The sequence below is a fragment of the Strongylocentrotus purpuratus genome, unplaced genomic scaffold (assembly GCF_000002235.5).
Source record: "Strongylocentrotus purpuratus isolate Spur 01 unplaced genomic scaffold, Spur_5.0 spur5_scaffold_17, whole genome shotgun sequence".
Classification (NCBI taxonomy): Eukaryota; Metazoa; Echinodermata; class Echinoidea; order Camarodonta; family Strongylocentrotidae; genus Strongylocentrotus; species Strongylocentrotus purpuratus.
Genome location: NW_022145602.1, coordinates 21,231,430 through 21,303,518, shown reverse-complemented (window position 1 = coordinate 21,303,518; position 72,089 = coordinate 21,231,430). Strand labels below are relative to the sequence as shown.

Genomic DNA, 72,089 nt, shown 5'->3' with positions numbered 1-72,089 from the left:
CAAATACTCTTCTCTCTGAGGGCGCTGTAATCATATTATTACCAGCGCCATCTATACACAGAGTTTGGCCAACTTGGTTTCAATTGGTTACAACATGGCGTTTATTCTTCTGTTTTGTGCTTGCCCAACAAAGCAGTAATCGCCATATTTTGCCAAACTCGAACCGGGTTGGCCAAACTGTGTGTATAGATGGCTCTGATTATTCCCCCGGCTTTAGAATTCAAGGAATTTCTGTCTTCCTTGAACAGTTTAGTGCTATTATACTTCAATATAACTCTATCATTTCCATCAACAAATCTATGTCATGGCTTTGACAGAATCTTATTTTCGAGGTGAAAAGGAACTTTTAATAAGATGCAGCTCCCCCCTAAAAAAATTGGTAAAATTGGAATTTATCTTCTCAATACAACACTCAAACATATTATTCTACTTTAGATAGACTATATGCCAACAACTACAAAACATATGTGACAACAAATTCAATTTCAAATATGTCAGGAAAAAGAGTAAATACATACAAGATTAAAACAACAGTTTAACCAAATATTAAATCATAAAGGGAAAGGTGTATACTAACATGATTCCCGTACACCACCTGCAACAAACACAAGGACATATACAGCCAATTATCAGAGGATGAATGGAGATGATCAAAAGAGCGTTAATTATTCATGGACATTGATACAACTAAAAGAAGACTACAATACAATTTTGAGACATATGAACATTATATCATTGTAGTGCAGAATATCATCAATATACAGCGCATCGCAAACTATACGAACCTCAGTTGGTGTTAACATTCAAAATTGTAAGATTTTAATGATCTTAATTTCAAGTCATGACATGCTTCCTTGGAGGAGGCAAAGCCAAATCGGCTCAGAATCGTAGTGACGTCAGACAAGAGCACGATTGCTACGATTTGAATCCGATTCTACTTTTATACTGACTAGGTGACTTTAATGCACTAAAATCCCAGTTTTTGATAGCCTTATCAATAAATAAGAAATATTATGCTTCTTGAGATATCCATATCTCGTTTAATTGTAATTAGTTCGCAAAACGGATCGCAGGAGGAAGACCATAAAGTGCGCGTTTGGCTTTACATCACGCGGTATTATAATCGACCCATTTCGCGATTTGCCTTAGCGGTATAGTAGTATCAACATAGCGTTCGTTTTGTTATTTGATATGAAAACACGATTGCTATTACCGGGACATATTCACTGGTCCGCAGCAACCTTCCCTAGGTAATCAGATGATAATTGATCTGCATAATTGAGTAGTTTGACACTGAATTTTGGATCAGATGGTTGTGAATGTTACAGGTCTCTAGGGGATCAGCATAGACACACAACCTAAATGTCATAACATCTCATTGGTTGAGAAATTTTCTTCATCGTTAATATCTACATCATATTTATCCTCCTCTTCTCATTATTATTATCATTCTCTTGTCCTCTTCTTCTTCTTCTTTTTCTTCTTCTTCTCATCCTCTTACTTCCTCTTCTCTTTTTTAAAGATTTTTTCTTTTATTTCCCCCTCTTCTTCTCTTGTCGTGAGATATTCTTGTTGTTTATCTTCCCATTTGTCGTTATTTTTTATCCCCTCCATTCTACCTTTTCTATTTCTCCAAATTTCCATCCTCTTCCTTTTCTTTCATCTGCTCCTTCTTTTTCTTTAAATTTGTTCATTTCTTTCTTACCTACTTTCTTCTCCTCCTTCTTCTTCTTCTTCTTCTTCTTCTTCTCCGTCTTCTTCTTCTTCTTCTTCTCCGTCTTCTTCTTCTTCTTCTTCTTCTTCTTCTTCTTCTTCTTCTTCTTCTTCTTCTCCTTCTTCGTGTCACTCGTTTTCTCCATTCTTCTTTTTTCTCCTTTATTTATCTTCTTTATTCTACATTCTCTTCTTCTTTTCTTCTTCTTCTTCTTCTTCTTCTTCTTCTTCTTCTTCTTCTTCTTCTACCTGACCCCGTTATTCTGTTATCATCATATATAAATGTCTCGCGAGCCTGACATGATCATATTAAGCTCGTCATTATGATAAAGCGCTCCGTCGGTGTATGATATGCTGGGCTAATGATATACATTATTTTACTGGGTCATGAAATCATCATACTACAGGGGTTTCCTTACACACATATAAAATGCACCTGTAAGTGATATAAGGATAGGCATCGGTTTGCATACAGAAGGTACAGGGGAGACAGGAAGGGAGTGAGAAGGAAGGGGAGAGGAGGCGAACGGGCAGAGAGAAACAGAGATAGATTTGAACAAAATAAATAGAAAGTCAGATCTATACACGATTCTAGATATATGTATAGATAGATAGTTTGGAAAAGATAAAGAGAAAGAGAGAGAAAGAGACAGGGAAAGAACCATAAACAGAGTGAGAGAGGGAGAGAGAGAGAGAGAGAGTTAGACAGAGAAGAAAGGCGAAGAAGGAAGTCAAGGGAAGTCGTGCTGTCACCAGTTGGAGAAGAATATCATCCGTCTAAAAAGGTGGGGTGAGGGGATGGGGGGGGGGGGGGGAGCTGCTCATGCAGATCACATGTATGTTGAATACACTTAGATAATGTGTCATATGATAATTAGAGAATCTCTTGCTTCACTACATCTTACCTGATACGCTGCCTGGAAGTCTGACCTGACTAAGATCTTCTTCTCATCATCCGTTAGTCTTCCTGTTAGTCGTCCCCAAAGATTCCCAATATTACAATCGCGGCAGTACTTGGTCACACCCGCTACAACAGCCACCGTTCCTAGAGTAACTCCAGAAACGACTAGAGCAACGGCTATCAATGGCATCTCGATGGTTTCTGCCAAGAAAACGGTTAGGTATAATGCATAATCGATTATTCATAAACATCGACAATGCCATTGGTTACTAGGCTATTTTAAAGCCTTTCGGTTTACAGAATTTTACTGCATGGTTGGTTGTGTATAAACGAAACTTTCCATTTTTAACTGCTTTTACTGAGGAACCGTTTTCATAACAATATACTTAAAGTTAGAGAACATTGAAACTGTGGAACAATGTCTAATTTGCATAGATCCAAAATAGCTGCCATTAAAGCCATTGATGTGTTCAAGCTGTGAATCTGAGACTCATGAAACTTCAAAAATACCGGGGAAAATAAAAAAAATGTAAGTCTCAATTGCATTTACTGAAGGGATAGCTCCCACATTGAAGCTGTGGAACAATGTATTAATAACATATGTGTTACTTAAACATAATGCATTTACAACCAATCTGAGTACCACTCTCCTCCCATATAGAGCGACGGCCAGCGACATTATCTTCCGAATCAATCACCACCACGAGGTGCAGCCTCAATTCCATCATCATTACTATCAAATCCAAATATCCTCATCAGCACCATCGTCATCATCCGCACTATCGACACCATCATCGCTGCTCCCCCCTCCCCACCACCATCACCATCACCACCAACAACAGCAACAAAATAACATCATCACCATTGCCAATACCCCAAGATCACTACTACTATAACTACTGCCGCTAATACTACTACTTCTTCTGCTACTACTACTATTACCACTAATACAATAAACGTTACGTGTATTACTACCACTGCAACTCCTGCTGCTGCTGCTCCTCCAACTACTGTGTGTGTGTGTGTGTGTGTGTGTTTTGGGTTTTTACAGACGTGTATCAATCAGATATGATTATTTACGTCTGGGGACCGACTTTTAACGTCACCATCCGAAAGACGTGACTCAGTTTCGAACCTGCGCCCTCGGCTGAATCAGTTTGTAACTTCCACTGTTAGCTGGATTACAGGCTCACGCCACAACTACTACTACTATTACTCCTAATACTACTTCAACATCAAATTATTACTGTTGATGCTGCTACTTCTATGAAAGTTGATATAACACCAGGAGAAAAAAAGATCTATGTATCATTTTTCCAATTAGTATTGATCTCGATTCTAAACGACTGATAAAACACTATTTAACAATTTCAAGTATCTCGATAAAAAGATATGGCAGGCATATTATCGTTTGTGATGTGACGTGGTTCTTTAATGTCGGGAAGAGGATGAAGGTAGTGGGTGTGCGACGATTCGCATGATTTGCTTATCTAATTGAAGATAGAGTCAGGAGATATAACCATGAATGTCACAGGCCATGACGAGAGAGAGAGAGAGAGACAGACAGACAGAGAGAGAGAGAGAGAGAGAGAAAGAAAGAGAGAGAGAGAGAGAGAGGAGAGAGATAGAGAGAGACACAGAGAGAGAGAGAGAGACATAGAGAGAGACAGAGAGAGAGAGAGAGAGAGAGAGAGAAGAGAGAGAGACAGAGAGAACAGAGAGAGAGAAAGAGAGGAGAGAGAGAGAGGGGAGGGAGAGAGAGAGAGAGAGGAGAGGGGGGGAGAGAGAAAGAGAGGGGGGGGGGGGGGGGGGGGGGGGGGGAGAGACGGGGAGTGGATGGAAAGAGACAGAAAGAGGTGAATATAACGGAGATATCATATACACTATATATCATGCATATATAAAGACGTAATGTATGTCGAAAATTCGTGAATTAATACAAACTGTTTGATTCAAAGTACGAATCTTCTGTTCTCCATCATTTAATGGGTTATTTTGTATATCGGAACACTTTTGATTGATTTCTATTTAAGAATATTTCAAACCTAGACAAATGTGCCCAGGCGCGTACACAGGGGGGGGGGGGGTTGAACCCCCTCCCTTTGGTATTTTTATGTGTGTAAACCCCCCCTAAAACCCCCTAAAACCGATCCTTTGGTGTGTTTTTTTCGTTTTGTTTTTTTAATTATAAAAAAAATAATAAAATTATGCCCATAGCTGACCTAAAAATGGTGACCTCCCCCCCCCCCCAACGAAAACAAAATGTCAAATTTCCAAATTTCGAGACCCCCCCCCCCAAAAAAAGTGTCCTCTTACCCCCCCCCCCCCCAAATCATAATCAATGTAAACTACATTTGTGGTGAATGTATGCTCAATTATAAACAGCGGCAATAAGGCAAACGAGCCAAGTTTGTATCCATGGTTACGAGCACAGACACGAACTGTGTCACCCGACTAGCATGTTCAGACTCAATGAATGACAATCTGCTATCATTCATTGTACGTTACCTTCCATGTGTATATTGTTCATGTTCTATATGATATTGTATAATTTCGTCAGCCGGTTTTTAAATGAGTTACATACTAGATATATTCTAGTTCACCGATACATTTTGTCTGTTCTACCGTTCTATACATGTTTTAGTATAGAAGGCAAAATGCTATACGTAATAGTACTTATTGATAAGTAGTTCGAGATATCCTTCAATGACTAACTCTCTTCTTAAATCTTCCAGTAACTAGTGCTAATGTGTCATGGGCGTTTCCAACACATTTTCTTTCCGTTTTTTGCCTCCTGCTTTGATTTGAATGTACTTACTGGACTCTTTCATTTACTTACTGTTTACCATAATGCCAGTGAGCAGGAAATGAATACGAATTTCTGTTGCAATTTCAATTATACTAAACACGTATAAAGAAACTTATCTTAACAAGACTAATTGACACGACAGTTATCCAATCATCAGTGAGTACTCACGGATAAGCCACGCCCAGTACGATACGATTATCGTACGATACGACGTTTAGACTATAGCGGGACCCTGATTCTTAAACGAGTTTCCTTTCGAAACAATGCTCAACATTCGTTTTAGTATACGACGTTTGTTTACATGACGTTCATACCATTACAACATTGCTCAATTGGTGAACCGATATACGATTCTTATACAATAAAAGTTGGTAGTGTGAACGCGAGGTAAGGGTGCGGGGAACAGCATGCAGCGATGGAAAGGGTTATAGCATGTATTATGCTGTTGAAACATTGAACCGATATACGATTCTTATACGAATATACAATACAAGTTGGTAGTGTGAACGCGATGTAAGGGTGCGGGGGAACAGCATGCAGCGATGGAAAGGGTTATAGCATGTATTATGCTGTTGAATTATTGACGGTCAATCAAGCGAGCGGTGTTAACGAGGCCTAAATGAGACCTGATGAATCGACTATGATTTAATCATGACCTGAAAGGCTTCTAGCTCGGCCTCAAGAAAGGTGTAACCGGTCGCTTCTGTCAAAATTATGATACAATTTACTATGGTCTTCTTTGCGTTAGGAGCATAATATATAGGACTGAGCATTCATCAAAATTTAACAATTTACATCTTTAATAATCTTTGACAGGAAAAACTATGAATAGATATAGAGTATAGATGAGAGAAATGAAGAGAACAGGTGCTGAGGATGATGTTGAAAGGTGATGTTTAACAGATGAGGAGAAGAATAAAAATACTAGTAAAAAGAAGAAGGAATGGAAAAAGACAAGAAGTGGCAGAAGAAGATGGAATAATAATAAAGAAAAAAAAAGAAAAGAAGAACAAGATGAAGAGGACAAAGAAAAGGATAAAGATGAGATGATGATGATGATGATGATGATGATGATGACAAAGAAGACAACTAAGAGGAAGAAATATTAGTGTTTATCGTGCTTTTTTGTTGTTGTTGTTGGGGGGAGGAGTAATCAATTACTTCTATTTCAAATTTACATCTCAATTTTCGCACTATTCCGCTATCTTTGTCCCTACTTAAAAGTATAAAAAAAAAGTCTCTTTCAGCCATTTTATTATGTTTGCGAGGTTATTATCATTATAATTATTAATTTATTTTGCATTTTTTATAACAAATAACATTTAATATAAACAGACAGGTTGGCAGCGATGGAGCTCCATGACACAAAGCCTAAAGATAGAAAGGGATTTTAATCCTCATGTTCGAAGAGATAAGTGCGATCGCTACAAATTGAATTCAGTCTAGCTTAAACCATGAAAGAAAAAATGCCGCGAAGGATATGGTTAACGCGTAGAAATCCTGCTCAGCTGCGTGAAATCCATTATGCCCTCCTACATACAGGACGGATTCAAACGCTATTCTACAATGCATCAAACTTATTTAATCTGGATTTTTTTTTAAATCTTCAGATGAGTTTAAAGGTACTATGTCCCATTTAAAGCCCCAAAAAATGAAAAAGTTAAATTCCAACTGCATTTGAAAGATAATACTAATTTAGAACTTCCCTAAAAAAGGTGGGGCTTGAAAATGTCTTCAAGTGGGAAAATAACGACTATTAGTTGTCAAATCGACTTTAGGGCTATAGAGCCCAAAAAGTAGTAGTCTTGATCTTCAGACAATTGTACCGTATGGTCATACGTTTTAGGAAGAAAGCTGATCGGGGTGATCAGCTTTCTGATCTGTGAGAGAGGGTCCCTCTCTCACTCCCCTCCTTCTATTTCCCTCTTTAGTCCTGTTTTACTTCCTATCCACATATGACCCCCCACACGCACACAAGCGCCACCCACCACGCGCACGCACACAATAATATAATCCCTCTTTCTCTTGTGTTCTGAAATGGGAGGGTTGAGGCAAACGTCAAAAAAGAAAAACAAAAGAAAAATAGGACCTTAAAAAAGAAGTAGGGTACTACTGGTGTTCGAAAAGTAAAATATACAGAAGAGAGAGAATGAGGAATGAACGATGGACTTCAGAATGATGATGATGATCATATCATCATCATGATAATATTGATATTGATTACAATATTGATAATCCAACAGCAATAGCTCCTTGCACTCCTACTCTCTCTCTCTCTCTCTCTATCTTGTTCTCTCTCTTTCTTTTTTCTCTTTCTCTTTCTCTAAATCACTACTTTTCTTTCATTCTGGAATATGATTATCAGTGATTTTGATCAATGAAGAATAGAGTACTGACATATATTATTATTTTGGTATGCTAACTCTTACAAATGAGTCAAACAAATACATTCTGTGAATGCACATGAATAACCTGCATAAATAAATATATGAATACATCTCTCCATAACAGATAAATTTGATTCAACTAAAATTGATTGGTCATGGCCAAAACAAATTAAGTTTCCGTAAAAATACAAAATATCCAATGAACATATGAGATGAATATAATTAAGACATGAATGTAAATACTTTAGCAAAGTTATATCTGTGCATGGCTTTAAAAAAAAAGAATAGAAAACACAACACAGTTATAGAGATGATAAAGCCCAGCAAAAATACATCGATAGGAAAACAAAATTATGATGCAGACAAAACGAGAGAGGACAAAACATGTGATAAGAGATGAGCACGGAGAAATACAGAAAAACAAAACAACAAGGTGTGAGAGAATATTTTGCAGAATAGGATTTAAAGAGGATAGAAGTAATATAGATGTAAGAGAGGGGGAAAGTTAGACAGGCAGAACAGGAATATTGTCCAAAATAACCAGATGTGAGAGAATATTTTGCAGAATAGGATTTAAAGAAGATAGAAGTAAAATAGATGTAAAAGAGGGGGAAAGTTAGACAGGCAGAACAGGAATATTGTCCAAAAGGAGAGAAACAACATAGAAGATATAATGATTATAAAGGGGGTATTGTAATAACCAAATTATACATTCTTTTAAAAATCAACAAGCTTGTTTTCTACACGTAATGAAGCAAGGACGGAAGACCGTTTGTTGAGTCAAGCCCAAAGCATATACGGGGAGAGTGGAAAGCGACAATTTTACCCTTCGATATGAAGGAAGGAAAGTCGGACAAAGTAGAATGACAATAGATGAAGCAATCTCGTGTAATGGGCCGGAGGACGTTTGTCGCATTTATCTAAATGTTTGCCGGGAGAATTGAGCTGTAATTGAGTTTGTCCCTCAACATCAATATTTAATGAACGGAGACAAAATAAAACAAAAACTAAGACTAAATGGCTTTGCCAAACTCACACTTTCATGTTAAATTGACGTTGGCATGATCAAATATGAAAGGGATTGTCATATATTTAGGAGGATGAGCTATAATGCAGCTTAAATTCTTTACTTCGAGAAGCTTCGCTTCCGTAATGATTCAAGTACGAGGTATACCACAGGAATTCGCTTGGAAATTTTCGTACAAATAAAGGCTCGTTTAGACATGATAAAACACTGCCGCTGCGTCATATCTAAACGAAGCACAAATATAACTATAAACTATGGTAGAACCATACCATTAAAAAAAAAGAGGAGAATACCTCCCACTTTGTAAACATTTGCGGGCATCACTTTATATTAATATACATAATAATAGGCCATGCAAACAAAAGCTTTGCAAAGGAATGGGTAGTTTTCAGGACGAAACTCATTTAATTACAATGATAGACAGATCAATGGTTTATTGATTAAAAACAACAATACATAGATATCAATACGGCAAATCTGAATTGTGATGATTTTACAATGCTCAAAGTGTGTACTTAAATGATTAAATCCCCCATTGAAAAAAAATAACAAAGAATAATCAATGAATTTTGTATCATATAACATTTTGTGTCGTGTACTGGTTCGATATTTGACACGGTATTGATATATACATAAAAATATAAGTATGTATATAGTTTTATTTACTCCCAACAGTAGGGAGTAAATTTACACCCCACAAGAAGGTGTAAATTTGCACCCTAAGGTTATGATTTTACTCGCTTTAAGGAGTGAAATTTGCACCCAATGGTGCTTAATTAACACCTTTTGGTCCCATTTTCATGAAAAATGGGTTCAAATTTACACCCGTGAGGTTGAATTTTATACCCTATATGATCGATTCCACACCCTGTGGGGAGTAAATCTACACCCTTTTAATGCACAGCATCAACCAATCAATCATCCATGCTTCGTAATCACCTAACAATCACTGATTCTCACCCTTTTGTCTACGTTTCACTGCTCTAAAGAAATCAGACCAGAATCTCGAGTTATATTTCAAAAAGCTTTAATGCTTACCTAAACAACAGTTAGTGTGAACACAACACAAGTGCAGACTGTAAGAACCAACTTAAAGTTAGCTTCGGTGAGGCTAGCCTGGATGGGCGTATCGGATCAAATGTAGTGGAAATACCTTTATACAAAACCCCTGCATTTCCGACTATCTTCCTTTTGGGTACACGTATAAGAAGGCAAATGTGTACTAGTTAGTAAAACAACACTTCTGCTAATTTCATTACATTATCAAATATAACCTTCTGTAAAACCTCTTATTCTTGTTCAGATAACTCTCAAACAAATAATATGCCCAAATGAAATATGATAATTCCCCCAACATGACTAAAATATGTAAATTATGCTAATTTTCCTTTATTTGGCAGTACCTATATCGACACGATGCGCCATTGCTGTAGCGCATGCGCATATACACTCACAACAGAAAAATGCTTTACTTCACTTGACCAATCAGAGCTCGTCTGACTAAAATAGGGTGTAAAATTACACCCCTTAATTGACTATTATGTACACCCTTGCGTATTTCCGTGTTTTACTCCTTAAAAGGTGTAATAGGGGGCGCCTTATTTTTTCCAATTTCGTTTTACTCCCCAAGAACACCTTTTATTTCTCTGTGTGTACATCTATTTGTACACGCTTACATGCACCCTTACATACATATATGCATGCATACACTTATGTATACATTTGTTATCTGTTATACAGAACAGAGATATCCACTGCATGCGTAGACCAAATTTCAACCCAACAGAAACATCACTCTATGTACAAAAGGCACTCCTGTACTAATATATTGCTTTGACAGAAGTCTGTCGTACTAATATTATCAAAATCTCATTTCCCTAGTAATAGTGAATCGCCAGAGTTGAACAGAGAGGAAGAGGGAGAGGGAGGGAGAGAGAGGAACCAACCCACACACAGGCACATTTAATGCACACACGTCGGAGCATTGCACCTATCATTCCCTGCCCAAGAGACGGATAGGGACAAGAGAGTGGGAGAGAGAGAGAGAGAGAGAGCGAGAGAGAGAGAGAGAGAGAGAGAGAGAGGGAGAAGGAGAGAGAGAGAGAGAGAGAGAGAGAGGGGGAGGGGGAGGAGAGGGAGGAGTGTAGAGTCTGTAAGGCTACCTACGTGTGAGGTTTGCGACTGGCGTTCAGCAGTATATATGCCGACCTGTGTCCTTTTCCTCCTTTTTTAGTAACATTATTTTAAACTCCAGTAACCATTCCCCCCCCCGAAAATTCACCGTTAAAATGAATTTTTTCTCAAATCTAGTTTTAGGTTTAGCTGATAATATATAGGCTTATCTAGAAAAAAACATACCATTCCTTTTTTTTTAAAGTGAAGATAATACACAACATAAGGTATGTGAATGTTTACACAAACGGCTGTGATAGAACCGGACGATAAGATAAATGCAATGTTTATCGTATGTAAGATACGTAACATTTCAAAATTACTAGTCATTTATCAAAGTCATTAAAGTTTAAATCATTATCTTCACATTCAGAGCCCTTACATTTTTGAATTTCAATACACAAACCTAGCTATGTCAATTTCGTTCATATCTCTATTTCAGTTTGTTCAAAATCTTTATTTCAATTCATCATAGGTCGTAGGATGAGTGATGGCCTTATATGTGAGAGCCAATACTAACTTCTAACGAAATAGATCGAACCCATAACCTCTCAAATGATTGAGACACAGTGCTACTACGAAATAAGGTATTGATGTACTCTTCGTTGAAAATGACTAATCATGTATATGATGTACACTTTAACAATATACAGTGCGTCCCAGCAAAACGAAACCGAGAATTGTCGATGTTTTATCATGACTTAATCAGTTGTGTATATTATGTAATTTGAAATAAATTGTAAAATTTGTATGATGTACATGACTTGTATTGAATGAATACAATAAAATAAAAAAATCACAATTATAGTTAATAAATCTAAGCTTTACAAATATCTGTCATTTACTAGTTATAAATGTTATTAAGTTATGATAAAAACATCGATAGTTCTCTGTTTCATTTTTTCTGGGACACACTGTACAGTATATTAACACAACAAAATGTTTCCTTGTTCGTACCGGCAGCTTTGTTAGCTTTACAATTATTGTATTATCCTTTGGAGCCTACAATCAACGATTGCAAGCCGATATAGTTTTGTATTGTACCGTTATAAAGATTGTCGCGTGATATGTAAGTGATGAAATAGACCGTAATAAACTGAAATACACTAACATATTTTAATGACGGCTTATTCAACTTGGAGGTCGACGTTTGATATATTTGTATTTCCCACGCAAGGGATCGCAGCAGAGCGCAGGGAAAATGTGTCTTTCCCCCTTTATTGTTTTCATTCTTTTCTTTTTCTTTCTATACTTCCTCTTTTGTGGAATGAATGCAAAGCGTCGTGAATAATTGATTTCTTGGCTATCAAGAGAATTGAGTTATGGTTAAGGTAAAAAAACAAATTGCTGAGCCTTTCATTTTTGTATTAGGGGGGGGGGGGGGGAGCGAATGTAGAAAGCTAGGGAGTCAGATAAGAAATGCGCACTAAAATGGAATGCTAGTACAATAACCTCTGGGACAATTACCTGTAGTCTCACTGGTAGAAATGATATAATCGGATAAAAAAATACATTCAGTGCTGATCATATGCCATCCACCTGCAAATCTGATATTGTAATAATACTGACAATTATGATGATGATAATCATAATAATGATAATGAAATAATAATAATGAAATCTAACAATATCTATAAAATAATAATAACATTTATAATATTACAGATTCAATATCATTCCATACCTATGATGATAGCTTTATATGTATTACTGTTGCAACATTGTATTTCCACGACTTTTTCTCTTCACTGTTTAGATTAACCTATTTTTCTAAATCTCAATTCATAATGTAAACGGATCTCAATATAAAAATTGTCAATGCCTGAATTTGAAAACGTGACTGTAGTTCCAAGTTTAATCCTTGTGGTTTTATGCAATTGTACTACATTAATTTCTGTTTCTCCTTGTCACTGTTTCTCTCTTTCATGTCATATTTAATCTCTCTAGTATATCCTTTTCATTTCTTGTGTGTATTCCTTTTCATTTCCCTGTTGATGTAGCCTTCACGGCGGCTTTGCTGCTCTGTCGATCCCAATATGGTTGATCCTCGAAACGTGCGGAATAGTCCTCTGATCGTGGGAAGTCTACACACAATCATGCATATGGGACTGAAAGAACAGCTAACCCGCCGTGATTAAAAGCTATTATTGACGTTATTATTTAATCATATTTTTACTTGTATATTATTGTATTCATTGAATCAAATATTAATGTTTTGTATTTTAATCGACATTTTATATATTTTACCCTGGAATTCTAAATTCAATTTATTTCAGCCTAATGGCTACTACTTCGATGATTAAAAAAAAAAGAAAAAAACATATCAATCATTGTACTTTGAGTTAGCATTTATTAATTTTTTCAAATATGTGGGTTAAATAACCCTTTTTAAAAAACCCATATCAAACAACAATTTTTTTAAATTTGCATTTGTTTTCTTTTTCAAATATTTCCTCTTTTATGACGAAACAACGAAAACATAGTGAGCTTATTTAATAAAAAATGCCCTGTTTGAACGACATAGTACAAATACTAATGATCCCAATAAACAAAATCACGTGAAAATCACGTCAATATCAAGGTATCGACTTGAGGAGAGTTACGTTCTACAAACACCGGACATTTACGTAAATGTGTTAATACGTTTATTGCACTAGGTAACTTGAAACACACGTACACTAAATCACGCAATTGTCACTGCAATATCACCATTATAATAACGTGATTATCCCTACCTTGGAGACCATGGTTTGTAAACCTAATACTCCCGTGTTTTGTTTGGTTATGAAATTACATCTTCATAAACGAAATTATCGCGTCACAGAAACACGTGAAGCGTTAGTGATAGTATTAGTCAAAATATCTGCGTGAAATTCACGTGAATATTACGAGGCTGACTTGAGATGAATCATGTTCTTCATTCACGTGAAATTTACGTCGAAGAGGAAATATGTTACCGTAACCCGCGTTCAACCCAATAATAACGCAAATGTTACACACTAAATTAACCAAAATAATGACGTTCTCATCCCGTTTCTGATCATCGTGTCTTGGATCTTCCATAATTACGTCCAGGCGCGCCGGAAGCAGTTTGGGATTAGAGGGGATGGGGGGGGGGATGCAAACATGCCAAAAGAGAAAGCTAGTTGCAACTGGTCCAGTTGGTGAACCAGTTAATGCCAACTGGAAACCCTGGAAATTGAAATGGGCTAAATGATCCAGTTGATCCAGGCCAGTTAGAATTCAACTGGTCTAGCTGAGCCATTAGAATCATTTGGTAAAACTTCCAACCAGTTGAACAGCAACAACACTTCAATACTGGTACGTCTGTATTTCCAATGTAAAGGCATTGGAAAAAGTAGACTTACATCATTTAATTAATCGAAATTTTTTCATATACTTGTATTTTATTGAAATTATTTAGTTCATAGTTAATGTTTCCCTTATTCATGTTTAACTAAATGTAATTCATACGAAGTAGCGAAATGTCCCAATAACTGGTAATTTATATATATAGTATTTTCGAAATGAATTGCACATAACTAAATCATCAGTAATTAAGAAATATGCTGTTAATTCAGATAAATTGTTCAAAAAACATAGATCTGCACGCACCCCATATTCAATATGCAAATTAATTGGTGTCAGCTGGTTCAACTGGAAATATGCCAACAGTCAGTCATCAACTGGTGCAACTGGAAATATGCACACTCCAGTTATCAACTGGTGGAATTAAAAAATGCCAACAGTAATTCATCAGCTGGTGAACATAGAAATATGCCAACAGTCACGGGGTTATCACCACGGGACTTAAATGGTAACTGTGAAACCATCAAGACACCCAATAATAACTCATTTTCACACCTGGAAAACACGTATGCCCAGCTTAGATTAGTAATCCGTTTGAGTCACGAGATCATCACCGCGGAACTGCTAGCAACTTTGACTACCATTTAAATAGGTGTTTTAAGACACCTAATAATTACTAATTTTTCACACCTAAATATCACGGATTCACAGCTAAGATTAGTAATCAGTTTTAACTACGTGATCATCACCAAGAAAGTTATGGTAACTTTGAAACCATTTAAAAAGGTGTTTTAAGACACCTAATAATTACTAATTTTTCACGCCTAAAAGTCACGTATGCCCAGCTTAGATTAATAATCCGTTTGAGTCACAAGATCATCACCGCAGAACTGCTGGCAACTTTGACTCCCATTTAAATAGGTGTTTTAAGACACCTAATAATTACTAATTTCCACACCTAAATATCACGGATTCACAGCTTAGATTAGTATCAGTTTTAACTACGTGATCATCACCAAAAAAGTTATGGTAACTTTGAAACCATTTAAAAAGGTGTTTTAAGACAACTTATAATTACTCATTTTTCACACCTAAAAGTCACGTATGCCCTGCTTAGATTAATAATCCGTTTGAGTCACGAGATCATCACCGCGGAACTTATGGCAACTTTGACCTCCATTTAAAAAGCTGTTTTAAGACACCTAATAATTACTTATTTTCACACCTAAATATCACGTATTCACAGCTTAGATTAGTAATCAGCGTGAGCAACGTGATCATAACCAAGAAATTTATGGTAACTTTGAAACCATTAAAAGAGGTTTGTAAAGACACCTCAGAATTACTAATTTAATATAACCAGAGATTCACGGACAGAACAATAAGACGATTAGCCGGTGTAAGTAACGTGATTATTACCATCAACCTTGGATAACCTGTGAAACCAATCGATAAAGGTGCTTACAAGACCAAATAATTACGTATTTATCACCACCATCGGTTAACGGACAAAAAACTCGTTGCTTGGTCAAGTGGTTATTTGGTCATAAACACTTGATTTACAGAGGTAAGTGGAATCACGTTACTCCAGTCGCGTGATAAATTGGTGGTTTTTAGGTTAGATGAAAACGTGAACAGGATTACCTTTTTTGTTTAAATGAAGGCCCGTTTCGATAACGTTTAAATCTAGTTCAAAAGGCACCATACTTTAAAATCACTCAAAATACACTCCCAAAAGAGGTTACTTTTTAGTGTTTTGTTTATTGGGATGTTTTGACAGTGTGCATCATGCGTGCAAGGCATATATCTATGCAAAGTATTGCCACCTAAACAACACACTCCTTGCCGCTTGATTCGAGAACAGTTCGGTCATGTAAGCAGAACTTTGTTTGCGGTATAGGTTACCATTTGCTACATAAAATCATAATGGATAGCTGCATGGAAGCTTAGTTCCCATCATTTACAAGCTGCAATTCATTCACAGAGAAAAGGTAAGATATCACAACAGAATGGGGATATTAGGGACTTTCTCAGCCACCTTTTAACTCACAACAATGATAATTTCGTGCATATGCAAACTTTTGGTTTATCCCATCGAAATACGTGCGCATGCTTTCCTCAAGGGGGGGGGGGGGGGGGGTTGAGGCCTACTGCTAGAACACCAACCATCCTGTTTCTAATTTCTTTTCTTTATTTGTGGACGGTGCCCTAACGGGGCCCTTACGATTTTGTCTGTTAATTCTCAATGTATAACGTAGCTTTGAATACTGAGGCGCTGATGTCAGAGGAAAATAGTTCAGTGCGCCGCACGGCAGCCCGCGAGGCACCGTACGTGCGCCTTGACGACCCCGACCGGGCCCCGGGAGCCATGGGGTGGACATGTTTATCTGACGGAGCCCGTACGCTTACCGACCGGCACCCTTAAAGGGTTTTCATTTTAACTCGACCAAATTTTCACCGGGCACCTTCCGGGCGCCGCAGAATATGTGACCACACACGACGTAGAAATAACAATTGGAAGGGTCCCCTACGGTCTCTGAAATCCACGGGAAGCCGCCGGGTAGGGAAAATTGTACGGGGCCCGGTGTATATGTGACCTAAGCATTAGTGGTGATATTTTGAAGAACATCAGGCGAAAAGCTCAAGTTGACAAATAGCGGACGAATCGAAAGAACAGTCGGCGACATTTTGCGAATGTGGCCAATGTTTAGCGATAATTACACTGTTTAGAGACAAATCAACACTAAACTTAAAATGACTAAGTAAAATTGTTGAAGGTTGATGTAAAAACTGCGTACATCTTGCCTATCTAACCCTCTTAAATGCAAACAATCCTGACAACATTCTCAAACCACAAAGATATTTATGGTTTTCTTTGAAGGCGTCACTGTGCGACACCCTCTATTAACAGTAATGATAATTAATATAATAATGTTTATATAGCGCTCAATACATCGATCCAACGATGTGCCTGAGCGCTTTACAGATATATTATTAACCCGGTCATCGGATTCAGGCTTACTCACTGACAATGTATGCACATTCTCCACTCCAGTCGCCATTTTACAAGCGCACACTTGCTCGTCCAACTACATGAACTTTCGCATCCTACCGGGTACCCATTTAACACCTGGGTGGAGAGTGGCAAATGTAGATCGATGTCTTGCCAAATGACATTAGTGCCGCGGTGGGACTTGAACCGCGGACCTTGTGATCCACAGTCCGGTGACATATCCACTCTTCAACGACACCTCTACAAATTCTCCCAACCAATTTTTGAATGCTATCCAGCCTTTTTCCCGTGAAAATAAGACATCAAACAGGCTTTAAAACTGTTTCAACACTTAAATGTCTGGCATGGTATATAGAGCCAATTCAGTGCTTTGTGACGACTTACACTCGCCTCAAATGTAATTAATTATAATAATGTAGTTGAGAGAATTCAGGAATCGATCAGATCAGTTTTCCCTAATTTGTATCGTTAATAATGGCCTGTTTTCAATCAAACTTTCAGATTATCTTTAAGTGTACATCTAGCATTGAATTCACTACATTAGCACCATTTTCTTTCATCTAAACAATGTTACCAAGTCCTTTTAAGGATAGCCTTTGAACAGTCTGTGAATATTCCAGAAATAATATCCTCGTGAGATCACACTCTATCACTGTAGCCTACCCTATTGGTTCATAGTTCTTTGCAAACTCTGATTTCCTGCCTGCAGAAGTTACTCTCTTTGCAAACTTTTTCTCGAAAGACAAATATATGTTTAACTACCCACTAATCCCCTTATTTGTATTCATATTTTGTATTTGACGAAGATGCCTTTTTGCTGAAGAATATACTGTCATTCAATGTTAGTTATTTTCTTTAACAAGAAACTATGTTTTGTATAATGATAATTTTCAAGTAGGGCCTATTCGATATTTCTATTTTATACTCCTCGGGACAGTTTTGTCAGTTTTAACATTCTAGTACACTGATACATTTATTCTGTTTGGTGTCATTTTAAACACCTCATATTATAGAAGGTATGATGAAGCAATGGGCGCAGTAACATGTAATTTAAATGAACCTATCCTCCAATGCCTAACTCTCTTCTCAGTTTCCACTGTAACTTGTCCTTATGTGTAATGCAATATGCGTTCCCAACAAAAGTATTTACTTTCTTGGGTTTCCGACAACTTCTGCTTTTGAATGTATTTACTGATTCCTGTATACTCTTCTATTTGTTCATTGTATGTCATAGTGTCAGTGAATAGGAAATAAATGTGAATTCCAACCATCTATCTCTAAAAAAAGCGTAGTTTCAACATTCCTCTTCATCTTCGGAGGAATGAGAGCTCAGCAATTTCCAAATATTGACAATGGCAGTACCCTGTTACATTTAAAGAGGGATTTCCAGAACTAAGAGATGGATTACACAATTCCTCAACTAATCTGTAACTATTATTCTAGTATTCTTTAACCATTCCTAGTATTCGCTAACTATTCTGTAATTATTCTTAAACCATTCGTCACGTTCTGGGGGGGGGGGGGGATAATTGAATAATAGTTCTCGATTAAAAAAAAGGTTTCCAGACAATTTGAATTAGGAATAGCTTATGACAGTGGTGGACATTTGCAGACCACACAGTAATAAATAAGGGTGCAATTGGGGTGCAGACTTGCATCCACCTACACCTATTTGGCAGAGGGTGCTGCTATTGTTACAGAATTGTACCTTTATTTCTTAGTTATAAGATGATGACGTGGATCATAATCAAATGATTGGTTAAGAGCGTAAACGTGAACACGCATTTATTTTGCTTAACGCGTAATTAGGATAATGGCCGGTCATTATCCAATGGTAATGACCGGTCATTATCAAAATTATGTTATAGAACATAATTTTATAAAAATGTAGAAAAAAACATAATTTTATAAAACAAACAAAACACATCATTTTGTTCGGGCATTAATAAAATTACCCACACTCGGTACCTTCAAAACAGTCCAAACTCCCTCGACCATAACCTCGGGCGTGTTAGACTGTTCCAAAGGTACCTCGTGTGGGTAATTCTTACTAATGCCCTCACTGCTGTGTATTATTTGTATATTGACCACTTTCGCCAACATTTCGCAACCCAGGCGATATTCCCATGTCAGACATCTCACTGCCCGAAAATATATAAAAGCCTTAAACTTACTTCTTATTGCTATCATCATCATTTTCATCACTGTGCGACATCACACATTTTTCACCAAAATAAAAATGGTAATCAAAAAGAGTTTATTTTCGGAATTTTAATCTAACTGGAAAACTTAATGTAGTATTCTGGTTAAGTCACACATTTGATTTGGAAAACAGTTTCCTATCCTTAAAAGGAACTATAGGGGTGAAATGAGAGCTATTTGAATTTGCCCTCTTCCTCTTCTCCCGATGTGCTTGAATAGCAATAGACGTTTGCATGGCTTTCACAGTTCATTCACATGAGGGAGAACAAATGCAGTGAATATAAGCGGAACTATGAAACGTCAAGGATGATTGATCTTGATACATGTCTCATAGAGAGAACGAGTGTCAAAAGCGATGTTCACAAAGGTGTTTTCGTATTTTTAGCATATTATTTACATTTAGCCTGTGATTGTCTGTATGTGCGTCATTCGAACGAGTCATATAAGGAAAGGATAACAGACAAACTACGAGGGTCTAGTACGTGAGGGCGAAAGGGTGTGCGTGCGTGCGCGTATGTTTGTGTGTTGTGTGCAGGCGCGTACGCAGACGGGGGAGGGGAGTTTGGGGGTCGAAACCCCCTCATTTTATTTTATGTGGTGCTAAAGGGTGACCAAAAAAGGTGACCTTAAGCACCTGACAAGGATCAAACCCAGAACCTCTCGTATGAGAGTCAAAAACCTTCACCAATATACCTCAGTGCTCCCATAACGTTTTTCAATTCGAACACAGATGGCAATAATCATTGTTTGATAAGACAGTCTAATTTATTGCATTATTATTATCATCATCATTATTTCAACTTCCTGTACGCGAATTCGCTCGATTCCATAAGCCCTCGTGACTCCCGCTGTGCTTGGATAAACACAGTTCGACTAAGTAAACTGCTTGTTTATCCAAAACGTTTGTTTCAGCAATCATCCATTACAACCAAATTATTTGTCCCCTATATCTACATCCTGTTACAAACCGAGGTCACATATTATTTCATTGTAAGGCATAATTTAACATTTGTAGTTATGTCGTTTGATCTATACCAGTATAATAATGACTCATTAGTTTGTCATGGCGTGAAGTGTTTACGAAATATACATTTCAATAAATGATATTGGTTTAGATGTATTCAAATATTAGTATTCGTTTTTAGTCAATATGCATATAAGTCTGATATTCTCAAAATCTAGTATGTATACAGTGCGTCCCAGAAAAAACGAAACCAGAATTATCGATGTTTTATCATAACTTAATCACAATTATGATCAATAAATGACACATATTTTAAAGCTTAAATCCTCCTCTTTCATTTGATGCAACTCATAGTTTTATTTTAAAGCGGATCTTGGACTATATAAACAGGCTGGGTTCTAAGCTTTTTAGTCCTTTGCTCCACGCCTATGGAATAAACTCTCTGCATTTCTAAGAAATAATACTTCACTAGACTTCTTCAAAAAAAGATTTGAAAACATACCTCTACAATTTTTATTTTTCCTAATGTGTTGAGTGACTAAGGAACAGCGCTTTGCATGCTCTGGAAAATGTGCTATATAAAGCAAGTATTATTATCATTTTACAGGTAATTATTACATTCAAAATATTGTCAACATCATTATTACATTAGAAGTTATTGTATCGTATTATATAGATCGTAATTTTTTTATTTGAATTCCAGTGGCATGAACGAAAAGAAAATGAAGAAATGTTCCGGAAAAATTCACTCAGTTGTCCAGGTTCTCCTCATTCTTTGGATGACATCCCTCATCCACATTGCAGTTGGGAGTAAGTAGCATTGAATAAACATATACCGGGTAGGAAGTTATCTGTTTAACAAGGTTTATAAGGCCTAGATTTCGAGGGAAATTCGAAAGTTCATCTATCACTGTCTACTATATGTATTACACGTACACATCAATAAAATGTTTAAAAAACCCGAAATATTCTAAATTGGAGTAATAACGTATATTCTATTATTTTACAGTACTATACCATTTACATTAACAGGAATGAAATATGAAAAAATTAAATATCTTTCATTGGAGTCATACAAAAAAGAAAAAAAAGGTAGTTTTAAGATTTTCGACAAAAATCTGGCATTTTCTAACAGGGAATTATGTTTTTGTGATTTGTGTTGTTCACTCTCCTGTAATTGGTCGTGTTGGTCTAGAGTATAGGCACAAAAGATACACTTAATTTACTCTTGGACTTAGATTGAAATTTGGTACATGGATATGATATAAATTTGCAATACGTTAGTTTAGTGTAGAGGTGTTGAGGTCGAGTGGATGCGTCGCCGGACTGTCGATCACAAGGTCCGCGGTTCGAGTCCCGCCACGGCACTAATGTCCTTTGGCGAGACATTGATCTACATTTGCCACACTCCACCCAGGTGAGGTAAATGGGTACCTGGTAGGAATTTATTTCTTGAAATGCTAGAGCGCCGTATGGCAGCCGTGCTAAAGCCAGGGTGTTATACAAGAACCCACTATTATTATTATTATTTCAGTTCCGAGCACGTGAGAGTAGGCCTTTGTACCAACATTAGTCAATAGTAATATAATTTCCTAACTTCTGTATAAAAAAACACTCGTTTAATATAAAAGAAAGGGTGCAGGAACAAAACTTAGAGTACATATTGCATTTAACCACAAAATATAATTTAAAGAATGAGTGTAGCAATAATAAGAAATGAATAAATAATAACATTCACTATTCTCTTTATGGTTTTAGATTTTTTTCCTTGTTCGGGGTCGAACATGAACGTGTCAGCGACGTTGGTTTGCGATGGATATTACAACTGTGACAATTATGAGGATGAATCAATGTGTAGTAAGTAACATAATAACTCCTTGATATTAATCCTAAAATTCTTTCTGACTACATCCCCGTGTTCTGACAAATTATGTTCCGCTCCCTACTACCATATACATGCTATAGAATACAACTAAGGAAAATTTGCAATACCCAATTAGCATATCCCCTAGTCATTTTTGTCTACCAACGAAATAACGTTTATGAGGTAGATGGCATGTAACCGACTCGACTTTGGGCTCTGTTTTCGGAGCGCTGACAGATATGTCATTATACGGTCAGGTCGACAACCTTTTTTTAAGGAATAACCTGTATGGTCTAAGTAAATTAAGGGGTCTAATCTTTTGGACAAATATTTTCTTCGGAGGAGGTTCCTAGATTAGCCAGTGCAAAGTGATAAAGCTAAACTACCAATGTCTAGTTAAAGAAACATCTACAAATTATAATACGAAAATTACTTGTTTTTCTTTTCTTTTCTTTTTTCCCTTTTAAAAAAAATCATTTCTTTCTTCTTGTCTTATACAAATCTTTTCTTACAGATTATCCAACAACTTATCTTGAGAAAGGCGAATCACATTTCATCTCCTTACCATACACCAGTACAAGACGACTGTATAACGCAACCTTGCTACAAACATACGCTACGAATGGATTCCGAGTTGTGTTCCAAGATTTGTATCTCTATTATTATGATGAAGTACAGATTGGGACAGGCAACGATCCTTCTGACATACAGTCTGTCATCACAACTATCCGTGGACCTAGATCTTACGCTGATGATGTCTATGTACATACCAATGAGATGTGGTTTGCTGCCATAGGAGGAAAGAGTTACACCAGGCTTAGAATGGACGTTGAGATCATTTCTATTAACTTATCAAGTGAGTGTGGGACTAGTTTTCTTTAAACATATCGGTGGAATATAAAACTCTGTGTATTGAAGCAGTGATAACTGGCTTCTTACTAGTAGTCAGGTGGCTTAGCGTCAAATTTATTGATTATCGTTAACTGCCGGATAAAAGCACCATTTTTGGTACATGGCTTCCTTCGAACCTACTAAACAATATTAGGCTAGGAGCCCCCGGCAAAAAAAAAAAAAATCAATTTAAGGGTGTAGGGGTGGGGTCGTCTTTTCGGAGCCCCTAAATAATTTCATAGCATTAATTTGTTGTTGTATAAATGCCATTTTTGGTTCAGGGCTCCCTTAGGATCTACTGAACGATTTTAGGGGAAGAGCCCCCGGCAAGAATAGCATACAAGGGTGTGGGGCGGGGGCGTCGCCTCGTAGCCCAGAAATAAAAAATTTGCTGCCCGGGGCTCCTAGCCCAATATCGTTTAGTAGGTCCTAATGAAGCTCTGTACCAAAATTATTGCTTTTATCTGGCAAGTAACGGTAATTTCACTGAGCCACCTGACTATAGATGTAAATTGACAATTATTTCACACTGGTCGTAATTACTATAGGTATTAAAGGAAACCTGCTGTAATAAATTGTAAAATTTCCAAGTATTGTGAGTTTCTCATCAATTGTGATTTGTGTTGTTCACTCTCCTGTAATTGGTCGTGTTGGTCTAGAGTAAAGGCACAAGGGATACACTTAATTTACTCTTGGACTGAGATTGAAATTTGGTACATGGATATGATATAAATTTGCAATACGTTAATTTAGTGTAGAGGTGTTGTGGTCGAGTGGATGCGTCGCCGGACTGTCGATCACAAGGTCCACGGTTCGAGTCCCGCCACGACACTAATGTCCTTTGGCGAGACATTGATCTACATTTGCCACACTCCACCCAGGTGAGGTTAATGGGTCCCTGGTAGGAATTTATTTCTTGAAAGGCTAGAGCGCCGTATGGCAGCCGTGCTAAAGCCAGGGTGCTATACAAGAACCCACTATTATTATTATTATTATTATTTCAGTTCCGAGCACGTGAGAGTAGGCCTTTGTACCAACATTAGTCAATAGTAATATAATTTCCTAACTTCTGTACGAAAAAACACTCGTTTAATGTAAAAGAAAGGGTGCAGGAACAAAACTTAGAGTACATATTGCATTTAACCAAAAAAATATAATTTAAAGAATGAGTGTAGCTATAATAAGAAATGAATAAATAATAACATTCACTATTCTCTTTATGGTTTTAGATTTTTTTCCTTGTTCGGGGTCGAACATGAACGTGTCAGCGACGTTGGTTTGCGATGGATATTACAACTGTGACAATTATGAGGATGAATCAATGTGTAGTAAGTAACATAATAACTCCTTGATATTAATCCTAAAATACTTTCTGACTACTTCCCCGTGTTCTGACAAATTATGTTCCGCTGCCTACAACCATATACATGCTATAGAATACAACTAAGGAAAATTTGCAATACCCAATTAGCATATCCCCTAGTCATTTTTGTCTACCAACGAAATAACGTTTATGAGGTAGATGGCATGAAATCGACTCGACTTTGGGCTCTGTTCTCGGAGCGCTGACAGATATGTCATTACTTTGGGAAGGAGGTGGATATTGGATCTCTTGGTGCGCAGCCGCCAAAGACATGGTAAATTTTCCATTTTCGATCAGCTCGACAGTAGGTAGTCATGGTGAGCTTGGAATAGACTCATGAACCTGGTGACTATTGAAACAGCCTTCATTTAATCCACCCACCACCAGGGGCGGTGAAGCTTCTTTCAAAGAGAGAGTGCACCAGCAAAAGAGACCACTTAGTGGAAAAAGGGGCATCTTCAAAGGGTGACCGTATATAGCAAAGAAATACAATCTTTAGACATTTATTACCCCTACATTATTATTAAACAATTATCGAGGATGATCTTCAAGAATTTTTTTAACGTGGTCTAAGATAATGCTTCAACACAATACGTTGCTGTATAATGGGAGTCTGAATTTATTTATTTGTAAGCGAACGAAGAGAGGGAGCCAAAACTTCTAGGTTTTTGTGGTCACATTACGACCGCTTATTTGTGCTTATTCGATGCACTAACCAAACTGTTGAGGTTTCAAGTCTAATATCTTAATGAAAAATGTATTAATGATTTAAACTATAAATGCAAAGGAGCATATGCAAGCGAGCTTTGTTGATCATTTGAGAACAAAATTCTCGCAACCGCTTTAAATCTGGGGCACATATTAAGAAACTATGTGAAATCTAGTGTTTCGGGGAGCTGAGATGTAATAATACCATCTAGTTATATAGCACATGAATTATTATGGTAATTATGTCTCGGGCTTCTTTAACATAAATGACAGTAGTAAAATGCAGTTGCCTTGAGTTTGAAAACTCCTGCATTGTCCAAACAGTCACCTTGACATTTTATGAACTTCAATAGGACATGAGGTTTAAAGGATAATATGTTGGAAAATACGGTCTGTTGGCAGTTGAATAGAACTTGTCGTTGTAGTTTAAAGGGGCAATATTCTAGTGTAAAAAACGCACTTTTATAAATCTTGAGTAAGGTTTTTTATTACACTTGGGGCATAGTGCCCCATAAAACCCTCCGGCTTTGCTGCCTTTCATTGTGGTGGTGGAAAAAATGTGTGTGACTACACAACAAATCCGTGTGACTACACACAAAAAACTAGATGACCGCTAAAGAGCACAATGTGTAAGCGACAGTGGGAAATATAGGTAAAAGGGGGAACTTATCAAACGGAAATTACGTCAAAAGAAACAAGGAGAACTTATCATATTTGAATCTTATTCGAATTTATACCATTACAAAGTTCTCCTTTCCCCCTCGTTCCCTTCACTTCACGCAGATTCTGGCCCTACATAATAATGATAATAATAATAAATTTCATCTAGGGTTTAAAATAACATTTTCGCCTTATAAAAAGTGCCATTTTTTCTTCGCTCTCTTCCCTTGCTCGCAATATTTGGGATTCGGATAGTAATTTTCGGGCGAGACGCCCTTACACCTAGGAGAGTGTTGTGACCAAAATAAGTTGAACAACGCTGATTCCATAGTCCTCCCCCATTATGACTCGGCCCACGCTACGCCACTGACAATAATAATGATAATGATAATACAAATATAAATAATAAAAATATATTGTTCTTCTTAGCGCGTTTCAAGATCGTAGATCTTCTAAATGCGCTTCACGATTTACAATTTTTCAATTATGAATATTTAGTGAATTTTTAAAAACTTAGGCGCGTGTCATAGAGCGTAGCGATACTGGGAGAGCTTTCCACAGTTTTTTGTCAGCAACAATATGTATTTAGTTGCTCTTGGATTGATAGTGAGTGAGACGCTTCTGTGGGATGTAAGGTATGAGCAGGGAATCAAGAAATCGTACATAGGTTTAAAACAAAAATGTTTTATAAAGACTTTGAGATCGAATTGTTGAATGCAGTAAGTCAAAGTCAACTGATATTTAGTACTGCGTTTCTTTAAAGTATGACATATATTTTCATAATATATAATTGTTTAGCATATGTTAGTAAAAACCTGATATCTAATACAGATATTATAACACTGCAGCTGACCTTTTCAATATGTCTTTAGTTATTGTATGGCGTGCGTTATCAAAGGAGACGCTAATTCCCATATATGACACATCAATGACAGAGCTTCCGGAAGAGAACCAAAAGCTTGGTCCGTAGCACCAAACTTTGTCAATAGGAAGTCGTATGTATGAATATTAAGACAATATATTTGTCTGGCATTAAGCCTAAGATCTTAGGGAGGGGTAGATATTGGATCCCTCGGTGCGCAGCCGCCAAAGCCATGGTAAATTTATTTACGATCAGCTCGATAGAAGCTTAATTGATGTTGAAGGTGTTCATGGTGAGCCTTGAATAGACTCATGAATCTCGTCACTAATGAAATGATATTCATTGAATCCACAGCTCTGCAGAGGAGGCGAAGCGTCTTTCAAAGTGGGGTTCACCAGCAAAAGAGACCACTTAGTGGAAAAGGGGGGCACCTACAAAGGGTAACCGTAAAGCAAAGCATTACAAACTTTAGACAAGTCTATACCCCTACATTATTATTGATACATTGTCAAGGATGATCTTCAAGAAATTCTAGTATCGTGTTTATTTGTAAGAGAAAGAAGAGAGCGAGCAAAAAAAAAAAAAAAAAAAAAAAAAAATCAAGATTTGTGAAGTCACATTGCGACCTCCTATTTGTCATTATTAGATGCACCAACCGTACCTGATGGTGTATTAATCCCAATCTCCTAATGAAAATAATATAATATATTACTTAATGAGAAGAAAAATGCAAAGGAGCGTAGCGAGCGAGCTTTGTGGATCATTTGACAAAAAATTGCTCGCAGTAGTTTTCAATGTGGGGCACAGAAATATATTGTTTAGGGGAGCTGAGAGGAAGAACATATTATGTTAATTATGTCTCAGTCTTCCTTTACATGAAAGACAATAGTAAAATGCAAATACCTTGGGTTTGAAAACGCCTGCATTGTCTAAACATCTGGTTTATACCTTGACATTTTATAAACTTAAAAAGGGCATGAGGATTAAAAGGTGAAAGGTCGGAAATTGCATCGGTTAACAGTTGAATAGAAGTTGTCGTTGTAGTTTAAAGTTAATATTTTAGAACAATCCCAAATATTGAGATAATTACATCAATTGAAAGCTTTAAACCCCCAGAATAACATTAAATGGTGTCCAACTGACAAAAACAAGTTTAGAAAGGTGAATTTATGCGAGTAAACTCTACCAAATTATCTAAGTCTGAAACCCGGAAGTGCATGTAGAGTCGGGCCTCTATCCGTGACGTCACGAAAGGGACTCATTCGCTCAGTGAGAGTGAATAGCAGTGATATCCCTACGTAAATGTTATCCTGTCAGAGCTTTGATTTGTTGTTGTTAACTCTTATCGTGCCACAGGGCTAATCCCCACTGTGCCAGGTTGTTTTGGAGATAATCTGATTAACGCGATGGTTCTATGAATGGCGAGTGCAAAACACACAGCACAGCCCAATGAGCATGAACAATAACTGCTACTACGAATGCGCCCTTGCACGCACATGGCACTCAATAGGTAGCGTGCATGCAGCCTCATGGCAGGCTATGGGTTAATGAGTATATTTGATGGATTTTCTGTTTTCATTTAAACGAAGAATAACAAAGCAACATTTTCAAGTCGCTGATTTCTTTTTTAATCCTCATATTCACCTATTTGGTAAAGATTTAAGACAAATTTACTGCTTGGGAAACAAGCTAAATCATGTAACGTATCCGGATGCATTATATTGTCATCAGATAAGGTACAGGAGCAGTTTTGTAAAACGAATAGGCCTAGAACTATGATAGTACTTATCATAAATGTGTGTGACTGCCTCAAAAAAGGATACAGTACCAGTTAAACATGTTATGTTGTAAAATATCAAACTTGAACGAGATCATGCAAACGTCTAGTGATCGAATGATGATATTCATCCGCGAGTGATGCGGCTCTTGCACAAACATTCGTGAAGCAAGCACGTTAATCGGGAGGTAAGACCAGGCCGCTGCTCTAGGTGCGGCTTGCTTGTGATGGAACGTACATGTTTATCGGCAATTGCAAGAGAATGAGAGCGACATTACCAGCTAAGAAAAACAACTAACAAAGACTTGCTCTTGACTACCGGTGTCAGAATTGGTAGATCGCACAATGCACAGCATGGGATAAGCGGACACTTTTTTTTTTTTTTTGGAGTCCAAATTTTTTTCAACGACTCAGCCAGCCGAAAAGTCGCTCAGGGGGGGGGGGGGGGGGGGGGGGGGTTAGGAGGGGAAGCGGACACTTTTTTTTTTTTTTTTTTTTTGAGTCCAAAAAATAAACGTAACGTCTCAGCCAGCCGAAAAGTCGCTCAGTGGGGGGGGGGGGGGGGGGGGGGGGGGGGGGGGGGGGGGGGGGGGGGGGTAAGCGGACACTTTTTTTTTTTTGGGGGGGGGGGTTTCGAAATTTGAAAATTTGACAATTTTCTTCGTTGGGGGGGGGGGGGGGGGGTAAGGTCACCTTTTTTTAGTTTAGCCGTGGGCATATATATATCTTCATTTTTTTTTAAATAATAAAAAAAAAAAAAAAAAAAAAAAAAAATCCAAAGGGGGGGGGGGGGGTCGATATTTTCACCATGTAAATTTGTTTTGGTGCTGAAATCGGCCCAGGCACGGAGTGAACAGTAACTGTCCGGTATAAGTGGACTAATGCACAGTTCATTACCCAGGGGCGTACGCAGGGGGGGGGGGTTAGGTTTTTTTTTAGGGGGGTTTACACACATAAAAATACCAAAGTGGGGTTTGAACCCCCAACCCCCCCCCCCCCTGCGTACGCCCCTGGGTAATGAACTGTGCATTAGTCCACTTATACCGGACAGTTACTGTTCACTCCGTGCCTGGGCCGATTTCAGCACCAAACCAAAATTTACATGGTGAAAATATCGACTAATAACACATCGTTGGCATGTATTATGTCATAATTTTTAAAAGGGGAATTGATATTAATATTATGAGATATTAGGGGCAGGTAAAGACTTGTACATAGAATTATGATTTATAAGACTTTTCAGCCTTCGAAACAAAAATAAGCAGACAATCCTATCTCTCTGCACATGCTTTCTATGGAACATCCGCGTACGTGAATGTACGCTTTCCCGGACGTGATGTCATATGTAGTAGACCAGCACCGTGACTGATTTTCTATGCAAAGAGAGGCGGATATTTTCGACATTTAAATTAAGGATTTCGAGTAGCCAGAATTTTGTTGTGATGTACTAAGTAATTGAAAAACTTATACATAACATATGTTTGCCGTAAGTACCAAATTAAGGGACATTCATTTTCTTAGAATATCAGCTTTAAGGGAGCAATGTTTTGGTGTAAAAAGGGCACCCTTTGTATAAATATCCAGAGTTACCTTTAAAAAAGAGGACGATTATATATCTGTTAAATGGCACTTGCACTTGTCAGAAAGGGAAAATAAACATTTATCAGAAGGGGAAAAGGATACTTGATAATAATAATAACAATAATGACAAAATAACGCTAATAATAATCCATTTCCATCCAGGATCCATTTCCTCCAGGATACTCCAAAGAAGAGTTTTGACTGGAGGTGGTGGACGGTTAAATTGTGGAAAAATGTTCTTTAGTGACAGCAGTTTTAAATGAAAGCAGGGAGGTTTGGTTACGGCTGCTTGTTGTAGGTTGTTCCATGTCTTCACATTCCTTGGGGAAAATAAGTTGGCATAGATGTCCGTGGTGGTGTGGCGGATTTCAAATTGGTTGGTCGATTGCGAGTTGTTCATTGGTCATTTTGAAGAGGCAGGTTAGACGGTGTGCTTCCCTTCTGTCTTTAAGAGACCCTCAGTTGAGTTGGTTGAGCAGCTTGGTGACCCTTTCATAAGTGTTGGTGACAACACGTGCAGCCTGACGTTGAAGTTTCTCGACAGCATAGATGTTTGGGCTGTATAAGGGTCCCATGCTGTAGTGGCGTAGTCCAGGTGAGGACGTACAAGAGACAAATACAACTTTTCTTTAACAGTGGATGAACAGTGATTGGCATCGCGTTAAGTTAAGTTAAGGACACTGTGGCGTTGGCGGTACATAAAGAGCCTGACTATTCCAGCGTAAGTCTTTCTGGACGTTGATGCCAAGGTATAGGGTCTGGTTTATTTCCTCTAGGATTACATCGAGGATTTTGTAGGAAATATTACCCTGTGTTCCCTTTCTTATAGAGCTTTCTCATCTTCTGAAGATTTGATGGGACGGTAAAGCAGACAATCATCGGCGAATAATCTTGTTGTACTAGTAACCTTTTCATGAATGGCATTGATGTGGAGTAAGAATAGATGGGGCCTAACACGGTAAACTGGCACTAAGGACTGGTAATCACTCAGAGCATTGTCCATTTACACGGACACGTAGTAGTCCCTTTGACAGGAAGAATAGATAATCATCTGTTGTTACTTGAGCGAATACCATAAAAGTCTAATTTCATATGGAAACGTTTGTGCGGAAAGCCTTTGAAAAATCCAACACTGCCATATCGGTGGTGATATTGGGAAGCTCCTAGACTAGTCAGTTCAAGATGAAGAAGCTTATTTGCAAATATTTAGTTGAAGAACTAATGAGAATCATTTACGGATGCGCACGTCACTTGTTTTTTTATTTCTTTCTTACATTCCTTTTGTTTTCTTGTCTTCAATTGTTTTTTAAACAGATAATTCTAGATATCTGCAGGAAGGCCTATCACATTACATCTACATTCCGATCTCAAACACCCGCCGATTTTACAATGCAACCTTGCTACAAACAAATACTGCAAATGGATTTCGAGTTGTGTTCCAAGAGTTGTATCTCGGTAATTATGACGACGAAGTCCAAATAGGGACAGGTAACGATTCGTCTGACATACACTCTGTCATCACAAGTATCCATGGATATAGACGCTACGCTCCTGATGATGTCTATCTAGATACCAATGAGATGTGGTTTGCTGTCATAGGAAGAAAGAGTAACACCAGGCTTGAAATGGACGTTGAGATCATTTCCCTTGACCTATCTAGTGAGTGTGTGATTATTACCGATTTGTCTTAGTTGAATATAATTTTCGCATTTCTGGTCATTTTCTTTGTTTTGTACTTCTCCTTCCGTTTTTATTCTCGTATTCTCAGTCTTTTCTTTATTTCTTCATATTTTCTAGCAGAAATACCCTCTTTGTTTTTTTCTGACCTGTACTCACTAATCAAATGTTACGCCCCTTTTTTCAAGTTTTGAAGAACGTTGGTTTTGAATAAATTTGTAATTAGTTAACAATGACTTAAAGCAGAACATGTTGTATCTCCTGAGGTTGTTTCATTATTTCTTCTTCACTTGTCAATTTTCCTTCAACCGCCACAGTACTATTTTTATTCTTATAAATAAATATAAATATAAATATATATATATATATATATATATATATATAAAAGTGCGAGAATTCTCAACTCTGACATGACAGCTACCTCTCACATTCCTAGACCATTTTCTTCACGCCTATATATATATATATATATATATATATATATATATATATATATATATGTATGTATAAGCCTATGTATATGAGTGTGTGCGTATGTGTATGTGTGTATGTGTGAGTTTGGTTGAGAAAGGTCATGTTAAGCCTGTTAAATATTTTATGAACCTCGGTATGAAAGGTAATAATTTGCTTATGATTATTGATATTTATGATGCGATACCCAGGTTATGGAAGGATGATTCAGGGTTAATAGAATTCCTCGAGGTTGATTTGATAAGCTTTAACACTTATTTCCATATTTCTAGTAAAAAAAATACAGTTTGTGGATGTGGGTTCAAGAACAATCTATGATTATTTTATCAAAGCACTGCAACGAACGTATGATTTGCAGGTAAGGGATGGGCAAAATGATTATGATTTTATAGATAAAGAATTAAAAGAAATATTTGTTAGACCAAGAATTACTATACTCATTAGAAAACAACGTGAATTTCAATTTAAATTATTGCATGGAGCCATATACACTAATGAGCATCTTCATAGATTTGGTTTTGTTGGTGATAATTTATGTTCGTTTTGTAAGCAGGAAATAGAAACATACAAACATTTATTTTTATCTTGTGGGAGCGTTCAAAGGTTATGGCAGGCTTTAATACAACTTTTTGAGTTAGATGAAATTAAAGATTTAGAATGGCGAGATATATTTGTTGGGTTGGTAGGTAGTTCATATAGAATAAAAATGTGTAATACTATCATTTTCATGGTGAAGTATGTTACATTTATGTCAAGATCGGGGGGGGGGGGCGAGTACTAACTTTAGAAAAGATGAAAAAAGGCATTTTTAAGTATAGGGATGAGGAAAAGAAAATAGCAATTAAAATGGGAAAGCTAGGATCACATTTCTTAAAGTGGGAGCAGCTTAAGATTAATTAAGATTTGCTTTCTTCTCCATCGTGAGCCTGTTAAAAGCGTAACTCGATTTTGCGGCCTGGATAATTTATTTAGTATATTTTTCTTGAGTTGAGAATGTTGGCAGACATCCACTGAGTGAGTACTGTGTGTGTGTGTGGGGGGGGGGGGGGGTGGGTGGGGGTGGGTGAGTATGTGTGTGAGTGGGTGAGTATGTTTGTGTGATAGAGGGTTAGTATGTCTGTGTGATGGAGGGGGCAGGGAGGGGGCAGGATTGTTTCAGTAAAATTACCTCCAGATTTTATTTTTTTTGTAATATATAAGTAAATAACATTTACAATTGACATATTATGTTTAGGTACTTATACGTTTACTTTGTTGCTAAGTTATATTATACTGCAAATAAGTTTGTGTTTAATTATGTTTATGTAAAAGCATCAATATTGAACACGTTTATTTTATTCAATTGTATGTCATGGTTTGTATTACACATCTGGAGAAATAAAACAAAATTGTTTAAAAAAAAAAAAAGTGAGTGTGCGCGCGCGTGTGTGTGTGCTTAAGACTAGGATGTCATTGAAGCATGCTGCTTGTCATTGTTTATAAACTCACCTGCCCTCGACAAAGAATTATGAAATATTGAAGTTTTGTCGATTATGTTGAATTACTGCATAGCTCGACTCTGTGGTCTAGTGGTAAAGAAAATGCATTTTTTATAGCCAGGGTCCCGATTTTTGGCGGAGACACTTTTCCAACTTTTGCAGAAATTCATACTGGATGACACCAAAGGGGTACATTAATAGAGCTAAGGACTACTGTTTTTTCACTTTCATTTCTCACAATTGTGTATATATTGTATTTTATCGTGAGTCTTGAATATGATTTATCGAATCAAATTTTCTCCCTAATCACAACAGATCTACTACGATGCACAACCTCTGGCATCTCCTTCACAACGCGTGATTTGTGCGACGGAGTCTATAAATGCCCAGATTTTGCCGATGAAGCGCAATGCAGTGAGTATTAAGAACGAATGCGTTTTTTTTTTGTATTATTCATTTTTGAATTTCTTGTTTTAAAGGTACTATGTCCCATTTGCAGGCCAAAAAAATGAAAAAGTTAAATTCCAACTGCATTTGACAGATAATACTAATATAGAACTTCCCTGAAAAAGGTGGGTCTTGAAAATGTCTTCAAGTGGGAAAATAACGTTTATTAGTTGTCAAATCGACTTTAGGGCTATAGAGCACAAAAGTAATAGTCTTGATTTTCAGACAATTGTACCGAATGGTCATAAGTTTTATGCTGCGCAAAGATTCAATCAGTTTAATCTTGGCCATCACAAGAAGTGGGTTATTGATGTAGAAAAATGCTCATGTACCCTTTACAACTCTCTTCATGTATGTTATTACCAAAGAAGAAAAAAAGCCAGTCAGTTACTCAATAGTGTCTGGCAGTGAAGTCTAGCAAGTAAACGGGTTTCCTTGCATAATTTGAATATGAGGGCAATGCTAACGTTTAGATTTCACAGATAGGACATACATGACATATTCATAATTCCTGCAAAGTTCTACAGAATCGGAGGTTGGCTGCAAAAGGGACATAGTACCTTTAATCTCTATATCCAACAAAATATAATTATACGCTGAGTTGCGATTAACAAATACTATGTGCGAGAATGTGCATGTTGGTGTGTGTGAATATTTACATCCGGGGACTGACCTTTAACATTACTATCCGACGGACGTGATTCTTTTTCGATCCATGGTCGGTCAGTTTGTAAAAGACAAAGAATTGAGCGTACGTCTGAATGTACCGCTAGGTCCCTGGCCAGATCAAACCTATATAAAGCGTCTGGGAATGAGATAACTCAGTAGTCAATGGCTAAACACGTACAAATGTCATCCAAAGAGCACCCTTTTAAGGAAAACAATTATTGACAAGTAATATTTAACCTGACAGGAGAATTCAATTCTATCTTTTCAACAGATCATCCATCAACGTTCCTTCTAGAAAACGAATACCACACTCTTTCGTTTCCAGATATCTATGTACAAATGTATAATGCATCACTTCTCAAGACAAACGCTACGAATGGATTTCGAGTAAAGTTTTTGGCTATCTACCTTGAGTGCTTTGCTTATGAATATGGTTACACTAATTACTGCGATGACGCGACCATCAAGATAGGTACGGGAAACGATACGGCTAACAGCCGATCGATCGTCAAGACTGTCGGTGCGATCACATTTTATGAAGACGATGTTTATGTTGGTTCCAATGAGATGTGGATAACAGTCATCGGTTTTCGGAGATATTTTGGAGATCAGTACTATTTCTACGGCCGTGTCGAGATTGAAGTCACCCCTATCAGCTTATCAAGTAGGTATCTGGATTTCGATTGCAAAGAATTTTAAAAAATCGACCAACCCAAGGGCAATTTTAATATTGTATTATTATCACGACCGGATTGTGTATGTCAATGACATGTTTTCACAATTCCATACCTGACGCACAAGGCGGCTATTGAAATTGTCATGTCTTAATATTTGGAAAATCTTTGCGATAATGTTGAAGGGAGGTGTGAATAGGTACACATTGTATTGTGATTTCTATTCGTTACCCCAAATCAGCGAAGTTTTTGTGGGAAATCAACGGCACAATATTGGGTTCATATATTCAAATATGTTGGAAAATGGGAGAGAGACTCGGTGGAAGCAAATAAGGATGTGAATGAAAAAGCAAAAAAGATGGAGAGAAAGGGAACACCTTGAAACCATAAATGAAAGGTGGGAGTGGAATAGAAAAGAGGAGGAGGAAAGAAAAAGTAGAAAGAAAGAAATAGAGAAAGTATGTGCGTTTGTTTGTCCATTGTGTGTGTGTGTGGGTGTGTCTGTGAGTCAGATTTTCTGCTTGCAGTTTCATAATTATGAACCACGTTGTTATCTTTGTTTGTAGGTCTGAGTCCATGTTCAAACTCTAATAAACTACTTTTCCAAGGTGAAATCTGTGACGGAACGTATCAGTGCGATGATTATTGGGATGAAAAATCATGTAAGTAAAAGGATTTGTGTCAAAGATCACTTGATTTATAGGAGTTCAGAGTTTTATAAAGGTATATATGAATCAGCTTTCCCTGCTCAACTCGAGACCAATTATTGACATTTTCAACTCTTTCGATATTTTCAAAAGTGTATATTAAATAAACAAAAAGGAGCCCCTCCCCCAACAAAAATCAACAACAAATGACAAATGTTTACATTAAAACAGTGACAGAGTTAGTAAAGCATGCAGATGCCCCAGCTGGAGTCGCCTACTTCCCAACAATAACCATTTTTTCCTTGCATGTCTCCTCGCATTTTTTGTAGTTTTTCAGTCTCATCAGCGCCCTTGATTAAGCAACTAGATATTAGCGCTTTATACATTCGTGGATTGGATTGGATTGGATATCCCTTTCTGTTTGCTCTATCCCTCTCATCTCCTCTCATGGCTCTATGTACTGGTAGCATTCCATGAGTCTACCTTTCCATAATCACCTCGATCTCTGCTTGTAACCCAATCCCTGCCTCGTCGTACTGACTGGATGTTTCTGGCTTTGTGGCCTGATAAATCAACAGGGGCTCTCGGAAGGGAAGGAAAACGTAAAATAAACTACAATGTGGAGGATGGCGGACACTGCCTTGCTACAGCTGGACATCTGCGCTGCACCTGGCTGGGAAGTCAGTGGTCAGGTGCGCAGTTCGTATTTAGGTCACACTCCTACGAGAAGCTATGAAAGTTGTCCCCCCTGTTACGGCCCCAAGATCTGGTGGCTGTTTGCTTGCAGCGGAGTAGCAAAGGCTTGAAGAATCTGCAGGATGATTTCCACAGGTACACAACGTAGCAGAGGAGAATCCAGTGAAGCAGAGTACATCGACAAAAAAGAACGCCATGAAGAAGAAGGAGTGCAACGTAAAGGGAGTAACTGCATCGTCAAATAGTGTAAGTGTCCAGAAAAGGGGTACCTGGCATGACGAAAGAAGCCACTTCACAGTCCTTTCACAACACAAGGAAATCTGGTGTTATAAATAAAGGAACCTGGAATGTGAGAACATTGAATACAGCAGGGCATTGGGATTTACTCCTTGAAGAAGCTCGGAGATTTGACCTGAATATTTTAGGTTTGTGTGAAACACACCTGACTGGCACAGAGACGCTTATAACCAAAGAGGAGTACTTGATCCTTTTATTAAGCGGGGAAGATGAACGAGCCGGGAAGGAGTCGGCATCATGATTTCTAAACAAATCCTGCAATGCTTGGTGAGCTAAGAAGCAGTCTCACCTAGGATCATCACAGCAACATTCTAAATAAAAGGAGGCATCATGAATATCATCCAGGTTTACGCCCCTACATCTGCACATAGTGAACAAGAAAGTGATCTTTTCTATGATGCACTGCAGCTTCATATCCAGAAGGTCCCTTGGAAGGAGAAACGATTGTGGTGGATGACCTCAACACGAATTTAGGAGCGGACCATGGAGTATGGGCATCAAATTTGGACAAGTACACGGATTGCAGTGTGTAACACCGACTTCCAACACAAATAATGTAGTGGGGCAACATGGACATCCCCATGTGGTCATTACAGAAACCAGATAGACTTCACCAAATTAGACAAATTAAAGACATTCAAGAACTGCCAATCGTACTGCTCAGCTGACATTGAGTCAGGCCATAATCTAGTACAGGCAAATGTGAAGTTCACTCCTACAAAGACCACGCGAATGAACAGCCTCCCCAAAAGCTATGATGTTGGCAGATTTAATGACCCTTATATTGTAAAAGCATTCAAAGCCAAGATTGGAGATGCCTTTGAACCCCTACTTCAGCTCCAGGACACAGATACGAATGGGCTGTGGAAGAAATTCAGGGATACAACCAATAATATTACAGAAAAAGTTGTAGGCTTCAAAAGGTCAAAACATGTTATAGGTCACCCAGAAGACGTTTGTATGCCTTGTGAACAAAGGTAGAAATCTAGAATCTAGAAGATGAACAACCTCTCGAACCGCAACAAGAAAAGCTACACAAAACTCAATAAATCGGTCAAGTATGAAGTGAGAAAGTGGAAGAAGAAAATTCTTGACACAGAGATGGAAGAAATGAAAATTGCTCACGCAAAGAACAACAGCCACGAGCTCTTCACGAAGGTGAAGAAACTATCTGGTTAAAGAGACAAAATGCAACCTGCTGTAAAGAACAAAGACGGCATCTTTAAAAGAAAAATGCTTCTGCAGATGTGTTTAAATGCTGGGAAGAACATTTTAGCGCTCACCTAAACACGCAAGGGAAGAAAATGCTCTTCAGCCCATCTCTGACCCACAACCTACAGATAACCCAAGTGAACCTTTCACAATTGAAGAAGTAGAGGCGGCAATAAAACTGTTGAAGAATAACAAAATAGCAGCCGAAAATCTGATGGCTGGTGGACAACCAATGACAAGTCCTGCTCAAAATAATGAATGTAGCATGGTCGAAAGGTAAAACCCCGTATATAGCAAAGCTCGCATCACTCCGTTTAAGGATGAAACATGCTAGGTCCATCTAACTACAGGGCTATAACGCTACTCTCCATACAAGTGAACATTTTCTGTAGAATGGTCCTCATGAGAATACAGGGAACCATTGAGAATCATCTGACAGAGGAACAATGTGGTTTCAGAAGTTACAGGGGCACCACATATGCTGTGTTTGACGTCAGACAGATCATCAAAAAAGCCAGAGAAAGAAATGTGTTGACTTTAAAGGGGCATTTGGTACCACATGGAGGGAAGCTATCTGGAAATGTTTCCGTTACATTGGTTTAGACAAGTCCTTAGTTGTCCTCATACAGAGCATGTAAGAACAGACAAAACACATTGTTAAGGTGAATGGAAAGATAGCCAGATGGTTTGATTACATAACCGGGGTAAGACAAGGCTGTCTCCTCTCTCCAAGTCTCTTCAACATATTTCTGGAATATGTGGTGAAGGACATCCAACAACTAGATAAAGGAATACAGATGGGTGACATGCGTATTTACAACATCCGATATGCAGATGACACCACCCTCATGGAACTCGTATTTGAAACCTCCAAATCTCAACAAATGAACTGGATAAGGCATGCAGAAGATTGGGAATGGAAATCAATGCTACAAAATGCAAGATCATGACAGAGGAACAACAAGATATTTCACCTAACAACACCGACATTGAGAAAGTTGATAAACTTGTCTTTCTCGGCAACATAGTTCTACCATATAAGATGACGTGGAGAGGCGAATAAGGATAAGGCTGCTTGGGCATTCGGAAGGCCGAAAAGTGCAATCTGGTCCAACCAAAGTATTTCGAGGACACTCTAAGTCAGGATCTACAGAGCCCCCATCCTACCTATTGCCACATATGGAGCAGAATCTGGAGTCTCCGTGAATCAGGCAGAGGCTGAACATCCCATTCCCCAAATGAGAATAGTCATTAACTAAACGTCGCTTGAAATGGATTGGCCATGTTGTACTCATGCCACATCCCCGCATACCATACCATACCAAGTATATAATAATTACTTTGATGCACGCAGACCTCGGGGATGCCCTCAAACGAGATGGAAGAATACAATTCGGTGCGATGTCGGATTACCCCCACAAGAGAAGAGCAACAAGCCCAAGGTAGATCAGAATGTAGTAGGATTTATTGTAGGGGAGCAAGGGGACACACCGTCCTCCGCAAGTCAAAGTCAGTGACCATGAATATTACACCATGTTGCCAAATAATTCACCTCATATCATTTTCGATTAAATCGCTCTCACCGTTTAATTCATGACTGCACAACGTAATGCAATAAAAATAGACTTCAGTTTTCGAGAGATTTTTGCTCTTTCTACTTAACCAAGTCTAACTTAGTCTAATTTCTAATTCAGATAAAAATGGATCAACATATACAAATAAAACGTCACTAAAAGAAGACTTTCAACTGCTGTGGGTTAACAAAGTATGCATGATCTTTCAGATTACTGTAAAACCAGTAACACTCTGTGTACTCTGGACCTTTTCCAGTATCCATGCATATCAATTTTCCCCATATAATCATATCGAATCTATGCTTTGCCCACTTCCCATGGAAATCAACTCGAAATTAAATTATATATTTCATCCTGTTTTGTTCATACGACCACATACTTTGTATAACAAAAAAAAAACAATAGTAAGGAATAGATGAAAATATCGAGAGTTAACCTTACTATCTTACCTTGTGAAAGCCTTAAAAGCCACACGTATCATTAATATTAACAATGCAGTACTATTGAATAATATATTCAACAACAAACGAAGTAACGTGCTGCTCATTTTTCTTGTTCTTTCAAGGCCATACAGACATATTTCTACATGAAGGGGAACGATTTCAAATAACCAGTTCGGATATTACACGTAGATCTTACAATAGAACTATGCTTCGTACAAACTCTACATCCGGATTTCGAGTGCATTTGTCTTCTCTTCATGGGGATTGCTGCAGAACCAACATTGTTATTGGCACGGGTAGCGATCCAAGGCACATCTATCAAATCTTCTTGAACGACTACTATGGCTATGATTTTAGCGATGTTTACGTCACAACAAATGAAATGTGGCTTGATGTCATAGGTGGTGATGAATCCAGCTATGGCTATGTGGCGATTGACGTCACTTCCGTAAATTTAACAGGTATCCAAGTTTTCATTGCATCATTACATATTACAAATACGTACTATCATGCGCGTACGCTTTGGAGTTAAACACACCCTTTTATGCTAATTACAGACAAAGGTATACACTCTCATTCGGTGACAAAAAGAATAGCTATCACTGCAATTACCAAACTGGGATTATGGTAAATTACGGACACCCTTGTAAAAAACTGAACTGCATTTTAATAACATTTCATCTCGTCAAATTCGGTTTTTCAGGGGAACTATTAAAGTCACATAGAAATCAGCTCTCATGGGGAATTCGACACCGTTTGGGTGTTTACCCAAATAAGAGGTGTTGTCAATCACCAGGGTTAGCCTTGAGTTTTATGACCATTATACCTTATGTAATGCTTTGCTTTTCCTTCGCCCGAATAATCTCCGAGCATGCTCCGAGAGACTAGGGGGTAATTCTTGACGGACCAACGGGTTTGCTGTGTGCAGATTTGTACTCCCAGTAATGGTATTTCCACCAAGTCTGGTGTCAGCCAATTATAGCCTTCTGCACATGGAAACTGACTACCCACTCCCTTTAAGCGAGAGAATGGCAGATGTGAATTATTTGCATTGCTGTGTTCTGGCCCTATTTGTAATCAGACAAAACGATGACTTGACAAAATATCGCCAGGAATACGTGTATAATGAACAAACTCGATGTAGACTAGACAAGTATACAAATAATACACATCAGCGAGGGCATTAGTAAGAATTACCCACACAAAAAACAGTCTAACACGCCCGAGGCGATAGCCGAGTGTGTTTGGACTGTTTTGGAGGTACCGAGTGTGGGTAATTTTACTAATGCCCGAACAAAATGTTTTATTTGTTTTATAAAATGATGTTTTAAAACATGATTTCACTAATGACCGGTCATTATCCAAATTACGCGTTAGGCAAAATTAATGCCTGGTCACGTGTACGCGTTCAACCAATCATATGATTAGGATACACGTCATCATCTTATAAACTGTTTAAAAAAAGCCGTACGAGCTGGGTAATGGACCAAAAAGAAAGAGACAAAATGTATCATGATTTCATGAAAAAGGGGGAAGAAAAGATTAATCCAACTATATTGGAAAATGGAAATAGGACAAGACTTGGATTGTTATCTGAATGTATGAACTGAAAATTATCATGAATAACACGATCGCAAAGACGTTCGAGAAAAAACTCATATCAAGGGCAATCTTTATATATCCCATACGAATCAAGTTCGGGTTACGTAATACGTCTTTGTAATGTTTAGACAGTTCAATAGGGATTAAAAACAAGGCTATTGAAATGCACTAGGGTGTTTTCGAAAGTCTTTGCGATCGTTTTGAATGGGGGATTTTAGCAGAATAAAACAGAATGGTTTTGACATGAATACAAATTGCAACTTTCCAAATCATTTTTCTTTTTGTTAGAACCACGAGATTTGTATTTCTGCTCAACAAACACCAATATCGGGATTCAGCAAAGTAGAACATGTGATGGGATATATGACTGCATCAATTATGAAGACGAATCTTCATGCAGTAAGTTTTTTCGTCTCCTTGTTTGTTTACTATTTCAGCTCAATTTGTACAACGACACAAGGTAGAGTTCCATTTACCTAATAATAATAATAATAATAATAATAATAATAATAATAATAACAATTACATTTATAGGGCGCTTTATACAGACGTTTCTAAGCGCATAAGTGGTACTGTCTAACTTATAATTATTCAACATGTTCATTCCATTAAAAGCAACAAAATTAATAAAAACTTAGTCGTTTATAAACATGATTTATGTGTTATCCATACATATTATTCCTTCACAATATTTTGAACCAATAAAATGCGAATATGCAAAACACAAGGAAATGAAAGAAAAGAAAGACCGAAACATAGCACACACACACACACACACACACATACTAAATTTGAAGTATTTGCTGACCATTTTGCTTTGTGTGTATGTAGGCCTTATATTATCACTGAGCTTATTTCAGTAGTACATTATATATCGATTTTTTTTTTATTTATTTTCTATTTTTATTTTTTTGTATTTGTTTGTATGTTACACAATTTTCAGATCAATCTGCAGTATTTCTACCAGACGGAGGACGGTTTCAAATCTATAGGTTTTTTAATGTTGAACAAACTTACAGCGTCTGGCTCTTTGAAACAAACTCTACCGATGGGTTTCGAATTGATTTACGATATTTTGATTGCTACATCAGTAACTGTTACTTCGGATACAGCGTTCTTTTGGGGAAAGGACATGATTGGACTTACCAGCAGTCAGTAATCAAAACATATAGTAGTACAATTGGGTACTTTCAACAAATCGATACGGAGTTGTATGTGGACAGTCATGAGATATGGGTTGCTGTTATGATTCCCGAATCATACCTTCAATACGTGGAATTTGATATTGACATAACTGCCGTTAATATATCAGGTGAGTATGGATATAGGATCGAGTTTAAAATGTTGACACTTTTCGGCGGAAAACGTCTGGGTTAGCAGTTAGTCGCTACGGAATCACAAAGAAAAAATCAACCAAGGAAAGCTTAATAGTATTGTGAATATTTTTTAAAAAGTGTGAACACGGCAGTGGCCTATCAACTAATCCTCATATTATTTATATGAGCAATGCAGGGATTGCTCGCGATTCGATTTCTTGAAAGTATTTGCGAAGGTAACATGAACAATAATTTGAAAAAAAGTATAGAATGCAAATTCTTTAGAATACAACCCATGTGTTCTCTGTATTCATGATGAGATTCGTTTAATTTGTTCACAATGCAGGAACGCTATAATAGCCCTATAGTTTATTAGTGATAATGTGCCATCAATACACAGATTACTAGTAATTTAATATATGTCTATAAATTAAGCATTTGAAGACCATCACCACTAATTTGTGTCATATTTTAGGCAAAACAAAGCCTATATGATCGTTTATAATTATGTACGGGCAACAATGCCTTTCCGAAAGTACTACTTGAAATTACATCAAGGTCGGCCACATTTTTCCGACTCAATTTGGTTTACAAGAAGTAGTAAATTTTGTTATAATTTTATTATCTTACATTAGGCTTGTTTCCATGCAAGGATTCAGGCACAAGTATATCTCGAAATGACGTATGTAACGGGCAGTACGAATGCGACAGTTATGTAGATGAGATATCATGTGGTAAGTGACAACAACATTCTCTAGACTGAAAGTTAAAAGAAAAACAACCACAAACAAGTATATGAATGAAGTACTTATCAATATATTTGATGAAGACAAATGGTGTGGACAATATTTCGAACCCCATTATAATTGGACCCAGTCAGTGGCGAGGATCATGGCGCCTGGGGGAAAATAATGAAATTACGCTTTTATACAAGAGAGGGAGTAGATCGACAGAGCTGTAAATATTTTGTATATTTAACCCTAAAAATTCAACTGTTATGATATTTACTAAAGAAAATTTGCAAGGAAATCAATCAGGTCACTGCTTTTATAAATGTTTCGTATTACGACATGGCATGCCATATTTGTTGATGTATTTCATTTACTGAAATAAATATATGGAGGAGCAGTTTGTCATTATACATTAGTACAACAAAACAATCAAATAGAGAAAAAAAGAAGGCGGGGAAGAATTAGAAGACGAAGAAGAAGAAGAACAGTGAGGAGAGGGAAGACAATTATTAGGAAAACTAATATTTGTTCATGTGGATATACATGTAGGATGTTGGAGGTAAAGAGAATGAATTCTTTTCATCAAATTTAGGGGAATGTAATGTTTTGATTCTGACATGATTTGATTGGATTTTATAGATCGTTCACCAATCACCATCAGAGAAGATGAATCTTATGCCATCTCAAATTTGGAGCTGTATGAACGGGATTATCACGTCTTCCTTTTACAAACCAATTCATCCTATGGATTCCACATGAAGTTCCAACATGTCTTTCTTGACTGTTGTGATATGGGTGTTCAGATCGGGACTGGAACTGACTCAACCGATGACGGGTCCATAGTAAGGGTCATAGAGGGTTACACAAATTATGTTGATGATGCTTACGTAAGAACGAGTCACATGTGGCTGGTCATGATAGGTGGGAAATACTTGAATGTTGGTCATGTCGATATCATTGTCACTGCAATTCTTGTTTCTGGTGAGTATAGTATACAAATATACAATGACACTCGAGGATCTAGCTGAAACTATTCGCATCGAAGGAACATCAACTAGTACTATTCTCCCGAGGCCCATCGGCCCGGGGGAGAAGAGTTATATAATGATGATGTTCTTGAGTGCGAATAGTTTTAGCTTGTTCCGAGAATGAGTCATTGTACATTTGTGATATCATAAAATAAATATTATAATCATTCAAAACATTTGAAACGGACAAAAATAGGTTCTGTATGGGCAAGATAATGGGATCCAGAGACAATACGTATAGCCTTATTTTGTAATGTATATAATCTAGTCGTACAATAATCATTTGAATTTGCCCAAACAATATTGCAATAATTAATTGTAATAAAAACAATGCACTGTATAATCTTTAATAAAATCTTATACCAATTACTTTCGAGAGTTTATTACGAATTGTTTCAATATCAACGTGCCCTGACATTTTTTAATCAATTTGAATTCCTAAAAATGTCAAAGAATTACAACGCTGTACAACACTTCCATTATTTTTACTCAATTCATCAGTTATAATGTATTTGTTTGTTAAAATGATATAGATAGATTTCTTACCATTTAAGATTTATTTATTAATGTACAACCATTGAGAAATGTTTTGAAGCTCATCATTATATCGCATCACTGATCTATTTGTTATCAGACAAAAATAAACAATGAATAATGAGGTCCCAATATCGAGCCATGAGTTACTCCACATCCTATGGTTTTAAAATCAGATTACATGTTATTACAAAGAACATATTGTTTTCGGTTTGTTAAATAGCTTCCAAACCATTTAAACAAAACACCTCGTATTCCATAATTGAACAATTTATCTAAGAAAATGTATGATCCAACGTATCAAATGCCTCACTAAGATCGAGAAATATTCCTAACATAATTTTTTGTATTATCTAAGGCATTTCAAACTTAGTGCAGAGGATTTGCAGTGACCAGCTCTAAAACCGTATTGACTATCCGATAATAAATTGCATTGGTTCAACAAATATATCAGTCTATTTTTGAAAATACTGGCATGACTGACATTGGTCGAATGATCCATTTTTATTTACAGCAATAACTTTTGCTTTTGTGAACTTTTCCGGAAAACTGCCTTTATTCATAGGTTCATTAGATATACGACACAGCGGATAGCATATAATTGGAACAGCCCTTTTAACGACGACAATATCAATTTCATCATAACCAGTGCTTGACTTGCTTTTCAAGTCACAAATATATTTTATGATTTCTTAAGTTGTAATAGGCTTTAAAAAGCCAGTTCATTATTCTTTTCTAGATAATGCAAATTAAAGTATTTTGAATATGAATTCTCAAAGAAGCACCTATATTGAAGGGATAGTTGAGTTCTGTTTTTAGACCGAAAATGCCTTCAAAGTGCATGGTTATTCCTCTTATTCTTATTCTTATGTATGAAATTTATAGTGCCCTTTTAGAACCTAAAATTGCTATGAAGGTAATTTTAGACCCCAAAATGTCTGAAATTTAGCCACTACGATCGTACCAATTCAGCTCCACTTTCTAAAAAAACACGGTGACCGTTAATTTATTATTTGATTAGAAACAACAATACATGAGCCGGCTAATTGTGGGTAATATAAGCAACACAAAAATGCCAACAAAAAAGTATAGTAGAGTACTTCAAGACGAAAATAGAAGAAACGGGATCGGAGAGCTCACGTTTTTAGTGAAGACATTATTGCCTAGTATAATAATAATAATAATATTTAATTTTTATATAGCGCTTAATACAAATGTCTCTAAGCGCTTTACAAATATATACTATTACCCCGGTCATTGGATTCAGTGCTTGCCCGCACACACTGTGTGCACAATCTCCACTCCCTGGGGAGCATAAGTAACCGTTTTCACATTTTGCGATGCCTCCTTAATACCTACATAATGAATATTTGGCCGTATTTTGTGTTTGATCAACATTCATTACCACGGGTTGGAATGGGGTTATAGTATAGGATTAATGATAAATTTACACACACTACACCATAGATTATATTTGTAGCTTCTATTATCTTCTTCATTCGGAAGATGAATGTCTCTCAACACCATGTCGAAACGGAGGGACCTGTCGTCATCTTGCTGACAACGGCTACCGATGTGATTGCATTGAGCCATTTATTGATCAAAACTGTGAAAAAGGTATGTGTAATCTTAGTAATAATATTGTTATTAGGGTAAACTTAAAGAGCGCACACACCTTCAGGGACACTCACGGAGCTAGCTCATGGCAATTAAGGGAGTTTGAAAATATGCCTACTCAGTAAGATTTTCTCAAACGGGGTTGATATATAGAGTAATCCTACGTTCCAATTTCATAATAGATGATTAGATTAACTACCTAACATTCCAACCATACAATGCAAATTACCGGGTAGAAAGAATGAGTGTTTACAGTGTTGGAGGTTTAATGAGATAAGAGGCATAACTACAACCTGCCTAGTCCATCGAAAATGCCCGGCCTACCATGAACTTTGAAATTAAAATTTAAGTCATGTATAGTGATATGCTTACAGGTAAAGTATGAGTCCACTTTAATGAAAGAGATTAAAGAGATTGTAGCATTCTTATCAATGGGAAGGATATTTTGTGTGCTTTATTATAACATGATTCCTATGTCTAAGGAGATCCGTAGGAATGACATACGAAAAGAATGTTTGTGAAATGCCCTGTTCCAAAGTTATACGTTTTTGGACCAATTTCTGATTCCGCACTTTCGTGTAGTTTTTTATATTCATACCCCTGCGCAGTTCTTTTCAGAATAATTTTAAGCAACATGTAAATAGTCGTTATCATTTCAATGATCAAGAAATCTCGCAATAAATAATTATTCTTATGTTTTACGGAATCAACGAACTAATGTAACTCTTTTTACAAAGATACAGTATGTCTATTGCTCAACTTTAAATTTAAATAAAAAATGGACGACCACGTGAAGCTCTAGAATTATACCAACAATTTTATTTCCATTTCCCACTCATTACATTGGTCCCTTGTCTGTATTCAGAAAACGAATGTCTATTGCTCAACTTTAAATTTAAATAAAAAATGGACGACCACGTGAAGCTCTAGAATTATACCAACAATTTTATTTCCATTTCCTACTCATTACATTGGTCCCTTGTCTGTATTCAGAAAACGAATGTCTATTGCTCAACTTTAAATTTAAATAAAAAATGGACGACCACGTGAAGCTCTAGAATTATACCAACAATTTTATTTCCATTTCCCACTCATTACATTGTTCCCTTGTCTGTATTCAGAAAACGAATGTCTCGCAACACCCTGTCTAAATGGGGGTTCTTGTCAGCTAACTGAAATCGGTTACCGATGTGAATGCATTGATCAATTCATCGGGAAGAACTGTGACATAGGTAAGCGGTACATGTAAAGCGAATTGGGATTTAGGAAGCTTTTTTCACAATAAAGAGACACGTATACTGATATGTAAAAAATTGTTTGTATACACTGTTGGTCATAATGTTGGAATAATTATTTTTTACCCCAATTTATTGAATGATGTTTGACAATAATTTATTCCTAATAAATCTAGATAATAGTATACATTCTCAGATTTTATTGAATGGCAATTGGGGAGTGTTTGTTTTGCGTGAGTGCTAAAGCATGTGTGTGCTAGTATGCTAATCAACTAGGGGACCTTCGGGACCTTCGGGACCTACTCCCCCACACAAACACAAAAACAAAGAAAATACAATCAATTTTCAATAATTCATTGCATTTTCCCCCAGTCCCCAACAGGAAAAATTCCTCCGTATGGCCATGTATTATGGTTCAAGGCATGCCCACATAGAAGATTTTTTTTTTATGTTGGGGGTCGGGGCAAAATGCAATGAATTATTCAAAATTTATGGCATTTTCTTTGTTTTTCTGTTTTTTGGGGGCGTCGACGTACCCTAGCGCCCGCTGTGTACAGTCATGATTCATTGGCTAAGCAATGGCCTCGTTACGGTGAGCCCCCAGGATCAAAACCGTGTGGATGTGCTATATTATTGCCCTTTTATGAGGTATTAATCCCCATTACTGTCAGTTAAGACTTAAGGACGTAGGTCCCCTAGTTGATTAGCATACTAGCACACACATGCTTTAGCAGTCACGCAAAACAAACACTCCCCAATTTTGTCATTCAATAAAATCTGAGAATGTATACTATTATCTAGATCTATTAGGAATAGATCATTGTCAAAATCATTCAATAAAATGGGGTAAAAATAATTATTCCACCATTATGACGAACAGTGTATATGTAATGCTCATGTATGGATATATACATATGTTATTCACAAAGAAACACGGCAATCCGAAACTTGAGGCTAATAGTTGATATGTCACATGTTCCTATTGTTATTATCGTTCTATTTTGTTCAAATGTAAGCTTGATGAGCAACTCTACAGCTCTACAGACTTTTGATGACGTCACATCTCACTGTGGGGGCAAGGGGGAGCCAGCGAAATGCGTTGGTATTTTTGTTATATAGCATTTTCCCGAAGATTTAAAACTCTGATAATGAAAAGGGTGAATAATTCTGAAAGTTATATAGGATTCGTCATTCAAACAAATGAAACAGGGTTCGTAATTCCTAAAATAAAATAGGGTTCATAATTCAACAAAATTAACAGGGTTTATTTTTTTACAAAGATACATTATGTCTATTGCTCAACTTTAAATTCAAATAGAATGGACGACCACGTGAAGCTTTAGAATTATACCCACAATTTTATTTCCATTTCCCACTCATTACATTGTTCCCTTGTTTGTGTTCAGAAAACGAATGTCTCGCAACACCCTGTCTAAATGGTGGTACTTGTCGGATAACTGACATCGGTTACCGATGTGAATGCATTGATCAATTCATCGGGCAGAACTGTGACATAGGTAAGCGTTACATGTAATGCGAATTGGGATTTAGGAAGCTTTTTACACAATAAAGAGACATGCATACTGATATGTACAAATTGTGTATATATATATGTAAGGCTCATGTATGGATATTATGTAATTCACAAAGAAACACGACAATCTGAAACTTGAGGCTAATGGTTGATATGTCACATTTTCCTATTGTTATTATCGTTCTATTTTTTTTCTTCAAATGTAAGCTTGATAAGCAGCTCTACAGACTTTTGATGACGTCACATCTCACTGTGGGGGCAAGGGGGAGCCAGCGAAATGCGTTGGTATTTTGGTTATATAGCATTTTACAGAAGGTACAAAACTCAGATAATGAAAAGGGTGAATAATTCTGAAAATTATATAGGATTCGTCATTCAAAAAAATGAAAGAGCGTTCGTAATTCCGAAAATAAAATAGGGTTCATAATTCCAAAAAATAACAGGGTTTATATTTTACAAAGATACAATATGTCTATTGCTTAACTTTGAATTCAAATACAATGGACGACCACGTGGAGCTCTAGAACTATACCCACAATTTGATTTCCATTTCCCACTCATTACATTGTTCCCTTGTCTGTGTTCAGAAAACGAATGTCTCGCAACACCCTGTCTAAATGGAGGTACTTGTCAGCTAACTGAAATCGGTTACCAGTGTATTTGCTCGGGTCCATTCATCGGCCAGAACTGTGAAATAGGTAAGCGTTACAGGTAAAGCGAATTGGGATTTAGGAAGCATTTCCCCAAGTACGCAGACACGAATACTGATGTGTATAAATTGTGTATGTATGTATGTAACGGTCATGTATGTATATATACATATGTAATTCGCAAACAAACACGAAAATCTTAATCTTGAGGCTAATAGTTCATATGTCACATTTTCCTATTATCATTATCATTCTGTTTCTTTCAAATGTAAGCTTTTTTTAAATTAGATTTAGCAGCTCTACAGCTCTGCAGATTTTGAACGACGTCACATCTTACTGTGGGAGCCAGCGAAATGCGTTGGTATTTTGGTTACATACCATTTCCCCGAAGGTTCAAAACTCTGGTAATGAACAGGGTGAACAATTACGAAAATAAAATAGGGTTCATAACTCCAAAAAATTAACATGGTTCATATTTCTGAGGGTTCATAAGTCCGAACATGTGATAGAACCCTGTTTCGTTTATGGAAATACGAGCCTTCGGGATATTGAAAACCTGCAAATATTCAGTGGTAAGTTTCATGCTACTACAAATTAATCTAAACTAAATTTTGACAGATAACACCGATCCTTGCACCCAACAAGACCTGTGTGCCAATGGTGTCTGCAGTCCAATCGGACAAGGACAGTACGAGTGTGAATGCCAAGATCATTATGAGGGGATCCATTGTGAAGAATCGACTCGTAAGTCATACGTTTGGATTTACTTATGTCTTTGAAATATTATATAACGTTGTGCAAATCCATGATTCACATCGTTTCGTAAAACGGGTGAAGTGGAACTAAAATTTGGAAAGTGATTTGATTAAATGTTTTATCCCAGAAATGATGAACCACCTTTCCATTTCTGAATAAGTAAATCAAATGTCTTTTCATCATCTATGGATATGAAATAAAATGTCAATGTTGTTTTTGTTGGTGCCTTGAGCATCCCCCGGTACTTACGTATATATGAATTTAGCTGCTGTTATTATCCTTATTACTATTTTATTATAATGAGTAGCAGATAAAGTAGTATTAGTAGTTGTAGTAGTAGTAGTAGTAGTTGTAGGATATTAGTATTAATTATTATGTTTATGAATATTATCAATATAATTATTGTTATTATTATTAATATTATTGTTATCATAATTATTTGTATTGTTTTGTTATTGTTATTTTCATTCCTCTTCTTCTCCTTCTTCTCCTTATCATTGATGTTAGTATTGATATTATTTTTATCATTACTATTGTCATGATTTTCATCATCATTATTGATAATGATAACCTCATTCGCCGTCATTTTCTTATTCCTCCCTGGAATACAGTCCCTTTAGAGATTTCTGTGCATCCGTCAAGCCAGATAGTCAACATCAGTGCCAACGTGGAGCTGACATGTGGTTTCAACAATGCCAAGCGATACCACTGGTACAAAGATGATGTCCTTTTGCCCAACAGAGAAAATCAGAATCCTTTGATAATCCTGTCTGTCGCGCCCAGTGACATCGGGTATTACTTTTGTCGAGGCTCAGGGAGAAATGGAGAAACTTTAGACACGATGCGAGCATCTGTATATGTCAAAGGTAAAGACTTTAAATTAGGCCAACCATAGACAAATAACAAAACTTAGGGATTGTGTCTAGCCTATAATCAAGGCGACCTGTATCATTAATCATGCTTTCATGTCTGCCCTTGAAACGCGTGGAATATCCTGGTGATTGCGAAAAGTTTTATGCGAGATAAATAAATCTAGCAGGCCTACGTTATTAAAGACTGACATATTCTAAGTATTAAACCAAAGTATTATATGCCTGAGTAAATTTGCATTTATCCCAAACTTTGCAAAGAATGAATGAATTATTAATTCAAAATTAATATATGTTGATTTTATTTCAGATCAACGTTAGCAGAATTTGTCTTTATGAAACTTCGGATGAAAAAAGCAACTTAATTTATATATATATATAATACAAAATGCATTTTTGTTCATGCAATTATGTTTTTAATATATACATTTTCTTATGCTTTACGTGAAAATGTGACATTTATACCGATATTACGATCACAATAGAGACATACTATGACTTAACACAAATCAAACATGATTTTACCAGGTACATTATGTAAAAAGTAAAAAGTATGTTTGCATTTCAGATCTGACAAATATTCAAGTTTTGAATGCTAGATTTGCAATTTCATTCCGCGACCAGCTTCATGACAAAACTTCCAAACTCTTTACAGACACAGCGTTCAACATCAGCACCTATGTAAGTATATTCTAAAATTATTTGGTGCATATCTGTGAGACCTATCCCATTCTTGTGATATTCTGCAAGGCAATGCCTAATATTGTTTTGGGTTTAAACCGTACAATTTCTAGAATGCAAGTAAACTTTGAAAAAAGTTTCCTAGCAGAATTGGAAAAGGCTGATAGCACATGCATGTAGCATGAACATTTTGAGCTTCTCCCACTCATGCATGACTAGCAACTTTGAAAACATTGTTCGTAGTTTCAACCAAACATGACTCAGTAATGCTTCTTTAAACTACATTCATGTAATTTGGTCAGAGATGCGCGAGACACATCTAGTTTTACCATAAGTTTAACTTACTTTACATACAGTGGGTTTTCGGTTATGACGTATACTTTAAGAAGTTACAGGAGGATATGAGTCTTAAAAAGGGAAATATCTAATATACGTTTTACCTTTTCTGTTTTTGTTTTTTTTTACCTGTGTAAAGGTGGCGCACGGCCTCCGAACTAGTACTGGATTGGAGAGCCTATCAGTAGTATGCAGAGCCCTTAGACCAGGAAGCGTCAAAGCTGACATGAATATCTACATCGAGCGGACCAATATGACGGCACTGGAGACACAAGATCTTATCGGTCTTTCCCTTGAGAGTCTAGCCAATGAATCGAATGGTTTTCTCGATTCCAACACCATTTCAGTTCAAGATAACGGTATCGAGTTCAGTCATATATATTTAGTATGTTTTTAAGGACGTGTGATAGAGAGATGGCGGGTTGGGGACGCGAAAAACCAGGGGTCATAACGTATTTTGTTTGCATTTGTGTTATTACTCATTGCAAGCATTTATTTTGCATGGACCTTTAAAATAGAGGGGGTAGAGCAGCTGCTATACTGGATACGCCACGAAGCGGGTCGTCTGGCATTGGTACGCTAGATAATTTGAAACGCAAGATTTATTACACATACATGTGCGTGTGTACAAACGGGTCATTAATAGTTTTATCTGATAAAGCACTCCTTCATTCAGTGTCTCTGCATTGAATTCAGTTAAGAAAGAAACGGGGGAGGTAACAAAGTATCATTCTTGTTTATAATTATCAAATTCTCTGTATTGAACGGAATCCTCAACGTGCAGAAACGTGCGACTTTTATGGCCAAGAAGGCGAGAGGGCGAGTGCTTAAAGACGCCAAGTCCCCATGCTTAATACGAGAAGACACGAAGGCTAGTAGCTAAAACTAGCTAAGGCACATTGTTTAAGTCGAGAAGGCGACAATTCTAAAGCAGGGCTCCCACTTAGCCGAGTTGGAGCCTCGAGTTGTGGCGAGCTGGCGCGATCTTATGGCAAGCCGTTTTATCATTAAAACATATTTCTTGATATTAAGAAATAATTTCACGTTGTAAAGCAATGGTAATTCTTTATATCAAGTAATGAATTCGATATATCAAGAATTTGATTTCGTGATATCGAGAAATATGTTTTAATGATAAAACTGCTTGCCATAAGATCGCGCCAGGTCGCCAAAACTCGTGGCTCCAACTCGGCTAAGTAGGAGTCTTGCTTTAATCATGGTGCCTCGGCGAGTTAGGCAAGTTGCCTTCTCGCTGCACGTTTAAGCATCCTTAACATTGGGCACCCCTTGAAAAATAATATTTTCACAAATCTCAGCAATCATTTTATTGTAGATAAACAAACAAACATTGAATTTAATTTCGATCACGCCTTTCTTCTTTTAAATGCTTTGTTATTCTTTCTTTTTGTGAAGCTATTTGCCAGAATATCTCATGGATTTCTCCTCGGTTTGAAAGAGTCGAATTTCCGGTGGGTGAAAACGGAACTTGGGCAAATTCAACAGGAATGTGTCCATTCAACACTACTCAAGGTTAGTTTTCATTTTCTGTAATTTATTTTAATTCGAGGAAGTAGACTGGAGATTAGGTTGTCAAGCACGACCAATATGATAATTTCCCTAAAATTTTGTTCAGATATGTCGCGAGAAACCGCCGCAAAAAAGCCACCACGGTTTCTTTTTAATGTAAAGTTTTGATGAATAGCAACTGCTTGCAACAAATGACTTGGGCGTAATAACTTATCTCTGTGTCAAAAGATGTAGAAAGGTGAAGCGTATAACACGTGATGCCATCATTAAAAACAAAAACCACCGCTGTTTTGCCTCGTCATATCTGAACAGGCATTTAGGCTTGCAAAAAGGCTCAATGTTATGAGCGACATTGAAGCTATATATCTATATAAAACGCAAATTCCGTTTACACATTGTTGAAATTCGAATGAAAAATGACTCATTTATTGGCAATATTATTGACAGAACAGCCTAAAAATCATGATGGTCAACCGACTAGCAAATCAAGATGGGGGATTGGAGGCTCAAAGCCCCTCTCTAATTATGTTAAAGCCCCCAAACTGCTTGAACAAAACTGATTTTGAGCGAGGCACACGTGGATATTGAATGCAGGAACCCCAAGCCTCTTGCCCTCCGACCCAAATTAAAATTGTAGATTCGCCAATGTTGTTGGATGTGTTGAATATTCCAGAGACATGAATTATTTGGAAAAGTCTCAATCATAGACAGAACTGCTATACTTTATTTATGTTTCCTCTTTTCTTTGCATATGACTGTTTGTCAGTGTTTTATGGATATTTTATTTTTTGTTTAAATACCGAACAGCCAATGAACCCATTGGACGGGCTCTCTGTATCGGCGATGGTATTACCCAGAGCCAGTGGCAACCCGTGGATAATTGCGGCCCATTTAGAAATGTCACAGATATACTCACCGAAATTGCCCAGGTTTTGTTTTATTTTCTTTACTAATCTGATCATTTTTGTAATACCTCCAAATAGTATGTAACGCAATTGTGTTTAGTATATTGAAGGTACCACTGACCCTTACAACCCGAAAAAGGGATTGGTAGTTTTTTTTTGTTAACAGATAAATATAGAACGACTTATCATTTGGTAGATTTTACCCGATTTGGTTTATTATTTTTACCCAGTATTGTGTACAATTTTACACAATATAAATTGATCTTCCCTTTTTAATCGACTTTTTAGAGTGTATTCCTACTTTTCATTTGTAAGCCATAAAATCATGGCTGACGGGTATTGAATAGCTCACGGTTCATCAATCCTACTGATTGTTTTAATGTCATTCCATTCACAATCGCTTTGGATAACTTTTAGACAAGGTGGCAACAAATTCACTGACATATTCATTGGCAGTGTTAAAATAACAGCACTTGCAACAGGCCTACGTATCTTCATTTTTTTTAACTGTTTGTTAAGGCTTTGAAATCTGGAAAATATGTTGAAATAGTAAAATATTACCAAATGATTGCATTCATAAGATGTTGGTCTGTCTAAAATCCTTTAACAACCTTAGGTGGTTATCTTCCAGTTCATGAGTTGTGAAATTAGGTATGACACTATTTTTCTTTTATAATAAAGGTAGTTTACGGAAAAATGACCCTAACATGTAACATTGCAATATAAGTGTAACATATTCGCAAATTTTGTATAACCTTAACAGATCACCTAAAATATACATGCTGTAAGATATCTTCCCCTCAAACTTTAGGTAATCGTAAGTGAAGAAAACGCAGACGAAGTGAGCCAGCAAGTATCATCTGTTACTTCCAACATCGAAGATATCACATCAGATGACGTCACGTTTGTGGCAGAGATAACATCAAACATTGTGCAGCAAAATCTTACTGGTGAAGAGGTATTTTACAAAATGCCAGACTAATCATATTGAACATCAAGTTGCGATGGATGATTAATTTTATCATGTTCCGATGATTATCGAAAGGGAAAAAGATTTGAGTTTTCCCTCCGATGAATGAATAACATTGTCATATATGTGAAAGAGGTAAATCCCATAATCGGTTTTAACAATATTGAAAGCCTTGAAGCTAAACTTCTGTGAATGAATAATTTACTAGAGCCTAACCCTGTATCTGGCTTTTTTGGAAATTTTTAATTATAGTTTATTGGTGCTATTTCAGGTTAAAGTATGTCATTGTCCTTTCATATCTTTCTGACCCCTTGGCGGTTGCTCCTTGCAGAAATGGTGCAATAACTTCAAAATAACAGCTTTGTTAAGGCTGTCATCTTATATATTATACACTATCGTCATCCAGTTTGATTTCCGAGTTTTGGAAAACTTACCCTACTATAGTTTAAATAATCTCCATCTTTTGTGTTTAATTTGACAGGTAACAGAGTCAATTGCCAATATTGCGAGCAATATAGCTGAGGTAGAAGCAGAGGTACTTGAAGCCGCTGAGGAAGAAGGTGGGGCAATAAGTAAATTTGTCCAGGCTTTTGAGGAACAAATCAGTCGTGTTGAGGTTACCGATGGTGGGATGCTCAACATTCAGCAGCCAAATATAGCCGTACAGGTGATATTAGTTTATATTTTGGCTTTGAACAAATAATTTGACTTTAACTAGGATACTAACATATACAATTATTTACAAGCTAAAGTCTATGTTAAAATGTATGTAATTGTTTGCATTGAGCTCAAATTAAAGAATCTGCATTAACCACAAAGAACTTGAGAAGATTGAACTTATAACATCGAGAGGGACAAATGTTTATATGCCAATTCAAATAGACGAGTATGTAGATTATTTGCTAATACCTAAACTCATCTGCTACTACGAATCTGTCAAGGGGGGATATTCCACAGCGAAGGTTCCCTCCCTTATTTCCTATTCATAGCTAATAACAATAATGATAACAAATTATAATGGTAATAATGGTAATAATAACGATGTGAATGATAACAGCAATAATAATTATAATGCTGATGATAATGATAATTAAAATGTTGTAAGGTGCCGGATCTACTTTGCATCGCGCAAGGCCCACTCGTGCAAAGAGGAAATCGTCGTAAAGCATCCGCATTATACACAAAAGAAAAAATTGAAATAAGATACATACAAAAATAAAATAGGGAACGATTAAAAGTAAACCTACTCAAATTAAAACATTTTGTTACAAGTATTTCGAGGGAGAGCATTCCACAGAGAAAGCCATGCCTGAGCAATAGTTCCCTTCCTCTACTTATATTTAGCTTGAAGAACAAGTTATCCAGGGTTTCGAGAGCGCAAAAATCTAAAGGGAATAATTGTACTGTGGGACAAAGCCGTGGGCAAATCGAAATAAAGTCAAATAAAATATTGAAGTTTTAATTCACATAACAGGTCCAGAGTGTACCTGCTGATGACGTAAGCCGTGGTCTTGTGCTTTCACTAGCTGGATCGAGTCTTTCAGACCTGACCAAGTCCAATATTACTATCAATGCTCCGACCAAAGCTGACCGTGGTGATGTCATTGCTACCAGACCAGACATCATCGCTCAAGTCAGCATTCCACCTTCAGTTTCATCCGTCATTTCGTCCACGGCCCCACTCTCAGGATCGCCGTCGAATGGAAGTGGTGAATACGTCCGGGTCAACTTCAATGTATTTTCAACTCCAGCCCTGTTCATTTCTAAATCATTGCGCACAATCAGTGTAGACAATGAAGGCTTCAATCGATCGGCTAACTCGCCCGTGATTTCTCTCAGTATTGGTCAAGGGAAGGTAGCAGCCTTGACCGAATTCATCAACTTCACCTTCACTACAATAAAGGTAAGACATATAACAATAAAATGGCAGAAAAGGGCTTTACCCGATATATTATACCTACTTGTAATCTGCCTTTAGCAGTATTTATTGAAAATTAAATTCAAAGACATTCATATTTTGGTTAAAACTTAAACATTATATGTATTTCAAGCCATTTTTGTTTATTAAAACTCCTGTGTTTGATTCTCCTCATAAATTGGTTTAGAAACGTATCAATCTAAATTATTGATCCTTCTTCTTTCATGCTTTATCTAACAAAATTAACTCTGGATCTATCCTTCTTATTTTTTGTTACTTTTGTTTTTTGTTTTTTTTTGCTGTTGTATAGTCTGGATACGTGAATCCCAAGTGTTCATTCTGGGATGAGAAGGAGGAAGATTGGTCCGAGGATGGGTGTGTTCTTGTTTCTGGATTTGCATCATCTGATGAGCGCTATGACGAAGAGGGCGTTCGCTGTGCGTGTGATCACCTTACCAACTTCGCTGTTATAATGGTCAGTGAAAAGCAATTAGGCAGTTACTATTACTCCCCAGACAATTTTCCCGGACAACTGTACCCCGACTTACTAAACGCACTAGGTTACTAGAGCTATTATCCTCATAATGACAAAGGGGTCTAGTTGGTCCTACGGATTAAATAATATGGTCTATGTACTTTAAAGTGGGACACAGTATATCTTATTCCAGCTGTAATGAAAATGGACACGGCTACTACAGTAGTTTCTTTCCAGACTGGTGATAAATATACTACCAGTTATTTGTGGATGAGAGGTCATCATCCAACCTCTAGAAGTTCCCATTTCACTTCCAAATAACAATACAGTTTACAGTTGGTCTACAATTGGGTATAAATATTAATCTCTCTCTTGAGATCAAATAAAGTTTGAAGTTATGGACTCTTATGTGAAAGGTAGTAAAGTGATTTCCTTTTCCCTTTTCCATTAGTAATGTGAAGTTTCACCCCTTTCTATTAAAATAAACCCCGAATTTATCGGCTCTCAATTAACCACACTGAGAGTTTAGGAGAGATTATTTCAAACAATCAGTTTCATTTGAGCATTCGAAGAAGATATATTAGTTTGGCTCAATTGTTTTCATGTTACAGGATATCCATAGACAGGAGCCATCAATCAAAGCATACAACATTCTGACTTACATCGGATGCTCTATTTCTATCTTCAGTCTTCTTGTCACATTGGCAACCTACCTGTGGAACAGGTGAGCTCATTTGAAGGAAAAAAGCTTTCGAACAAAGAATGGTTATATAGACTATAAAAGAGATGCAGTTTTAGAATTTATTAGACAATCATGCAAATTGAAATATGCCCCTTTTGTATTGAATTATCTATTATTTACACCATCATGACATACGTGTAAACCTGCAGCAAAGTTCTGTTAGGTATCACTTCTTTTTAAACCAGCAGAGCTGTTAACTGCATGCGAACTACTACCAACAATGTACAGTTCGTGATAGAAAGGGGAAGAGGCGGAGAGGAGGAGGGGCAGAAGAAGAAGAAAAAGAGAAACAGCCATAATATGATTAGTTGCTTAGTGATGTAAGGGTTGTGCCCGGTGACGAGGGTAGTAAATAGATTACAACATATTCATTTGTTAAATCATATCAATATAGTAAATAGATATTATATCAACTTCATAGATCAAATCTCCGACATCATGATGTGCAGCTTGTACAGTGCGTCCCAGAATAAACGAAACCGAGAAGTATCGATGTTTTATCATAACTTAATCACAACCATAATTAATGAATGATACATTTTTGGAAAGCTTGGAATCTCCTCTTTCAGTTGATGCTACTCACGTGATGCATATTTTACGCATGAGTGATTAAAAGCAATTTGAAGGAAGGAAACCAAAAAGTAATTTGGCGGGCGGTATCTGAATTTCAAAGAAAAAAAATCATATTTCTAGAAAGGTCATTTTCTGCACTGTCATATGATACCTCAATTAAGAAAAATGAGCCAGGAATAACAAAGTTCTGTTTGTTTAATTAGCCCTTACATTTTCATAATTTTAACAAACGAATTCGTTTTCACTGGGTGCCTGCCGTAGCAAAAAGCAGATTTGACAAAAGACTTAACTCCGTTTCGTTGACAATCAGCCATACATGAAGACTCTCGTCTACGGCTGATTGTCAACGAAACGGAGTTAAGTCTTTTGTTAATTTCGTTTATTGATACGGCAGGCAGCCAGTGAAAACAAATTCGTTTGATAAAATTATGGAAATGCAAGCACTACTTTAAACAAACAGAACTTTGTCATTCCTCGCTCAATTTTCCTGATTGAGGTGTCATAAGAAAGGGCAGAAACTCTACTTTTTAGAAATGTGAATTTTTCTTCAAAATTCAGATACCGCCCGCCAAATGTCTTTTTGGTTTCCTTCCTTTAAATTGCTTTTAATCACTCCTGCGTAAAATATGCACTATCTGAGTTGCATCACATGAAAGAGGAGACTCTAAGCTTTCCAAATATGTATCATTCATTAATTATAGTTGTGATAAAGTTATGATACAACATCGATACTTCTCGGTTTCGTTTTTTCTGGGACGCACTGTATAGAGTAGGAAACATAGTCATTTTCAACACCTTTGGCGTATTTTTTCTTCTCATTTGACATCGCCGTGAATAGTTACAGCCGGGATGATTTCATTCAACACGCGTCGCCATTCGAAGGGTTTGTGCCCAGTAATAGAAGACATATTTAAGTAGAGCACAATCCAGTAATCTCCTTCATTTCACACACATTTACCACCTATTTTTGTTCTTTGTTGTTTACGTTGTGTGACCTTTCTATCCTTCTGTAATGCTGATAAAGTTACGGTAATTCTGTATATGCATGGTATAGTTTTGCTTCGACGCCTTTCTAACCTAATTTTAATGTAACAATCTTGATAGGGATTTGAGGACCAAACAGACTAACCAGATCTTCATCTGTCTGTGCCTGACCTTGCTGTGTCTCTACACGACATTTGTCATCATGATCTCTCTGGATTCTCGTGAGGTCCAAGCTGGACCCTGTGGGTTCCTGACGGCCCTAGTTCAATACTTCGTGTTGTCCTCCATTGCATGGATGGGTGTGGAAGGGTACAACACCTACCTCATCATTGTGAAGATCTTTAACACCTACATTCAGAATTTCATGATCAAGGCTTTCTTAGCTGCATGGGGTAAGATATATGTTTCCTTAAATATTTTTTTTCTTGGAAAAGTGCGTACCATTAACATGAAGTGTATGTATGTTTTTTTTACATACATATAAATGTCTCTAGATCAGAAACCTTCGCCCGACTTGTTTGTACTTATACCTGTAGGTACTGAAAGTATCCATAAAGCAGTGAGTTTGACAAGGTGCAACAACCTGCTTTGATTCCTGCAATCAACCTTCCGCAATCAAAATGAAGATAAATGGGCGATCAAAGGAAATTATTTTTATATTAATGTAACAAACGAAATTTTAATTTTCCTTTTTTTTTTTATTGAGCAAAAAGGTTCAACACGCTAGCAAAATACATTCACTTAGCCATACTAACTGAATGGACATTAGTTATGGGGAAATCACATTAGGACGAGCTATAGTCCTACACGCATCAACTAATAATGCACATAAATTCGCCATTTTTGCCATTTATGTGTAATTCGTCATTATTATTATTACGCCGCAATCGGCGTAGCATGTGATTTGTACAAACAAGAGTTTAATAATCGAGATATCTAATTCTTTAAAAAAAATAATCATAGTGTCGCCATAACCGTGGAAAAAACGGTTTGGAGCTTGACAGGACAACTTAGAACATAGAACGTAGAACGAGAACATGAGTAGGCATAACAAAGTAACGAGGAAAGCATTAATATAGGCCATTGTCCAATCAGGGGTGATAGTGAGCACTAAAAAAAAAATAGGTTTTTTGTTTTCCCCTCAACCACGCTCCCTACAGTAAAAAAAAGAAAGAAGAGGATTCGCGGGGAAAAAATGGCTGTAGCAACATTCCCCCTTTCGAGTAAGAAAATTGGGGGGAAATTGGGCAAAATGGGGAAGAATAGAGAAAATAAGGGGGGAATCTGGAAAATAAGGATAGAACAGGGAAGAAAAAAAAATCTGGTAAAAAAAAAAAAGGATTTTTTATTTTTTTATTTATTTTTTTTTAAAATTATTTATTTTAAATCGGGAAGAAGAAAAAAATCGGGAAAAAATCGGATAAAAATATAAAAAATCGGCTTTTTATCAGGCCTGTCCAATATATGCATATTATGAGTGACTACAAAATGCATTTTCTCATACACGTATCTCATTTCAGGAATTCCTGCTTTCATCGTGGTTCTTACCGGAGCTATTGCTAGAGACTCTTATGCTCATGATGATCTGTAAGTGGTAATACTTCATAAAAATTTAGCTGGAATATTGGATTGCATAAAATACGGTGTACCTAATGATCTTCAAATTCAGACTCAGAAAAATCATGTTTCTGTTATATAATCTAGATTATAGGCATTTGCTATTGTGGTATCTCATGAGTTTATAGCAAGTATGCAATGATGATCTCGAATTTCTATCTAAGTATCACTTTCGCGGTCATGTGGTGTGATCCAAGCTCTAGAAAGGCCACCAATTGAATACAGTAAACACACATACTCAAATTTCAGATGTTGTTGGTAACGGATTGGACAACAAAGCTTGGACTTGCCAAAATAAATAATGGGAAATACTGTACAATGAAAGTTCTTCTGTTAAAATGTTGGAAAGACCATGGACATTTCGTTTAACTATCGCTAAACTAGCCAGTATTGAGTGATTTATTTCAGTCACTTTACAAAATGCATATTTACCATCAACAGATGCTTTCTACAATTCTGGGCTCAAATCGGTGGTCTCCTGATTCCCATGTCCATCATTCTCCTCATCAACATTGTCATCTTCATCCTGGTGGTTCGACAATTGATCCGGTCAGCCAACATCGCTGGTCGGGTGAAAAGGGAGGCTAAGGAAGAACGCCGAGAGACTATCGTACGCGTCCAGAACGCGATCTGCATCTTGCTTCTGCTCGGTCTGACCTGGGTCACCGGATATCTTCTTCTGATCCCGTCATTCAGTCAGGTAAAGACAACTAGCTTCATAAATAACTCCTGTGTGGTGTCTATCTCTTCTAAGAAATATTATGAGAACTCAGTTATGATATAAACATACACCAAAAATACCTCTTAAGATGTTCAGTATCTGAAGAAAATTCGTAGTAGGTCCATGATGCCATATACCTAATTATTAATTCTGAAACATTTGCGTTTAACAGGTGGCTCAGCCAATCTTTGTCGTCCTAAACTCATTCCAAGGATTTTTCATCTTTCTACTGTACTGCGTCCGGAAGCCTCACATCCGTAAGAAATGGGGGCTAACTTGTTTCGACAAGTTCCTAAAGAGAGAAGCAAGCACATCCAGCGGTGTGGTTAGCTCGACGGCGCTATCCTCGACAGCTGGCATGATAAGCAAATTGCGCCCAGGAGCCAGGGGTAGTTACTTGTTGACTACCAAAGACGACAATCCAGACCCTATGTGTACCTTCAATCCGACATTTGATGTTAGCCAAGTTGAAGAAGGGGTCACACCACCTATAAATAAAGAGATCCAAAATTCCACCGATGCAACAAGCACTGATGTCGTGACGGTAAGTCTCCCTCTTGATGCATCTGTCACAAAAGCCACTAAGAGAGGCGATGACGTTTCCTCATACACGAATGCTGACACCCTCAGTGTTACTCTAGATTCAACTGATGTCAGGAACGTTACTGAGGGCACCGATGATGTTGCTACCACCAACAATGATGCTGTCGTCGGTCTTCCTGAGGATGCTGCGGATGGCACCATCCACAATGAAAGGATTGATGATGATGCTTCTTCAACAAGTGATGCTGCTGTCAATCTTCCAATGGATTCACCAAACTTCAGCAAAGAAATTTAGAGCAAAGGCATAGATGCCAGTGGTACAACTGATTTTGCAAACGGCCACGGGCACAGTAGAGGTTTTGACTATAGAGATGCGTTTATTCTCACTGATTAAACAAAATCTTATTCATGTAAATCACAAGAAGGTCTCGTTAAGATAGAATGATCTTATATTGGCATACTAGGCAGAGGAGGGGTGGGCTGGGCGTCAGCTGAACCTTCCCCGACCATTTTGCACTTACCGATATTCCGTCACCACATATTCAGGAACTAGCTGTTCAATTTGTTATATGTTATCATCTTTATTGTAGTTCAATGACGAAATTATATATCTACGTTAATATATGGTAGCTTATCAAAGTACTCGTGATATAATATGTTTTGCTGGAATGATACTGTGTGGTGTATTCCTTAGAAAGAAGGTTTTTTTATTTGTTGAAAAATATATAATAAGATGATGATGGTGCGATGATTTTTGTTCAATTCTTTTTAGTAATTTTTAGTCATAACATGATAAATGTATATATAGTGCAACAAATTGAAGCTACCAAATCGCTGTCCTCTTTTTTGATATTCATGCAAAGGTTGTCAAAACTGTTTCCATCGGGAATCGAATCGGGTCACTGGCTGTGACCGACAATGCCTTAACCACTAAACCACAGAGACAGGCCAGTGGCTTCGGCAACACACAGATTCACTTGACAGACAAATTAACCAACCTCCTTCATTTATTAATTCCTTCGTTGGGGGCAGACAAGTTTTGACTAGTAAAATGCCGTGTGATTTAGCTCGATCAAAGTCAATGTTGTAAACAGATGTAAGGAAACACAAACGCTTTGGCAAATCATTTGGAAAAATACATATTGTTGAATATGTAAATATGTGTTTGTATCTTTTTGTATATATAAATACATTGAATTCATTGAATCATGGCCTAAGATTCAGTTTTACAATTAACAAATTTAAATCCATGTACATAACAAATATTTTCCAAAGAATGATATCGATGGTTTATAAGTAGGTACTTCTCTATCCCTTCTTCCTTCAACTTTTATTTTATTCTTTCTTATTTTTCGGTCCTTTATATCCTTTCTGCGAAATCTTAAATATGTGTTGGGTACGTTGGTGTATATGTGCGTGCTTGTATTATGCAAATATTTTTACATGTTATTAATTATGTTCATTTTCATGTTCTTGTTTCTAAAAGGGCCCCGATTACAAGCAATATCTTCCTTCCTAATGATCATAACCATTATATTGTATATTATCTTTGTAATTTTTGTTCATGACGGTTGAATATAAAGACTTGAATTGAATGTATATGTATATACAGCGTCATTATACGGACATATGTAGTGAAAAAATGGGTCTTTAAGTAGACATGGTTATTAGCAGGGCACGTTCGTGTCCATGATTGCACAATAGAGCTACTGTCCTCTACGTTCGTTTGCAGGCAGAGGAAACTTAAAGGCCTCCCAAGAAACAATAGGTTTAATCATAAGTCGTTAGTTTAATATTGTTTTGAAATTTGGGTTAGGGTAATGTACAAGTTTTATGATGTCCTGTTAAATTAACCAATTAGGGTGATATATAGATAAATAGTCAGGTGAAGAAGAAATAATGAAAAAACGTAGGAGATACAAAATATACTAATTTGTGGCTCAAAACCTTTGTCAAATAATGAAAAACTAGTCCAAAACCAGCATTCTTCAACACTTGAAAAAGGAGCCCAGCACTAGAAATATGTTTAATCTCTATGCAGTGGATCGGTTGGTGCCTGATAAATGCAGTTCTTGAAGTTACCTTGTTGCTCCATGATAAACTTGTCTGTATACATTCATGTGCTTCTTAATTTCAAGTATCGTAGTCGAAATTGAAATCACCATATTTTACTCAGAAAATGTACTTTATTCTAGATTATTTTGGTTACATACGTACCGATTTTGTTAAAGCATTAACTTTATTGTTCAGGGTGTCCCTGAAAAAGGAGACTCAAGTTTATCGTTAAATTACTCAATAATCTTGAATAGTTTTTGGTTAATGTGCACAAAACAGGAAAACTAATAAGTAAATGAAAAAATCACCATCATACAGTGGTCAAAGTTTTATTGTCTCGAAGCCTTATACATAATAACTTACACGAATTAAGGAAGAAATCTCGTGTAATAAACATCACAGGAACGTACACATAGAAATAAAAATGCAAGACAAAAACACAAATTGTCATATGGCGGAATTAATAATTACAAGACAAATACCTTTTTAGTTTACTGTGTCAACCATAAATCTTTAGGCTAGCCTTTAATTATTCGAATGAAAGATGAGGATATCAAGCTTTATATGAGTTTCGTTTTGTATTCCCGAATCATCCGTCTTTTCAAAACAACTATCATTGACTTTTTTTCTGACATCGCCACTTCAGACCTTCCGAAATCAGCCACATGTGATTTAATGATCATAGTTGTATTGTCATATGATAGAAAGTGATTTAAGATTTTAAGTGATGTATATATATATATATATATATATATATAAGTGGGAACAAATGGGATAAATGAGTAATTTACGATTATAAACCTTTTTTTTCATTGACACTCTGTATTGTAGCTCGTTTCAATGTTGGATTGCATTGTTAATTTCTAATACAGCTGATACGAAGCTTTAACCTTAAGAAAATTACTGTATATATCATTTGTATAATCGTGCGCAACAAGAAATTTGTAAAAGCAAGCTTTTTAATAAAGTAAATGGTGGCATGGGTAGTTGGTATTCATACTTGCGTTGTTTTTATGAATCGTTTTTAATAAATATTTCATTTTTATATTTCTGTTGTTATTTTAAAACATATACAAACTGTTATTAATTCTTTATGAGGCTGGCAAAGCTTGTTTACAAAACATAAAGACAGGAGAAGCTGAAAACCAAGAGATCAATAGCACATCTTAAAACAAATCAAAACACAAGCCCTGATTGAAAATGGCAGGACACTAAATCATTTCATGCAGTCCAAATTAAGGTACATACAGAGGGATCAGGCATTTACCCATGACTGACTTTGAATCATAAAGTATCTTTATTTCATCATGTTTTGGGGGCACAAACTTCGATAAACATATAAGGACCTTTATTATAGAGGAGATGAATACTGACACATACTGGGGTGATCATTTCAGACCTTTACTTACTTTTCTAATCAAGTCTATTCAAGGTAAAACAATAACTTACAAGAACGTTTATCAGAACATTTATCTTTATCATCAGATAAATTTGATTTTGATTTCAGTCTTTATCAATTATTCTGTTTACAAAAATATACAAACATTAAAATTGATGCAAAATTATAAGGCAAATCAGAACATGTATGTGACAAAGGCAGTTTATTAATGCGATATCAATATTACTAAAAACACTTCAAGGGTAAATATAAGGTACATTTAATTAATTTATTCAACAAAATTAGAAGAGCCAAAGGGGTCATCATTAAAAGCCAATTGAGGTTGACAGGTCAATTTTAATGATTAAATTCAGAGTATATTTTTTCACTTGTGTAGTCAGACATAATTGCATTTAGGCAAAAGAAGTATACAAATTCAATTCGTGATGGTTATATGTTTTTTCCTTTTCTAACCAAGACTGGTATAAATAAGCTATCCCTTTTTATACATCCTATTCTAATTTAAATTCCCATAATAATGTTTAAATATGCGAACGCACATTGCTCTGCTTTTTGAAAGGGACACTAATAATGCTCATTATCATGATTTTGATGACGACATCTGAACGTAAGTGGGTAGAATTATTGAGTAATATGAACGGCGGTAGAAATAATCAACCCTTTTGAGTAAAACATAATTGTAGTGTATTTTACTCATTCTTATCAATTTCTGCCTCAAGTCTCTCGAATCGGGCGGGTAATGAGCCCAATATGACCCTGGTTGTCTTGCACGCACGCAGGACATTACGTTTTGCTGATCATAATGCTGTTGTTTTTCATATCAACTAAGATTTTATTAATGAAAATATGACCTTGTTTCTTTTTTGTGCACCTGGTATATTCAAGCTGATTTTAATTGAAATCAAAGCGATGACAAACAAGATTTGACTTTGGGAAAATAAATTTCTTAATGACCTTTCCGTAGACAACTGACATGCCTTTTATTTAATGTTAAATTCTTTAGAGGATACACGTCGTATTATTACAAAAACATAAATAAGTATACGTCAGGAACTAAATATTTGACGGATACAAATGTTAAGTTGCTGTTCTATCGTATTTGAAGAGCCAATTCTTATTCTGCGTTTACTATTATATCCAACTTGAAATGAATGATGGTTTACGAACACATCAATTATTCTTATTCTTGGTTTATTAGCAAACACATTCAAACATTCTGAATTATCGGGATCAACATTGATTAATCAAAACATAAGCTATTAGGAAATTAACTGCGAGACAAAGTCAATCACAAAGTCATACGCCAGGAAACAAAGGTTTAAGAAATCATGGAGAAAGTCAGAGAATCAAAGTGGAGATGGGCTGGGCATGTAGCAAGACTACAGGACAATATATGGACAAATCGTTTAACAGAATGGCAACCAAGGATGGGAAAGAGAAGAAGAGGAAGGCAGAAGAGAAGATGGAGAGATGACCTAACATCATACATGGGAACGGCCGCTTGGACTAGGATAGCTAGAGACAAAAGAGAATGGAAAGGTTTAGAGGAGGGCTTTGTCCAACGTCTGGATGAACTATAGCCTGATAGATAGATAAATAGATATATACAGTATTGTCGAGAAAGTTCGAATGGAATAAGATTGATCTGTATTCACATGAGATGGTAAAAGTCACTAGGGCATTGCAAATAGACTAGACAATCTTGAGCCCGTGACATTCACGTGTCTTCACACGTTGAAGGCTCTAGAGTTTCAGTCTAAATAATTCATAACCTCTGATGAGTTAGGTAGAGACGGATTAGTCGCTTATACCAGCTTCCTCCATCATACAAATATGGAGCCCTAAACCCCTTCATTCTTCTCTACTTATATGCTATACCAATCGACGTATCACAATTTTCATTCCTATTTTATGATAATAATGAGCAGATATAATGTCCAACTATTATCATGATAAAATGTGAAAGTGGTTTAGTGTTACAAATGGTTAATTGCATTCTAGAAAATATAGATATTTCCTGTTCCCATTCAGATTTTTGGAATATGGGCCCTATTTAGTTTTTGGAAATATAAACCTTGCTAACATTTTAGGAATTACGAAAGCAATTGCATTATTGGGACGTTGAACGTTTGGGAGTTAAAACCCTTGGTATAAACAAACCTAAGAAATTGCGGATTTTCGGATTAATTAACCTTCGTATTAACGAAAACCTTTAGTAAATTATGATGAACTGTTTTAACGCAATCGTAGTTTGGAAAATCATAGGTAAATTACAATCCTTATATTACGATCCCTTTTAGTGACCCAATCTTTCATTTCTACTGTACATATCTGTATAGAATCGTAATTTGCAACTGATAGCTAATTTCATTATTTTTACGATTTGCGATATGAAAACCTCTTTTAAATTAGATTTTTGTTTTCTCTCAACCTCAAGACTAAGGGACTTTGTTGAATATTCGTAGATGTAAGCTTTCATGTGTCACATTCTCAAGAAACTTGAATCGGGAAAAATCGATTTTCCAAATATTTCATTGATTACAAAACTTGATAAGGGTATGAGCAATTTAGTTCTTTACTGTTCGTGAAAGGGATATTGGAACGTAAGAAGACAGAGCGAATGAGAACGCTTCAATAACCTCAATATTCAATACATTATGATCGTCTGTGGGCCTCGCATTCTCTGAGTCTAGCAAGATAAATATTTAATACTTTTCACAACCTTATGAATGATGCTTACATGTTGATATACACGTAATCTGAAGCACTAGCAATGTGATTATTCATAGCCATACATCCTTATCTATACCTCAAACCAAAAGCCCGTGCATGTTTAATTTGTTCTGATAAAGAATTCATTAGCTTTGCCATTACACGACCTTGTACTGCTACAGTGACTATGTTGCTATCATATAACCTGCCTGTGTCAATCCGCTTACAATAATCATGAAAATTGTGCATGTCAATTGAGGCTTCACTGAAAAATTATATCTAATCTAAAACACAATTAGTCTTCATATTAGTGTCGTGTACGTCTCTTGTGATGTGTTGTAGGAGAGAAAAAAAGGATAGTTTAAGGTTATATTGTGTAAGGATTTATCATAAGCCTCTGTCACAAATGTCATTACGAACTGCTACAAACGCTGTAAGAACGATTTTCAGACATTGGAAATTCGGGAAGACAATGGAAAGACAGAGAGATTCGTACGAATTATCGTTCGTACGAACCTTTGTGACCGTAGCTATACCATAATATTGAAATGAGGAGGATTGCATTTTTGAGTTATTTGATTTGTATAAAGTAGGGTTAGAATAACATTGACTTTGCAAAGTCAGGATTAATACTTGCATAATATCCTGATTCACCGATAGTAACATGATATAATATACTCACAGTTCACAGTTTTTATTGTACCTACACACTAAGAAATAAGGGCGCAGTTCTGCTACAATAGCTGCATCCTCTGCCATGTACGCGTAGGTGGATGCAAATCTGCAATCCCAATTGCACTCTTACTTCTTAGCGTGTAGATTATAATCCCTAAGCCGGCGTATGTATATGAGACAGTTTGAAACTGTGTGCCTTCCTAATCTTAGATGAATTATACAGTTTATCAAATGACCCAATCGAACCATCTCATATCACATAACATCACATTAATTCACCACAACTATTTCATCACCTCATCACCTTATTTCACATCATTTCACATCACATCACATCTCATCCTATGAGGTTATGAGAGAACCCAATTTACTTCTGTGAGCTATTCATAAGCTGACTTAGAGATTATACTATAGTTTCTGCTTAACTTTTGACTTTCGTGTGTAATTGGTTAATCTGGTGTATTATAACTGTGTTTTCCTCTTTCAGGTCATTCTCTGGTTTTCTATTTTGTTCTGTTTTCCTTTCGTCATTTTTCCATTCAACCCACCGCCCCCCCCCCCTTCCACCCCTCTCTCTCTCTCTCTCTCTCTCTCTCTCTTTCCATCTTTTTATCTCCCTTTCTCTCAATTTCTCTCTCTGAAAATGAACCCCTTTTCACCAACCACTCTTTTTTCACGCCGTCTCCTTTCTGTTCTCCCCATCTATCCATTCCTCTTCTTTCTTCATTTCCCTTTTCTTCCTTACTTCTCCCCCCTCTCTCTCTCTCTTTTTCTCTCTCTCTCTCCCTCCCTCTCTTTCTTAATCGTAACTCTCTCCCTCTCTCTCTCTCACACACACAATTTCTATCTCTGAAAGTATCCCATTTTCCTCCACAAATCTGTTTCCTACCGTTTCC

At 36.7% G+C, this 72,089-nt stretch overlaps 1 protein-coding gene and 1 long non-coding RNA gene across 2 annotated transcripts; both read left to right on the top strand.

The window, feature by feature from the left end:
• Positions 1 to 53,522: 53,522 nt before the first annotated feature.
• LOC115925062 lies at positions 53,523 to 55,838 on the top strand. The gene is made up of 3 exons (XR_004064542.1): positions 53,523 to 53,736; positions 54,791 to 54,907; positions 55,712 to 55,838. It is a non-coding gene; the product is annotated as an uncharacterized LOC115925062 (long non-coding RNA).
• A 703-nt stretch (positions 55,839 to 56,541) lies between these two features.
• Positions 56,542 to 67,393, top strand: LOC105440403 (adhesion G-protein coupled receptor G2-like). Its single transcript, XM_030987909.1, has 9 exons — positions 56,542 to 56,767; positions 57,261 to 57,446; positions 58,254 to 58,682; positions 59,008 to 59,172; positions 59,784 to 59,896; positions 61,592 to 61,863; positions 62,992 to 63,058; positions 63,530 to 63,788; positions 63,982 to 67,393. The coding sequence occupies exons 2-9, from the start codon at positions 57,411 to 57,413 to the stop codon at positions 64,645 to 64,647; spliced, it is 2,007 nt and encodes a 668-aa protein (XP_030843769.1). The 5' UTR covers positions 56,542 to 56,767; positions 57,261 to 57,410; the 3' UTR covers positions 64,648 to 67,393.
• Positions 67,394 to 72,089: the final 4,696 nt, after the last annotated feature.

Coding starts and splice junctions, on each gene's coding strand:
- LOC105440403 (XM_030987909.1), top strand. CDS start 57,411: ATGCTCAACATTCAGCAGCCAAATATAGCCGTACAG. Junction 61,864..62,991: donor GGCTTTCTTAGCTGCATGGG/GTAAGATATATG, acceptor ATCTCATTTCAG/GAATTCCTGCTTTCATCGTG. Junction 63,059..63,529: donor TCTTATGCTCATGATGATCT/GTAAGTGGTAAT, acceptor TACCATCAACAG/ATGCTTTCTACAATTCTGGG.